This window comes from Trichosurus vulpecula, chromosome 1 (genome assembly GCF_011100635.1).
Source record: "Trichosurus vulpecula isolate mTriVul1 chromosome 1, mTriVul1.pri, whole genome shotgun sequence".
NCBI classification, from domain to species: domain Eukaryota; kingdom Metazoa; phylum Chordata; class Mammalia; order Diprotodontia; family Phalangeridae; genus Trichosurus; species Trichosurus vulpecula.
In genome coordinates, this window is record NC_050573.1 from 249,488,379 (window position 1) to 249,560,467 (window position 72,089).

The 72,089-nt window shown below is 37.6% G+C and overlaps 2 long non-coding RNA genes across 2 annotated transcripts; both read left to right on the forward strand.

Annotated features, from left to right (window-relative positions):
- Positions 1-2,511: 2,511 nt before the first annotated feature.
- On the forward strand, positions 2,512-4,659 carry LOC118834339. The gene is made up of 3 exons (XR_005009346.1): positions 2,512-2,844; positions 3,763-3,838; positions 4,472-4,659. It is a non-coding gene; the product is annotated as an uncharacterized LOC118834339 (long non-coding RNA).
- Positions 4,660-23,648: 18,989 nt separating this feature from the next.
- On the forward strand, positions 23,649-41,721 carry LOC118843671. Its single transcript, XR_005009932.1, has 3 exons — positions 23,649-23,775; positions 41,284-41,346; positions 41,459-41,721. It is a non-coding gene; the product is annotated as an uncharacterized LOC118843671 (long non-coding RNA).
- Positions 41,722-72,089: the final 30,368 nt, after the last annotated feature.

A 72,089-nucleotide genomic window follows, 5' to 3' on the forward strand; every position in this document is an offset into this window, starting at 1 on the left:
ATTTTTTCTTCAGATAAAAACTCCATAAAATAGAAGGAAGAGCCGTGAAGACCGGAGGGCCACTGTGTTGTCCTTAGGCTTCAGCCTAGCTGTATGTGAGAAAGGAACGGGGACAGAGTGAAAATAGAATGCCTAGGAGAGAGAGGCGAGGACTAGATGAGATTTGGTTCTAGAAGGGAAGAGGAAACAGAAAAAGATTGAGTACATTCTGTCATGCTACCAAGTAGTATTAAATATGACATGAATTGAGAGCCTATTTTGGTAGATGCCTTGGGAGATAGCCCTGTTTCTTGCCAACTAGGAAAGCAAGATCAGATAAGAATCATGAAACAATAGCAAACAAGATTCCAGGACGGTCAATGGGACTGATTACCCTAAGTACCCTCAAAAGACCACTATCATTACTCTTCAGTCATGCCTCCCAGATGTTGTCATATAGATTGTACCAGCCTCTAATCCATTCTGGTGTTTTGGAAACATCAGTATGTAGGACTAATGGAAGAGGGAAGACTGGAGGCTAGGAAATCAGTTAGGAGCATGTTACACTAATCTAGACATAAGATTAAAAGTCCTGAAGGAAAGTGGGAGTGATGGGGAAGAGGAAGAAAATCTGACATTTCAAAGGAGACTTTAAAGGAATAACTGATAGGATGAGTCAGCATAGATTACTTTCCGTTCCCAGTGCTATCAACCTAAAATATGCTTTAAAAACTTAGTAGGTCTGAAAACTGGCACCAAATTAATTTCCTAAAACACTCACATGCTTGAGAACATCTATTTTTCTTAAACTCCTTAATCTTTCATTTTATAGTTTCCAGGGTCTGGCCTGACTTTCTTTACCAAACACTTCTCATTTCTTTCCTATAGTAAATGTGTTTTCCAGCCAAATTGGTCTATTCTTTGCCCTAAATATATTTTGTATTTTCTTCTTGTGCTCATAATTTCTCCTCTTCCAGGAACACCAACCTAGATCCTTAACATTTATTAAAATCTCACTCATTTCTTAATGTCTAGTTCTGATTCCATCTCTTTCCTGAAACCTTCTGTGACTAGTCCAGTCAGAGTATTCTTTACATTATATTCTTTATATTTTCATGTTTTATCTTCTCTAATATACTGTAATTTCCTTGAGGACAAGGATCATTTCAACAGGGATCCATTAATCAACAAACATTTTTCATCTTTTTTTTTCTCTCCATTGTACATGGTGACTGTAATTTAGAGCTGGAATTGATCTTAGAAATAACCTAATAAAACTCCTCACTTCAAGATGAGGAAACTGAGACTCAGAAAGGGGGTATAATTTTTATGTAAGGTCATACAGCTTTCAAAATTGGCAGTGTTGGGGCCATTGTAGCACTCACATGTTTCATCAATAGTCTTTTATTCTTGTTTCATGACCAGTATACTTCCTCTCCTAGTTAGACATGTCTTTAAGGGAGTATCTTTATTGCCAACTAATATAATTGTTGGTAATATACTGCATCATACTTTTATTTACCATATATCTCTCCATTGTCCTTTGTATCATTTGCAATTTTGATTCTCCTGAGATTATGGCATTCTAATATTCCGATCACTGGATAATCATCAGTGTTAAAGGAAAGAGCTTTTATAAGAGTGAACAGCTTAGGATCGCTGAAAATGCTAGTTTCCCTAATGCATTCCAACCTGACATATTTCTGAGTTCATTTCATTGGCTTTAAGCAGCATCTGCTTAATAATTATCTGAATCTTCCTTCCTTCCTTCCTATCTCTTTTGGTGCAACAACTTCATCAGTGTAGGTAACTCTTGGTATGGAAAACTCCTTATATCAATGCAAATCAGCAACTTGTGTTTAATGAATAACTTTAGTGAGTTGTCTGGGGACACTAAGAGGTTAAGTTACATGCCTGAGGCGACACAAGTATTATATCAGAAGCAGGATTTCCAACCAGGTCTTTCTGCCCCCTATCAACTATAACACTATGCAGCCCCTCTCCCTATATGTCTATAGGGATGTACATACATGTACAGATGTATGTTTGTGCACATGTGAATGTAGACATATCCCTACATATTTATGAAGATAGATATTACTATCCATATCTTTAGTTAATTCTATATCTCCATCTGTTGACTGACTCACTCAAAGGATTCTGATCCAGCTGTATGTCATAATTTGGGAAATATGCTATTTTCATTCACTTTATTTTTCCCATGTGAGTCATTAAACCTATTGCTTTTGAATGATTACAGATTTCCTTGAGCAGGCTTTGCAGTGTTCCAGAGCAAGAAAAAGAACGTCATAAAAGACCCATGAAATAGATGAAAAGTTATTTCCAGAAGTCCACCATTAGCCCATGAACATTTATTAAGCTCCTGCTGTATGTGAAGCACTTTGTTAAATGCTGGGAATATAGACAGATTAAAAACAGTCCCTGCTCTCAAGGAGTTCTCAATCTAAACAGGGAAGACCACATGCAAACAACTCTGCGTAAACAAGATATTTACAAGATACATTTGAAATACTCAACAGAAGGAAGGCACTAGAATTAAGGGGGGTCAGGAAAAAAATTCTTGTAGAAGGACTTGAAGTAATCCAGGAGATAAGGAGGAAAAGCATTTCAAGTGTTGGGGACAGCTCAGATTTGTTTTGTTTAGGAAGTACAAGGAGGAAAACAGAGTGAAATAGAAGGAAGGCCCAGGTGAACTAGCCTTCTCACTTAAACATAGTAATCAATTAATTAATTGATGTGTATTTATTTAGTATCTACCATCTTCCAGGTCCTGTCCTAAGTCTGGGTATATATACAAAGACAAAAATGAAACAGTACCTGTCCACAAGAATCTCGCATCCTATGGTAAGGGGAACAATATGTAAAACTATAACTGTTAAAAATATATAAATAGTAAATATAAAGGGGGGGGGGTTAGCAGCTAGGGTCAAATGAAAGGTCTCATGTAGGAGGTGGTACTTAATCTGAGTTTTGAAGAGAACCAGTGCTTCCAAGAATTGGAGGTTCCAGGTATGGGAGACAGCCTAGGACAAAGCACAGAAGTGAGAGAATGTGTACAAGAAACACCGTAGAGTTCATGAAGGGGACTAATGTGTAATAAGCCAGAAGGCAGACTGTGGAGGGTTTTAAATGCCAAAGAGAAGAGTTTGACTCTCATCATAGAGGCAATGGGGAGCCCCTGGAGTTTTTTGAGTAGGAGGGTGACACGGTCAGATCTGCGCAATTAGGAATGTCAGTTTGGAAGCAGCAGAAAATGGATTGGGGAGGGGAGAGGAATAACCATCACCACATTTATGCAGGTTGGTTTTCCCAATTATTTAATCTGTCACCTTAGATAGGAGATAAGGAAGAGAAAGATAGAGCTAAGTTTATGTTACAGCTGGAAGGGAGTGGATGACCTTAGTCTTTCTAAATTAAGGTCTTTCCCAGACCTGAGTTTGTCTGAGGCAATGCCCTCAATGACTAAGGGCTAGGTAAGAATTGAGACAAAAGATGGAGTGGATACTAAAGTTGGGTAAACTTGGAGGCCTATATGCTTTTTATTTTTAAAAAATCAGATCGAGCAATCCCCTTTATTCAAAAGCGAGACAGCATGGTATAGTTGAAAGGGTATCTGAACCAGAGAAAAGAAAGACCTCGATTTCAAACCTATGTCTGGCACTTACTAGCTGTGTGACCTCAAGCACATTCTTTAATCTCTCTGTGTCTCAGGTTCCTCTCTATAAAATATGAATGACAATACTTGTTATATGTACCTCACAGGGACGATCTGAGGATCCAAAGAGATAATGGCAGACCTGATTGCTGAGTTCTGGTGATTGCTGAGATGAGTCTTGAAGTAAGTCAGAGAAAGTAGAGGCTGGTGCTGAGGAGTAAGAGGATTCTAGGGAAGGGTGCAAATACACTGCTGGGAGGTAAAGCATCCTGAATGAGGAGTAGTAAGCCATTCAGTTTTGCTGGTTATATAATATGTGGAGGGAAGCAAAGTGTACTGCAGTAAATACTGGAAAAAGTAGGAAAGGACCCAGATTATGAAGAGCTCTGCCTTGTCCATACAACAACTGGCATATTGTTTTCAGTTCTGAATACCACATTTTTGTTGCTATTCAGTTGTTTTCAGTCATGTCCAAGTCTTCATGACCCTATTTGGGGTTTTCTTGGCAAAGATACTGGAGTAGTTTGCCATTTCCTTTGCCAGTTCATTTTACAGATGAGGAAACTGAGCAAAATGGGCTCCTTAGCACTTAGGTCAACCAAGTGCCCTTGAATAGTTCGGCTTTTGTTTCCTTTGAGTAATTCAGTGTATTTCATTGAGTCTTACTAGGTGCTAAGCCCCAGGCCCAAACCCCTATTCGGTGTGAAACCTATGTGGGTGTGGATTGGTAACTAAGGTGGGGCCCAAGGTGGGGCTAACTAAGGGGAGGGGCTAACTCAAGAACCAATCACCGGAGCCTAAGTTCTGGTCATTCAGATCACGCTTGATGACGTCTAAAACTCTATAAGAGGAGAGAACACAGCTGGGAGATTGAGACTTGTTGGAGCCAGCAACAGCCACGACAGCTACAGCCAAAGCTGAAGACAAAGCTGAAGCCAAAGGAGCTGAAGAAGCAGGAGCTGCTGGTAGCAAGGATGACCCATGTGTGGACTGGGGAGTGCTGAGCAAGGGCTTGAGGCCAGTGGGCAATCTTACCGGAAGGGGGAAGCATGAATATGATTTAGTTTAATGCCATCATGTTTTTCTGTAGCCTCCTGGTTACTCTTGTGAGGCGGACTTATTGGGCCTGGAAGCTTTTGACCAGGATATCAAAATGGGGACACTGGTTCGTGGGTCTGCTACTTTGGAGCTTGAATAAATGCTTTAATTCTTCTGCCTTCTACTTAGAGAATTCCTTATATCCTGCGGTTCTGAACCATTCAGACATATGTATGATTCTCTTTGAAATAATAAATTCTGCCTTCATAATACATCTGGCGATGAGCACCCCTTGTTCCAGGATACATAATCTAATCAGCCATGTGTCCTGGAACAGGCTAACAGAGTGAAGTGACTTGCCTAGGGTCACCCAGGTAGTAAGTATCTGAGGCCAGATTTGAACTCAGGCAGTAAAGTCTTCTGAACCCTGGCCTGATATTCCATCCACTGGAGCAACCTAGTTGTTCCAGCACATTTCAGGTAGGTCATTGGTTACCTGGGAATCATACAGAGGACAACCAAGTCGGTAGAAGGACCTCAAGATCATGCCACAGCTGTATCAGTTGAAGTAAGTTGAAATGTTTAGCCCACAGACAAAATTTAGGCTGAAGAAATGATAGTAGCCTTCAAGAATTTGAAGGGCCATCCCAAAGAAGAAGATTTAAACTTCTTCTGCTATGTGTTTAATTTAATTTATTGGCTCAGAGGGCAGAATTAGAAACAATGTACAGAAGCTTTTGAAGAAGATTTAGTCTTCATGTAAGGCTGAGTTTCTTATCCTAGAGGTTGTGTACTTTTTTAAAACAAATATCCTGATAATAGTGTATCAATATAGTTTCCTTCGTAATCCTATGTATTTTATTTTATGCTTTTAGAAAAATTGTTCTGAAAATGGGCTAAGAACCTTCACTAGAATGCCATAGGGGTCCATTATAGAGAAAATGTAAAAAACAAAAACAAAAAAAGAAAACTTCCTTACAATCACAGTGATCCAAAAGAGGAATGTGTGGCTTTAGGAAGCAGTTAGAATCACAAAATGTCTTTAAGCAGAGTTTTGATGGCTAGTTCTCTGATGAGTTGTAGATAAGATTCTTAGTCAGGCATGAGTAGAACTAGAAGACCTCTAAGGTCCTTTCTAACTCTGATTTTGCTACGGACAAAAATCCCTCTAATTAGAGTCATTCGAAAGTTGAATTGGCTGCCCTAGGTGGTAGTGAGTTTCCTCTGAGGATTTTTGAGTTGATGCTGGATGACCATGTGTAAGAGATATTGCAGAAGAGATTTCTAGTCATTGAAATTCTTTCCAATTCTGTGATTCTTATGCATGTACATAAAATGCCATATAAATACTTGTTAATTACTACTGTATCAAAAGCTTAGCTTTATTCTTAAAAGTCAAATCTAGGTATTTGACATAATTTTTTAGTTTTCTTTGACTGAAAAAGACAAAAAATTCTGTAGAAAAAAATAAATTATAGAACACAAATTCTTGGTATATTTCTCTTCCCCAAAGAAATATCTATGGCTTCAGTGTCACAGTAAAGACCCTCAGTACATAATTTTTCAGAAGATCAGTTATTAGGAACTGGTGCACAGAAGCAATGTAGATAAATTGTCTATGTCTGACCTGAACTGTTGCAATTAATGGGTGCTGCCTCAACCTCTCATTTTAAACTGCTTTGTTTCTTACCAAAGGGAAAAAAAAAGGAGTTGTGGCCACCAGGTTCTACAAACAACTTTAGTCCCTGTGTGACTAGAAAGGAATTCTACTCCATCAATGGTGAACCTCCACAAAGGAAAAGAAGAATGGGATTGAAAATAAATACTCGTTGCTGATCATGAAACCTTCATTTAAAAAAATTTATTTATTTATTTTTAGTTTTCAACATTCACTTCCATAAGATTTTGAGTTTCAAATTTTCGATCTCTCCCTCTGCCCCGCTCCTCCCCAAGATGGTGTGCAATCTGATATAGGCTCTACTTATGCATTCATATTAAACCTATTTTTACATTAGTCATGATGTAAAGAAGAATTAGAACTAATGGAAGGAACCAAGAGAAAGAAGAAACGAAACAAAACAATAAAAGAAAATGAGAGCAAACAGTATGCTTCCATCTGCATTCAGACTCCAAAGTTCTTTCTTTGGATGTGGATGGCATTTTCCATTGTGAGTCCTTTGGAGTTGTTGTCTTAGATCCTTGAATTGCTGAGAAGGGCTAAAAGTCTATCAAAGTCAATCATTGCACATTGTGGCTGTTACTGTGTACAATGTTCTCTTGGTTCTGCTTATTTCACTCAGTATCAGTTCATATAAGTCTTTCCAGATTTTTCTGAAGTCTGCTTGCTCATCATTTCTTATAGTACAATAGTATTCCATTACATCATGTATCGCAACTCCTTCAACCATTCCCCAACTGATGGGTACCCTCTCAATTTCCAATTCTTTGCCACCACAGAAAGAGTTGCTATAAATATTTTTTATACATGTGGGTTCTTTTCCCATCTGTATGATCTCTTTGGGATACAGAACTAGAAGTGGTATTGTTGTGTCAAAGAGTATGCCCATTTTTATAGGCCTTTGGGCACAATTCCAACTCGCTCTTCAGAATGGTTGGATCAGTTCACAACTCCATCAACAATGCATTAATGTTCTAATTTCCCCACATTTTCTCCAGCATTTATCATTTTCCTGTTTTATCATTTTAGCCAATCTGATAGGTGTGATGCAATACCTCAGAGTTGTTTTGATTTACATTACTCTAATCAATAGTGATTTAGAGAATTTTTTCATATGACTATAGATAGCTTTAATTTCTTCCTCTGAAAACTGCCTATTCATATCTTTTGACAATTTATCAACTGGGTAATAATTTGTATACTGTTGACTCAGTTCTCTATATATTTTAGAAATGAGGCCTTTATCAGAGATACTGGTTTTAAAAATTCTTTCCCAGTTTTCTGCTTCCCTCCTAATCTTGGTTGCATTGGCTTTGCCCGTGAAAAAACTTTTCAATTTAACATTATCAAAACCATCCATTTTGCATTTCATAATACTCTCTATCTCTTCTTTGGTCATAAAGTCTTCCCTTCTCCATAAATCTGACAGGTAAACTATTCCTTGCTCTCCCATTCCAGTTTGCTTATAGTATCAGCCTTTATATTTAAATAGTATACCCATTTTGACTTTGTTTTGGTATGTGGTATAAGATGTTGGTCTATGCCTAGTTTCTGCCATATTATTTCCCATTTTTCCCAGTAGTTTTTTTCAAACAGTGAGCTTTTGTCCCAGAAGATGGAGTCTTTGGGTTTATCAAAGAGTTTATTACTATAGTCATTGACTACTATGTCTTGTGTACCTAACCTATTCCACTGATCCATCACTCTATTTCTGAGCCAGCAGCAAGTTATTTTGATGATTGCTGCTTTATAATACAATTTAATATCTAGTATGGCTAGGTCACCTTCCCTTGCATTTATTTTCATTAATTCCTTTAATATTCTGAACCTTTTGTTTTTCCAGATGAATTTTGTTATTATTTTTTCTAGCTCTATAAAATAATTTTTTGGTAGTTTGATTGGTATGGCATTTAATAAGTAAATCAATTTAGGCAGAATTGTCATTTTTATTACATTATTTTGGCATATCTATGATCAACTGATGATTTTCCAGTTATTTAGATCTGACATTATTTGTGTGAAAAGTCTAATTGTGTTCATATGGTTCCTGTGTTTTTTTTGGCAGATAGACTCCCAAATATTTTATAATGTCTACAGTAACTTTAAATGGAATTTCTCTTTCTATCTTTTGTGAAACCTTCATTTTTTACTTAGACTATAAATTCCATAATCGGAATGAACAGCTCTAAATACTAGACTTTTTTTTTTTTTTTGCTAGTCTGGGAACCACTAGCTCTCTCCTTGAAAGGGGGACTTGTTTTGACTTTTAGAGCACTTTAGGGCTAATACATAATTCCAACTTCTGTATTGTAACAATTGTGTTACAAGGGGAGCAGTAAATCATTGAATTATGTTCATTTGTGACCTTTTACACCAGAACTAGGAGCAATGGGCAAATTTAGAATACTTTAAGTAAGAATGGCCTAATTTTCTATACTTACAACCTCTCAGAGACAACCTGAGCTAAGTCTTTGTTTTATTTGCTAGGACGGTAAGGTCCAGATTAATATCTATATCTATATCTATATCTATATCTATCTATCTATCTATCTATCTATCTATCTATCTATCTATCTATATATGTATATGACTTACGAGTCACATGGCTAGTTGGCTGTAGGTTTTGGCGTTGAAGCTACATGACTTTATTTCTGAGTCTAGTGCTTCCCCGCCCCCACACACCATCCTGCCTTCTTATTAAAAAAAAAAAAGACAAAACAAAATATACTCCTGTTCCCCCTATGCTTCTCAAAAGCACCAGGATTTCCTTTTTGTATACACCGACAATTGGTCTCTACAGAGAAGCTACTGTCAGTGGCATATAAGGGAAATAACAACTTGTGGCTTTAATTGTATCTTAAAAAACAAAACAAAACAATTACTCTGCTCTCTTCCTCACTCCCCATCCCACATTCCTTATTCCCTTTACTATAGCATTTCATTACTGGAGTTGCTCATGGTATACAATGGGAATGGAACATTTACTCTGTATAACTCAGAAAAGAATCATGGGATCATAGAGATGGAAGGGACTTCAGCGGCCATCTATCCAACCTCTTCTCGTTTTATAAATGAGGAAACAGGCTGAGAGATTAAGCTACTTTCCTATAGTCACTCGTTAATTGTCAGAGGCAGGATGTGAACTTGTATTTCCTTGATTCCACACCTTGCACTAAAGAATGGGCAGGGAGTGTAAAAATTAAGCATAAGGTGTGGAAAGTAGGGATAGAGTTAAAGGTGGGGGAATAGGAAGCATGAGTAAATCAAGGGAACAAGAAATCTTTCTACTATATTACTGCTTTGTTGGGAGCTTGAATAGGGAAAAGAATTAGGTAACTGGGGTCCTGAAGGGCAAGCAGGATGAGCCCAGGTATTGTTGTTCACAGCACCAGAGGGAGACCTCCTTTTCAATGATTAGTAGCACATAGTAATGCTGGTTTTTCTGCTGGGGTGTTTGAATGATGTGGTGGCTGGAGGTTCCAGCTGTTGTTTGGTGGTGTGGAGTGAGTTACTTGCAGTGGAGAGAACTTTAGGGTGAGAGTCAAGGGAGGGAGAGTTAGGCAAGGAATTCTCTAGAGGCTATAAGGCACAGTTTAGTGCCCATACTAGCTTGGCTAGACTCTGGCCTTCATTTCTTGTGTCATGGTTATGTAAATGGGGTAGCTACTTTACATAACATACATCAGAATTAGGCAAGTAAGCAATTATGGCTATGATTAATTCAATTAGTCAAGTCAACAAGCATTTCTTAATTATCTGCTATGTGTCAGGCACGGTGCTGGGAGTACAAAGAAAGACCAAGACAGTCCCTGCTTTAAAGGCACTTATATAGGTGGGGAGGGGAGGACAACATGAAAACAACTATGCACATAAAAGATTTGTATGGTTGGTTGGTTGGTTGTTGTCTTTTGTTCTTGAAGTGAATGAAAATGACATTACTACGCTAGAGTCAAGTTACAGTGCATCCCACTGTGGCTGAGCAGACCAATACGAGCTCAAAATGTTCTACCACAGGTTGGGCACCAATAGTCCATGTGAACATGTGGGTGGATTCTCTAAATTTGTGTATCTCACATTTCTTTTGAGCCACTCCAATTCTGCTTTGCTCATAGAGCACAGCACCTTCTCTGATGAGGGCACGAAATGCTGGGTGGTCCTGTGCCAGTATCTCCCATGTCACACAATCAATTCCAAAGTTCTTAGGAGAGGCCTGGAGAGTGTCCTTGTAATGCTTCTTCTGACAGCCATGTGAGTACTTGCACTGTGTGAGTTCTCCATAAAATAGTCTTTTTGGCAAGTGTTTGTTTTGCATTTGAACAATGTGGCCAGCCTATTGGAATTGCCTGCTCTGCTGTAGAGTTTGAATGCTTGGCAGTTTAGTTTGAGAAAGGACCTCAGTGTCTGTTATCTTATCCTGCCAAGTGATCTTCAGAATCTTCCTAAGATTTATATAGGGTGTATTCGAGGAAATCTCATAGAGAAGGTGCTACTATTGAAGGGGACTGGGAAAGGCTTTGTACAGAAGGCAAAGTATTAGCTGAGACTTGAAGGAAAGCCAGGGAAGGGAGACAGAGGTAAGGAAGGAGAGAATTTCACCCATGAGGGATAGCCAATGAAAAGGCATAGATCTAGGAAACAGAGTCTATGCGGTTTCATGTACAAGAAACATCAAAGAGGCTAGTATCACTGGATCTCAGAGTACCTGGAGGGGATTAACATGTAAGAGGACTGGAAAGGTAGGAAGAGGCCAGGTTATTAAATGCCTACTATAGGTTGGGCACTGTGCTGGAGCCTGGGAATTCAAAGACAAAAATAAAATAGCCCCGGTTCTCAAAGAATACACATTCTGGCCAGATCCATTCCAGCAGTGCTTATCTTTACAGAATTTTATCAGCTGATTTGATTCCAGTTTCCTTTTCCTAGAGAGGGTGGGAAACTGTAATACAATTTTTGTTTTGTTTTGTTTGGATTATCTTGAAGATTTATTTAGTAGAGTACAGATATTTGAAGGTAAAACTTCCCATTATACCAAAGTCCATTTGTCATATGCTTCAGTGAAGTCAAAAACAGAAAGGCCCCATATACACTAAAATATTTATAGAAGTGCTTTTTGTATTATCAAAAAACTGGAAAAAAAGTTGATGCTCATTGATTGGGGAATGACCAAACAAATTGTGGTACATGGATTTAATGGAGTATTATTACACTGTAAGACATGATGAATGTGATAGCTATAGAGAAGCATGTGAAGATTAGGTGAACCAAAGCAAATTGAATTAAGTAGAACCAGGAAAACTGTACACATGATGAGTATAACAATAGTTGTAGAAAGAATAACAATAAAACTGAATATTGTGAAATTAAAATAACTTAGTTTGGTCTGAAAGATGACATGAAAACATATACTTCTTGGAAGAGACAGGGACTGTGGGTGTGGAACACTGCATATAATATGTCTCGCTTAAGAAATAATGTGACAGTTGATTTTGCTGCACATTTTCCTCTACTTTTCTTTATTGATTATTATCAGGGGTAGTTCTTGCTAGGAGTGGGGTGGGAGGCAGTAGGAGAAGAGATATACATGGAAATATAAGTGACATTAAAACAAAATGTCTTAATAAAATTTTATTTTAAAATGTCCACTGCCAGAATACCCCACATAATATTTCTCAATCCAACACTGAAAGAGTTGCTGACAGGACTCCTGTGATCGCCCTGATTTATAAAATAAAGACATTGAAAGTCTCCTCTTTGTGTTGCTTTAGTTCATTCAGTGTTATATTTACAAAGCTCCCACACACTGAACAGAACAATCTGCTTCATTATGACAGTGCATCAGACAATTAAAGGGTCTGTTTTCAGCATGGTGTCCAGGGAATTAAGCACATGACTTGTATTAGGAAGTAATAGCAATTGAACATTTCATTCCCTGCATAGTGCTGAAAATGAATCCTGTGCTGTCTAATATATGCCAGTACAATATGATATGATACAAAACAGATCCACCGAAAAGGACTTTAAAGATTAGGATGCAATTCCTGTGCAAAAGAATTGGCAATAGTGCCCATTTCCTAGTAATGGGCCTGATCTATCTTTTTGCTCAAGTAGTAACAAGACAGCTGCACAGGGATAGAGGCTTTAGTCAAAACTGTTCTCTGACAGGTACTACCTGTTAGGAATTGGCCATATGGTAGATTGATGGGTATGGGAAGGCTTGAAGTGAAGATTTCAGGTTGCTAGTTAGTGATGTACCCAGGGCCAAAGGACATTTAAAGTGTCTCTTTGAAGATTTGTGCTTTGACCTCCTGAAAATGTTTTTTTAATACCCTGGAAAGGAGAAAGAGAGAGAGAGAGAGAGAGAGAGGGAGAGAGAGACACAGAGATACAGAGATACACAGAGAGACAGAGAGAGACAGGGAGAGAGAAAGGGAGAGGGAGGGAGGGAGAGACAGAGAGACACAGAGAGAGAGAGAGAGAGAGAGAGAGAGAGAGAGAGAGAGAGAGAAGGGGGGGGAGAGGGAGAGAGAGGGAGGGAGGGAAGACAGTGATTGACTGAAGAGCGGATAAGTGAATCTCCAGGTGGATAAACATAGGAGACTGGAAGAGACATATAGAGAAGAAAAGATAAGAAGACTGATTTGAGAGGGTTTTTCCCCATTTCCTTTTTGTCTTCCATTCTCCTTGTCCCCTTCACCATTCCTTGAATTGCTTAATATTCTTTTTGTTGGCTCTGTTGTGGTGGTCTGAGAGACTGGTCGGCTTTTGCCAGACTGAAACTATTGATGCATAATACATTATATGGAATAAGAAAGTTGCTGTCCTTTGAGGCATGTGTTTTATTATCACTGGAACACTTTGATAGCATTAAATTTCCTCATGCACACTGAGATGCTAGCAGCATCTTCCTCACATTGGTGTATACCTGTGTGTATCTTTATATGCACAACTGAAAGCCTCCCCACTCCTCACCCCTATTCCCTGAAGGCATATCTATGTGGAATCCTATCACATCTTTCTGCTGAAATGGTATGAACAGCCACAACTATTTCTTTCTATTAGTGAAAGCAAAGAGATATTAATTAAGGAATACAAATGAAGATTGTGAAACATTTCTGGCTAAATAACAGATAGCACTCATGCATTTAATCAATTAACAAGCATTTATTAAGGGCTTACTATGCATGAGGCACGAAATGAAACATTCCTTGCCCTCAAGGGGGCATGCTATTATATTTTAATGGGGCATGGGGTGGGGTGGGAGGGGAAGCAATGTGTACACATATAAGTATAGAATATAAATCTAAGGTAATTTCAGGGCGGTTGAGGCACTAGCAGCTGGAGGAACCAGGAAAAGCCTTCTTAAAGTAGGAGGTGGTGCTTAAGCTGAACTTTTAAGGAAACTAGGGATAATAAAGAGGCAGAAAGGAAGGAATAAGCCTGGGGCTTCTAGTGTGGGGCACAGCTTGTACAAAGGTGTGGCGATTTGAAATGAAGCAGTGTTTAAGGAACCAGAAAAAAGCCATTTTGACTGGACCTGAAGGGGAGTACCATATAATAAGTATAAATCTGAAAAGGTACATTGGAGTCAGATTGTGAAGGCCATTAAGCACCAGAGGAGTTCGTATTTAATCAAAGAGGTAATTTCGTTGTTCCATAAATGAAGTCACAAGGAGAATTGATAATGACCTTTCCGTAATAGGTGTATGCTTTTTCCTGTTGGGGAGAGGAACACAGCTCTTTCTTGCCACATGCCTCTGTTATGAGAATTTATTATTATTTATTTTATTTATAATAAATCTATTATTTATCATGAGAATTATTATTAATTATTAATATAACATTAAAATATTAAAGAAATATTGAGAAAAGAAAAATGATAATAAAGGCACTGACTGCAGCTAGTCAACAAAGTTCAGAAAATGGGAGGAAAGATGAGAAGCTTCCAGAAATTTGAAACAAGTGAAGATGATTTTGCTATTGGCAAGGAATCAAGATGAATTCCTGGCAAATGTCATTATCATTAATGTCACTGGACATCAACATTGATTTATTGTAGTGGAATTCTGTTATAGTATATCATAACCTATTTTATATCATACACCTAATTTAACTAAGTCACTAAGACATATGCTTTAAATTGTCTCCCTTCCCTCCAAGTAACGATGATGGATTTACACTAATTTATCTGTTCTATTTGCCCAATCTCTTTTTTTTGACCAAAGGTGTGTACTTTCAGTGTGGCTGGCTGGGGAGAAGGACCTAGTGTGTGGTTGACTAAGATTAGGAGTTTAGTTTGTGTCCATAGAAGAGACTTAAGCTGAATTCTACCAAATCACGTAATCTCAGATCTAGAGCAGATATCATGAGAGAAATTAGAGTCTAACCTGAACTCTAAACAGGAATCTCCTCAATTGCCTTCCCTATTACAAATTGCCCATCCTCTATTTAAGCAGCAATAATGATGTGGAACTCACTACCTATAAAAGCAGTTCATTCCATTAAATCTATTTAGATAGCTTTAATTGTTAGGATTTCCCCCTTCCTTAAGTCTAGCTGCAATCCACTGCATTGTCACATTTGTTAAGCACTAGTATAATATATATGAGAGGTGCTGTGTTAAGTGAAAGGAACACAACTACAAACCACCTGTGTAACTTCAGACAAGTCATTTAACCTTTTATAAGTCTTTGCTTCCTTATCCATAAAAGGATGGAACTGAACTCCATTATCTCCAAAGATCTTTACAACCCTGTGATCTTATGACCATCTCCTCTCTGAAAGATCTTATGATCTAATAGGAGTGATCATAGAAGCAGACATTATCTATCTATCTACACACAAAAACATATATATGACAAAATGCGACCACTTGCATATGATTTGTAAATTTTACTTTTGTGCTTTGTAAGCTTATATATATATATACATATATGTATACATACATATATGTGTATATATGTACACACACACATATAAAACAAAGGTGACTGTGATAAGGGAGAAGTCTAGAAGAGTTAGCATCAGAAATCTGAGGAGAGAGATATCATATGCACGTACGTCCACAATCTTGGAATCATCTTTGACTCTTTACTTTTCTTCACCCCCAGTATCCAATCAGTTGCTATACTTCATACCACTCTTCATATCCATCTCTTTCTCTTTATTCATATCCATATGGCTTTTGCCTGAGCAGGAGTAGAATGCTGCTAGATTCAACCTCTATCAACTAGCTGGAAAACTCTGTTTTTTCAGAGTACCAGAGTTATAGATTTCTCTTTGATTTCCTATTTTTGCCCTGCAGGTTGGGCATGGGACTCTGCTCTATTCCTGGGGTCTGAGCCATATTATTGTTGTTACTGGCTTCTGAACTTCCTGCTTTCTTGGTATAACACTACAGATTTGCTATCAGGGAATGCTGCTCCTATGCACAGGTTCTCTTCTTAGTCTACCCTGGATCCATGACCTGGAACTGGGTAATGGGTGACAAAGCTGCTAGTTAACACATGTCCTCATCACAGTGTCTTGGTTTGATCTTGCTATGGTCTAGAACTTCTTCTTGTACTGCTGTGCAGCCTCTCCCCAGACATTTCTGGAGTGTTCCTTGCAGCTTGCTCCAGACCTCACCAGTCTCTGGTGTCTGCAGATTTGTGTGTTTCCTTATGCTGAGCTGGGCTGGATAAAATGACTCACTATGACTTTTTCTGGATTTCTCCATCAGGATTTGGTCTGGCGCCTTTTCTAGATATGTTTAGAGGAGTTTTGTGGAGGTTGGCTATACTGTTTCCTATCACTTCACGATCTTGGCCCTGTCTCAGCATTTTGAATTTGAGGTACTAGTAGGAGACTCAGGTGAAGATGTCCACAAGAATGGGAAATACAGGGTCAAGACTCATGGGAGTGGTTGAGGTTTGATCTTTGAAGCTTAAGGAGTGAATATGATGGTTAAAAGAGTTAAGGGAGACTATTAGGGAATATATCTTCTCTTCCTTCTTTTAGGCTTCGTAAAATAATTTTTTTGTTGTTCATTTATTTCAGTCTTTGTGACCTCATTAGAGATTTTCTTTGCAAAGATACTAGAGTTGTTTACCATTGCCTTCTCCAGCTCATTTTACAGATAAGGAAAATGAGGCAAAAGGGTACGGTGACTTGCCCAGGGTCACACAGCTAGTAAGTATCTGAGGCTAGTCATCTCAGGTCTTCCTGACTCCAGACCTCGAGCTTTATCCACTAAGCCACCTAGCTACCCTAAAAGGATTTAGCTCTTCACAATTAAAAACATAATGGTTCCAATGTAGAGGTATTGTTGTATAATAGAATGCTGGGCTTAGAGTCACAATAGCTAGGATTCATTTGCTACTGCTGACCTTGTTAGCCATGAGATCCTGATCCTGAACAAATCATCAAACCTCTATATACCTCACCAATTCCCTAGGATTTATCTTAATCTGTAATCCTAAATCACTGAGGGGCTGCTATATCCATTGATGGGAGGAGGTACCATTACTGGGATCTACCACACATGATTCACAGCTCCATTAGGCATTTGTGTCATGACTTCAATGAGAGTAAAAGGAGGGGTTCTACTGGTGGGGAAGAAGGACAAAATGTAACCCTCTGTGCATGATTTGTGAGTTTTATTTTTGTATTTTGTTAGTTTTTTTTAGCTTCAAGGAACTTTCTTGGTAGTTTAATCCATATATGGAAAAAAATATTATGGCTTTAGCTCTTTGCTTTCTCAGTTGTCTGCTTCTGGCTCCATGTGGAATTAGTCAACAGAGCAGGTGAGAAAGTCAAGAGAAACATTGAGAATCCAGAAGTGCTCTGTTGCTCTGTCTGTGACTCTTCCCCTACTCTGCAATCCAGTTCTACTGGCCTCCTGGCCATTCCTCATACATAGCACTCCTCATACACAGCACTCACAGGCTGCCCACCATGCTTGGAATTCTCTCCCTCCTCTTCCCCATCTTCTGACTCCCAAGGCTTTCTTCAAGACACAGCTAAAATTCCACTTTCTACAAGAAATATTTGCCATTCCCCCTTAATGCTAGTGCACTCCTTCCAAAATTACTTCCACTATATCCTGTATGTGTCTTCTTTGTAAATAGTTTTTTCATGTTGTCTCTTTCTGAGACTGTGCGCTTCTTGAGAGCAGGGACTGTCTTTTTACTTTTCATTATATCCCCATTATTAGAGTACCTGGCTCATACTAGGTGCTTAATAATAAGTGTTGACTTGATGAAATGACTTTGATTAAAGTTTATCTAGGATAATCTTCTCAGCAATAATTTGTAGTAGCTTTCAAACTGGGGGAGCAAGGAATAGTTTACTTGTCAAATTTATGGAGAACGGAAGAATTTATGACCAAACAAGAGATAGAGAACATTATGAAATACAAAATAGGTAGTTTTGATTACATTAAATTAAAAAGTTTTTGCACTAATAAAGCCAATACAACCAAGATTAGAAGGGAAACAGAATTGGAAAAGAATTGTTACAACCAATCTCTCTGATAAAGGCCTCATTTTCAAAATATATACAGAACTGAATCAAATTTATAAGAATACAAGTCATTCTCCAATTGAGAAATGGTCAAAGGATATGAACAGGCAGTTTTCAGAAGAAATTAAAGCTGTCTATAGTCATACAGAAAATGCTCTAAATCACTATTGATTAGAGAAATGCAAATCAAAACAACTCTGAGGTATCACATCACACCTCTGAGATTGGTCAACATGACAAAACAGGAAAATGATAAATGCTAGCAAAGATGTGGAAAAGTTAGAACGCTAATGCTTTGTTGGTGGAGTTGTGAACTAATCTCACCATTCTGGAAAGCGATTTGGAACTATGCCCAGAGGGCTATAAAACTGCTTACCCTTTGATCCAGCAATACCACTTGTAGGTCTGTATCCCAAAGAGATCACACAAATGGGAAAAGAACCTGCATGTACAAAAATATTTATAGCAGCTCTTTTTGGGATGGCAAAAAATTAGAAATTGGATGCCCATCATTTGGGGAATGGCTGAATGAGTTGCTATATATGAATGTAATGGAATACTATTGTGCTATAGGAAATGATGAGCAGGCAGACTTCTGAAAAACCTGGAAAGACTTGAATGAACTGATTCTGAGTGAAATGAGCAGAACCTAGGAGAATGTTGTTCACAGTAACAGCCACAATGTGTGATGATTAACTTTGATAGACATCTTTTCTTAGCAACGCAAGGATCAAAGACAACTCCAAAGGATTCATGATGGAAAATGCTGTCCACATCCAGAGAGAGAACTATGGAGTCTGAATGCAGATTGAAGCATATTATTTGCTCTCTCTCTCTTTCTTTTTTTGTTTGTTTCTTCTTTCTCATGGTTTCTCCTATTGTTTCTAATTCTTCTTTACAACATGATTAATGTGAAAATAGGTTCAATATGAATGTATATGTAGAGGCTATATCAAATTACATGCTGTCTTGCGATGGGGGAGGGGAGAGGTAGGGAAAAATTTAGAACTCAAAATCTTATGGAAGTGAATGTTGAAAACTAAAAATAAATAAATAAGTTTTAAAAAAATCATTTCTAGCTATTCAAGGGATAAATTTGTATAGAAAATAAAAAGGACTGCCCATCAGAGCTGAAATCAAAGCCCATTAAATCCTGTCTCTGATTATAGCAAGGAATCCATGTATACTTTCTCCTTTGTGTTTTCCTTCCCCCTACTTCTCATCAGTGAGATGGCGAAGTAATGACTACTGTGTAGCAGTGTTCTCTGGGATTAATCAATGTTTTCCTCCAAGATGAAAAAATAGTTTACAAGTGGTGCTAGCATTATTATTGCTTTAATTTTAGCCAAATACTGTGAATAATACAGATCATTAGAAAAAAAAGTTTTTGGAAATCAGAAATAGAAAATAACGAGACAGTGAAAATAAGTTGTTCTTTACATCATATGATAAAAAAAGTGAATTTCTGTCACAGTAAAGCTTCCCTATGGAAAATTAAAAGCATTGCATGGAAAGTAAGGCTATTTTTGTGACAAACTTTGCTGTCAGTGATTAGAAAAGTATGAGAAGTGGTGAGAAGTTTTGGGATTGTACAGTCTCAATTGCCTGAGCTATTCTATCCCTAGGAAGGCTTGGAGATAGAAGATTGATGAACTGAAACCTCAAGCCCTTAAAGAATCAGTGCCTGCCAAGCTCAAGGGACTAATTGAAACCCAGAAAGGACCTACATATGCATAGTCTATGTGATCCTGCTTTCAGACACAGATATTTAGGGGTCCTGAGTGATGATGATATAGTTCATTTCAGAGACACATAATCATAGAATCTCAGGATTTGGAGTTCACATGTCATCTAGTCTAATCTCTACCCTTGGAAGACTCTCTTCTACACTATCCATGGTAATTGATCATTCAGTCTTTGACTGGAAAGTTTAGGCCACTATTTCATGAGGAGCCTATTCTACTTTTGGGTGGTTCTAATTGTTAGGGACATTTTTCCTCACATTGAGCTAAAATCTGCCATTCTGAAATTTCCATTCATCGACCTTAGTTCTGCTCATTGGGCCCAAGTTCATCAAGTATAATCATTTTTCTGAACCTGGTCACTTGGCCTCAGAAGAGGCAACTGGTTTCTCTCTTATAATTTCCCTATTTATTTTGGGTTCAATTACTTATTAGCCATTTCTGCTTATTCATGCCTAATACAAAGGTATCTGGACATCTAAATACAGTTACACAAATATTTATTAACATGTGCAAGTGACTGATAAAACCCCTGTCTTTAGGAATCAGAATGCCATCTGTCAGTTCCATAGCCTTTAAGGTTTTAAAAAAGTACCTTTTTACCCAATGATACCACTACTAGGAAAAGGACCTATGTGTACAAAAGTTTATGGCTGCTCTTTCTGTGGTGTCAAAGAATTGAAAATTGAGGGGATTACCCATCAGTTGGGGAATGGCTGAACAAATTGTGGTATATAAATGTGATGGAATACTATTGTATTCTAGAAATGATGAGCAGGAGGGTTTCTTAAATGACAAATAAACTGATGCAAAGTGAAACAAGCAGAACCAAGAGAGAATACTGTACACAGTAACAGCAATATTTTAGGATGATCAACTCAGCTATTCTCAAGAATACAATGATCCAAGACAATTTTGAGGGATTCATGATGAAAAGTGCTATCTGCTTTCTGAGAAAGGACTGATGGAGTCTGAATAGAGTTTGAAATATACTTTAAAAAACTTTTTTTTGGTCTTTGTTTTCTTTTGCCACATGGTTAATATGGAAATATGTTTAGCATGACCTCACATGTATAATCTATACCAAATTGCTTGCCTTCTCAAGAAAGGGAAGAGGGAGGAGGGAGAGAATTTAGAACTCAAAGATTTAAAAAATGAATGTTAAAACTTTTTTTACATGTAATTGGAAAAATAAAATAAAAAGTAAGTCTGCAAAAAATTGAAAGTAAAAAGACTTAAAAGGGGTAATGCCTTTTAAAAAGGGGTGATGCCTCAGAGGTAAGACCCACTGAAAAAAAACAGAGCTACTCATGCCAGAGCATAGTATTTCGCTTTAGGTAGGTATTCCTCAGGAAACAAATTCACCAAAAACTCTTCCTGGTGCTACTCAATAACCCACTCCCTAGTGCTTTGCTTACTTTATGCGTACGTAACTTTGTCTCCTTGTTATTTGTGTATAACTGACCTGATCAGACTTTTAAAAAACCTAAGCAACAAAATTTCCTAAGCCCTTCCCAAGTGCCTTGATTTGCCTACATTCTGACCAAGTATCCCCAAGATTTCATGCTAGCCACCTAGCATGCCACCTAGCTAGCCATGCTAGCTTGTCATGATACCTTATCATTGCTCCATACATGCAGATCTCATCTACTGTTGTTCAACTCAGGACAGAGTACGAGATAATAGTCTTTATCCTCTGGTGAGATATATTCAAGGAGAAATATAGAATTTTTCTTTCTCTAGACTGGGTTGATTGCATGTTCCCATGTTCCTCAGAGGGCTCTTTGGTGGGATAAGGAAGAAATAGGAATGGAAGAAGGACAAGGGTAAGGGAAGGAGGAGGAGGAGAAAGTAGAAAAGAAGGAGGACAAATAAGGAAGAAAGAAAAAAAAGGAGTGGAAGAGAATAGGAAAATAAGGAGGAAGGAAAAAAAAAGAAAGCAAAAGGAAAGAAAAAGCAGAAGGAGAAAGATGTGGGGAAGTAGAAGGAGGAGGATGTGGAGAAGGATAATTGAATAAATAAGAACACTGTTAATTGATAGCCCTTTGCATAAATCAATCAGACTGATGACTTGTTATTTTGAGAGATTGAAATTAGTGCAAACAAAGATGAGAATAAATTTATGGTGTGCAGTTAATATGACTCTGGCTTGACTTATTTTTAACAATTTTTTATCATTAAACATTAGGATACAGATGGAAGAAATAACACAGTAATTACAATAACTTCATAAAAATGTTCAATCAATTGCCATAATGATAAGATCCAAAGAGCCTAAAAAGCATCTTGATCAGCAAAAGCTTATCTTTCTTGCCAAGGAGAGTAATATGGCATCCAATGGTAACACCTCTTTAGAATAAAAATTCATTCGGAACATCTTACAAAGAAAGATGGTGGAAGATTATGAGTAATATCACCTCATAAAACAGAAAAATAGTGGGTGGTAGAACAGTCCAAAGACAAATTGGCAACAGAGACCCAACTAAACAAAATTAACCAAGGGCCATTTAAAGATGAAATTGGGAGGACAACAAATAGATGAACAAAGGAAAAAGATCTATTAAACTTTTATAACAAATTACACCATCAAGAAAGAGCAGTCACCACAATTTGACAGTTGCAGATATAATAGGTAGAAATTTCACAAGAGAAAAAAATATTAATTCTCCATAAAATTATGTAGAATTAGTTGGTTAGTTTATCTCTTAGACAAATTTGACAAATGTAAATGGACAATGAGTTTGGAACCGAATTAAATAGAAGAAAAGTAGACAGGACTGCCTTTGAAAAATTGCAAAGCTCCTTTAGTATCTCCAAGCTTCTTTCTGAAATGAAAGCCCATTTAAAAAAATATTCCAGCAGGTTGCTATAGTATAACTTTGAATCATGGCGTACTACAATTTCTAAAAAATTAAAATCGAGCATCAGTCAAGGGGCAATGGAAAGGTACATGAGAGAGGCTGGTGAGAACAGGCTTCAGCAGAGAAAATAAGGTACTATGAAGAACAAATGAAGTAAAAGATATGACCCAAAGAAAATGGGCTGGTTTTGAAGCAAGGGATAATTGTTGGATGACTCATGTGCTTCATTAATATTCTTGTCTTGTCAAAAAAAGAAAGAACCACAACATATTGATTAGAACCCTGGTGGCAAAATTATGAGAGTGATTGGCAAGAGTGGCACAGGATAGGCTGGTATGGATGTGTGGCAAACAACATTGTTGAAGGGAACGTCCATTTTCACTGGGAACAAAGATCTATTTTAGGAAAGTGAAATTTTTAAAAGGTAAAAAAAAACAATAGTAGTAGAAAAATTCTATTATAATAAAAATAGTAAAATTGGTTTAAATTAAGAAGAAAGAATATACCCCTCAGTTCAATATATTATAGAACAAACTGTTTAAATGCAATGGAAAAATGAGAAAAAGCCTTAACTTTTTATATTGCTTTTGATTCCTTAGACTTACATTCAAGGCCCTCTGTGATGTATCACATTTTACACTCCTCCCCTATGTATAACTTCAGCTAACCTGAACTATTTGCTGTTTTGTAAACATAAATTGTTCTTTCTAATCTTTGTTCATACCCTGTGCTCCTCTACCTCTGCCTTTTGAAATCCCATCCAATTCTTCAGTGACCAGCAAACATGCTATTTCTTCTGTGAAAAATACCTGACTCTCTTCAGGGGAGAGATATCTTTTCCTCCTTTAAACTCCTAAAATTCTTTGTTTAGAACTCTGGCTGTTTATCATATGCTGCTTTTATTATTGATATAAATGCTTTATCTCCTTTACTAAGTTAGAGAATCCCTAAGGCAGGGAATGTTTCTTTTCAAGGTTCATGAGGGCAGACACTTTAATTTTTGTCTTTTTAGTTCTAGTTCAATGTCTGGCACACAGTAGGAGGTTAATAAATATCTGCTGATTGATTCAGCCCTTTGTCCTCTCTGGTGCCTTACCTGTGTGTAATAGGAGCCCAGTAAATGTTGTTGAAAGAGTCAATCAATAAGCAACATGATTCAACGTGCTTGTGTTCTTGAGGATTCGGGGATACATTAGTATTATCAAATGTGTTTTCATTCATTTCTAAATCTACAGGGTCATGCCTACTGAACCTGTGACATTTCCAACTTCTTTGTAGCCATGTGAAATTGAAGCGTGAGGGGTAAGTCTATACAGAGTACATGCTGTTAAGCCACGCTAATTGATGTTACAGAATTCAGTGATCAAAAAATAAAATTCTAGACCTTTTACAGACAATTATGCCTTTTTCATAAGACCACTTTGGCTTTTAAGATTGGGGAAGGGGGCTAGCGAACATGAAGGAAAAACTGTGATTTTTGTGAGAATGCATATTGTATTTTTTCCTACTTAAAAATGGCTAGACAGTAGAGCTACTCCATTTCTTTATGCAAGTGCTTTGTGTTCATGATTCCCTTGAGGAATAAACAACTTAAAAGTCTATCGCATTGCAATAAAAACAGGAGCATACTTGGCTGAAGCATGCCATCCACATACGCTATATGTATCATTAATAATACTAATAATAACAATATTAATAATAGAAGTTGTAGTATAGTGACAAGAGAGACCCAAGTCAGGAAGACCTGAGTTCAAATCTCACCCTTCACTCAGTAGCTGTTACCCTGTGCAAATCACTTAACTTCTCAGTAAATGAAGTAATTATTTAAAACGGTAAGTTGGAGAAGAGTTACCAGTATGCATTGATTGAGGGAGTTTCTTTGCTTGGAATTACCTATACCAGTGAAATCACATACTAAAACTTTTTTATTATTAATAATAATGATATAACAACATTAATTATTGATTCTTGTAATTCTGAGGTATAAAAGTACTTTATCAAATTTAACCTTCACAAAAATCCTTTGAGGTAGTTGCTATTATCTCAATTTTTTATGTTAGATGATTTACTCAGGATTACAGAGCTAATAATTGTCCAAGGTGAGATTCAAATCTGGGTCTTCCTGACTCCAGGGTTGACGTTCTAGCTATTATAGCACACTGCTACTTTGTTCTTTATTAACATCTAGAACTACCTAATGATGTATTACTTACTTATATGTACTTTTATGTATTTATTTATATTATATTTATGTGCATACATACACACATATATATGTACTTTTATAATGGTACAAAAGGTGTCCTGTCGTCATTAATGATGAAAAGCTGGGCAAAGTTTCAGCTGCACTGTTTATGTATGAGGCAAAATAAGAAGTTACATAGATAGACCTATTTCTACACTCTGGTTCTTATATAGTCCTTTCTCATTCTATGAGTGCCAGGTTAAGTTAGAGCACAGGGGGCAAGTATTTGGAACATGAATTGATATAGGCCACTTGGTCTATTTTTGTTGGTGAAGATATTGATATCTGGACTGCTGATGGAAACAGCCAGTCAAAGTGGGTAAGCATTGTATTCAAAACAATAAGAAAAAGTATCCCCGACCCCAACCAGTGTTACTGTTCTAGGCAATGCCATCTGGCCTCTAGGTAACAACAATGTGCTGTTGTTCATGGTAACATTACTATGAGTGATAGATGGGAGATTGCTAAGGTCATATTGATAGCATCAATATAATGTAGAAATTATGGGAAGTACTATGTGTAGGCTCTTCTCTATGTGATGTGTGTTCATTACCAAAACCATCCTATCTAGCTGTCTGACCAAGAGTCTTGGATCTTACTATGCACAGAAAAAAATAAGATAAATATTTGAATAGAACACTCACTGACTCTCTGGCGATGATATTCCCCATATCTTTAGGAGCACTCTAAGACTGGATATAGGAGAGATTGAGCAGTGTAAGTAAGGTGAATTTTAGTGTCAGCAAGGTAGATTTTAGTGTGTGTAAAGTGGATTTTTTGTTATTATTTCTTAGAGTTCAGTTTCCCAGGATCTATGGCCATAACAACCTCAGTTTCCCAGGATCTGTGGCCATAACAATCTCTGTTTCCCAGGTATTAGATATGAGTTCCCAGGCTCATGGTTCAAAGCATCTCCACCATGCTTGCCCAGCATTATATAAAGATAAATAATATAAACATGTGTGCTGAAATTGTAAACATCCACTGCGACTGTGCAGTGAGATATAGGGATGAGGTGATGTAAGCTTGTAAGGCTATTGCTGGCAATATGCCTCTTTGTCTGATGCCCTATAAAACAGGTGGTCAGTGGTCAGTGAGTTGGGGAACCTTTGTGGTTCAATGCACAAGCTGGAATGCTGTGCGCCTTCATCGGCCCCCATCAAGGATTGGGAAGGGGGAATCTGTGTTTGCCTCAACTGGCCCCCATTGAGGCTTGAGGGGATTTAGGGGAACGCTTTAGGGTTGAATTCACAAGTTGTACCCATCTTAACTGGCTCCATTGAGATTTAGGGGTAGTTGTTCCTCCCTTCTCGCTGGCCCCTGCAAGAAGGGTGATTAGGGAATACTGTAGGAGTTTGTAGTGCTTCCGTTATCAGCAATACTGTCTTAGAGAAAACTAGACTAGAATAAAGCTTATTATTAACCTCTTTGAAGCTGTCTTTCCTGTATGACCAGATCAAGAGCAAACCTGTTAGAGCTTGGAATCCAAGCCTCCAGTGCCTCCTGTGTGTTATCTGACAGCTAGGTGGAGATGTGAATAGAGGCTTGGAATCAGGAAAATTCATCTTCTTGAGTTCAAATCTGACCTCAGATACCTACTAACTGTGTGACATGGGCAATCACTTAACTCTGCCTCAGTTTCTCATCTGCAAAATGAGCTGACAAACGAAATGGTAAACCACTCCAGGATCTTTGCCAAGAAAACCCCCAAATGGGGTTATGAAGAGTCCAAAATGACTGAAATGGAATCATTCAACAACAGCAATAGGAGAGATGAGAATGTATCAGGGTTAAGAGTAACTTAAGTTGTCCTCCTTGCTCACAATCTAGTCCTCTTCTAGCCTGTAGCATTCTGCAGATTTCATAGGAAGACTTGATAATCCACATGGATGGTAGAATTTCTGCTGTGGACATGCAGAGATTTTCTCATATCTGTACAACTTGCCCCATTCTTTTAGAAAAATCTGTAGTTTGGGCACTGGTAAATTAGATTTGATTAGAACCAAATGAATGCTTAGGCCCATGAAACATTGACTAATGGGTGGATGTCATCCTTGAGGCAGGGCTGGAGTGGAGGGCAGCTGTTCTAGTCAACATTTTTGTCAATGACTTGTATAAAGGCACAGATGGCATCTTTATCAAATTTTCAGATGACAAAAAACTCGGAGGGATGGCAATATGTGGTACAAACTCCCCATGTGAAAATATAAGGAATTTCATTTTCGTATCAATGTGAGTGGGTGGAAGAGGAATTAGCTGGGGGTTCTTGGAGAGAAGGGAGGTCCATGGCCAGCTGACAGTAATTATTATCAGACTGATCACAGCTTTGTTACTTCCTGACAGGTGTAGTTTGTAGATAGTGGATCAGACCTGTTTAGGCTCTTGTCTAAATAAACATATGCACATACACTTAATAGAGAGTTATATTCTTGAATTGAATACGTTCACTCGTACTTTATAGTACATATAGGTTATCCATGCTTTAAAAAAAAAACCCAAAATTAAAAAAAAAAGCCAATCAGTGGTTGTGCTTGTACACCAGTCATGTATCTAGTGTTATCTTTCTAAAGACTTGGGAAAATACCAGAGAAGAGGGGAAACTAACCCTATAGACCAGGTCTGCATAACTTGTAGCCTGCCAAAAGACTTCCTCTACATACAAAGGATGTTTTCCTCTACATCATTCATGGGCTGTAGGGAAATCCTTTGGCTTGAGGCAAGTAGCCCCAGGGCTGTATGCAGCCCACAGGTGGCAAGTTGTGCAGGTCTGCAGTAGATCTTTCCCTGAAAAGGCAAAAGGTATCCCATCAGTTATTTTCAAATTAATTTCCTGGCTGCCTTCTCAGTGATTTTATAATGGGGTTCTAAGAAATAAAAATCATGTTTAGAGCCTCAAGAGAGAAATTAAATATTCAGTGCAAATGACCATTTAACATTATTATTTATTTATTTTAACATTTTAAAATTTTTTTTCAAATTCTCTCCCCACCTTCCACACCTTTTCCAACCATTAAGAAGGCATGCAATGTGATATCAACATGTGAAATCAGGCAAAACATGTTTCTATAATAGCCATAGTACAAAAAGAAAAATAAAGTGAAAAATTATGCTTCAATATGCTCTCAGACTTCATCAGTTCTCTCTTTGGAAATGAGTAACATTTTTCATGAGTCCCAAAGAATTGTTTTAGACTATTGTATTAGTCAGAGTAGCTACGTCTTTCATAGTTGATCAAATACAATATTACTCTTACTATGCACAATGATCTCCTGGTACTGCTCACTTCACTTTGCATCAGTTCATATAAATCTTTTAAGGTTTTTCTGAAACTACCTCCGTCATCACTTTTCATAGCACAATAGTATTCCATTACAATCATATACCACAACTTAATACAAATGACCATTGATGGTGATTAGTAATAAGGGATAGGGATAGGCAATGGACCTGTGATTTCATTGATATAAGGACTAAAAGAAGGAAGCTTCCTTTAAACAACGGGATTGGCATCTTCTCTGCAACTTAGAATTTTTAACACCTAGAGAAATGAGAGGATTATGACTTGCCCAGGGTCACACAGCTAATATATATCATAGGTGGTACTTCAATCCAGGGCTTACTGGCTCTGAGATCCACTATACCTGACCACCTTTCAATTACTATTAATTAGAAAAAAATGCTTTAGGTCATTGCTACTGTTTTCTTTACAGGTAATTACACCTTGCTCATCTCAATTCCATTTTGTCTCTAATTAGCTCTAATTGTTAGGAAGCCTGTCCTAATTAGTGCTGTTCAAAAGTAGAATGCATTTGCCTCAGGGAATAGTAAGTTGTCCATCACTGGAGTTCTTCAAAAGTAGGCTGAGTGACCATTGGTTAAGGATGTCTGTAGGATCATAGATTCACAGTGGAAGGGAGCCCAAAGGTCATCTAATCTAATGCTTTTACTTTACAAATAGGAAACTGAGGCCTAAAAATGGTAAGTGATTTGCTCACTGTTTCATAGATAACAACTTCCATGAATTCTGTATCTCACTGTCCCTCATGGCAGAGGGGGCTCATTTTAGCTATGGCTTGGACAATATGTTGTCTGAGGTCCTTTTCAACTAAGACCCAATAATTCTATGATCTGACCTAGGTGATATTTTAGTAGGGTTTAATTCCATTTGAAAATTTAACAAATATTTCTTAAGTTCTTCTATGCATGAGGCTACATTAGACAGCACGGATTCAGAGTAAAACACAACAAAACAAATGATGAAATGAAAGTCTTGCTCTCCAGGAGCTTATATTCTATGTAATGATGATACATGCATATAGTAAAATAAATTCAAGATGATTTGTGGCAACCTGACTAGAGACTTGTGACACACATTAGCATTATCTTTCTACCAAATTAATTTAACATCTTCTAGGTTCATGTTGATGGGTTCAATATTTTCAAAGCCCTGCAGTTATAAAGATGAGTAGAAGTTTTGTATAGACCAGGAAAGCATTATCTCTTGATCAGGTGTGATGCATCTATAAATTCTTAATAAATACGAATTGTTGCTAAAGGTGACCAAGATATTGACAATAGGCTATAGCCCGACTACATATTTTCTAAAGTCTCTTTCTGCTCTAAGAGTCTATATTTTGTCCTTGGAATTCTTTAACTTGACAGCTCTGGTAAGTGAATTTAGTAAACATAAAACTAAAAAAAATCTGAAAGCCAATTAAAAAAAATGCTTAGTTTTTTTCTTTCTAAATAGATCCTTTTTTGGTCTTGATTAAAAACTGTTTGATGAATGAAGGGAGAAGAAAGTAGGTAGAATAACCATTTCCAAATAGAAAAAAACAGCCTCCATTCATTCACAAACCAGTCAAAGTGTTGGCTTCCTCCCACTGCCCTTCTCTTGACCTCTCTCTTTGATGGCATAAACAAATACCTGAAGAGAGTGAATGGTAGTCACATTTTGCATACAGACCTTGATCTAGCCAGATGAGTCACCTATTACATTACTTAGTTGGCTGGTGGTAGTGGGGCTGTACTGTTTCCATATCCAGAGCCAAATGAGGCAGTTACTGGGCTAAAAAGGCCAAACCTGTTTCTATGAACACTCAAAGTGGACTCCTCCAGCATCTATCCTTTGTCCAGCTGGCTTTTAAAATGGCAGTGTGCCATTTTCCTTTCATAGGAAGGACCAAAGGAAAAATATTGATATTGAAAAAAAAAGAGTAGGAATGGGAAAAATGTTTCACTAATCTCCATAACACTTGAGAGGCTCACATGGGTTGACAATCTTTTCTTTTCTGTCTTTTTTCCCCTAACCCTCCCAGTTACTTCTCACCTTCTTAATCAAATGGGAACATATAGGTCATGCATTCTCTCTACAGGTCTTATTCAATAACATGTCTTTATCTGTTACTTGTTCCAAGTTCTATCCAATTTTCTCTTACTTTTCAATGTGTTTTGTCCTCCCCAGCCACTTCTGTTTGATTACTGCCATTCCTGCTCTGATTGTAATTCTCTGCTGATGAAATTAACCTTTTACTCCAAATAACAGACTGTGTCCCAATGACAACCCATGGCTTCCTTTCTATTTTGTCCCCATAGTTACTTATCATGCTTCTTTTCCATCTCCTGTTGTGAGACTCATGTTAAGAATTTCTGTTAAAAAAGACAGCATTGAGCTACTAAAATATACCTGCATAAATAAAAATTCTCTTCTTTTGGGTATGGTTTGAGACTGACTCCAGTTATATGTAAAACCTGTTACAGTACAACTTTGGAAGGCTTTAGGATTATTTTTTAGGAGTAGGTAGGATATAGGAGCAAAGTTTTGGACTGTGAAATCACAGCATTGTTGGTGAAAATAGGTATTATTATCTTCCAATATTAAATGTAATAAGGGAGGCAGCATGACCTAGTGGATAGAAGGCATTAGTGTTCAGTTTCCTCCTCTGAAATATTAGTTGTGTCCTTTAGATCTTCCCCACTCCTTTCCTTTTGATACAAATAAATAAATTAATGAATGAATGAATAAATAAATAAAATGCAATGGCTGCTTCCTCAGGACATTTAATAGAGACCGAATTTCCAATAATCTTGTCCTCCTTATCCTCCATTTGGGCAACATCAAAGCTGCTTGTACCACCACAGTGAATGAGAAACAAAGCCTGGTCATCTGAGAAGCACAAAGAAGCCAGGATTTCTGAATTCAGGTGTCCACAATTTCAGTTTGTTTGAACAACCTTTAAAGGAATGCCTATCTATGCTTTCTGAATCTCAAATCTGACATTCTTTACTTGAAACCTCAGGACCTCCTGGATCTTACTTTTTTCTCAAATAAAACAAAAAAGGCCACATGTGATAGTAATGTTCACAGATTGTTTTCCATACAGGAGATGCCAGGATGCAGCTGTCCGTTCTGGCTGTGAGATGGTAAAGTCTGCTTGCTCTTAATTATTCAAGTCCATTTATGGACTTGATGCCAAGTTGGGTAGGTTTCTATTTAGCTTTTCTACCCCCTCGCTTCTGAAATAAGAGTCTCAGGCTGAATAATACTATTCCTAGGCAACTGTGGACAGTCAGCCTTGAGCCATTGAAGTGGGGCTTCTTACGCTTTAAGAGCAAGCAAAAGCTGACTGTAACTCTCCCTGACCCTCCTTTCTGTGTAACCCATCCTCTATACAGCCTGCACTAGAGATGTCAGGTTCTATAAGAGCTCTTTCCCTAAGGAGGCTGACTTCCTGAAGCAGACTTCTCCGCACCTGGGTGATTTTACTGGCCGCAATCTGCTCACTTGCAACACATAAACTAGAAAAGCTGTCAGCAATTGAGTGGGCTGCTGTAGCCCCTGGCCGATGGTACAGTCACTGCTGTTAGATGGGTACTCACAGCACCAATCATCACCTCTTCTCTTTCAGCTTGGCTATTTATTTTATCTTATTATTTATTTATTTATTCTTTCAAGGCCCTGAAGCCCCGAGTGCTGATTGCGACAACTGATTGCCTTGGTTGGCAGAGTGAACTAGAAAATAACCGAGTCTCAGGTCCGGCTAGCTGTGTGCATAAATACACTGTCGCACCAGCCAGCTCCTGCCTGTGGCTATGTCAGCTGAGCCATACAGAGACTTTTTTTTTCTTCCTTTCTCATTGATTTTTTCTTTTTAAATTTCTGTGAAACCAGGAATGGGACACAGCAGGCTTGGAATGATGCCTGGATCCTGATGGGCCAGAAGAAAAGGCAGAAAATAAGGAGTACATTGACCCAATTTATTGGACAAAATGCACTAGAGGTGACAATACAAGCTACCAAGGTGTTTTCTCAGGGAAAGCTTTTCTGAGCATCAGATTTAGGACAATGAGCTACAAATGGAACTGGTGGTCAGGGATTGAGGAAGCTCTTTTGAAGTCTGTTTTGTAGCAAATATTCTATAGTCTGAATCTCTTGATTTTATGTGCAGAATACCAGCTCGGCTATTTTTGTTATTAACCCCCACCTCCCAAATTGCCAAAGCCTATTGAATTAGTGGATTTTCTAGCTGCTCTCTTTGAATAAAAGGACTTCAGAAGAGACAATAATTTGTTCCATCCCTTATTTACATAAATGGTGATTCTACGGATAAATGTTCATTGGGAAGATTCAAACTCTTCTTTATCTTGTTTTTGAGTATAAGTAAAAATTTACAAAGTTGTGTCATAAGCAGAGATACATAGATAAAATCCAAGTTATTACTCAGCCTTTTTACACAGTCAACTTTGGGGCTGAGTATTTTCTATTCCATCTCTTAAAGAGGTGGTTCTTTAAGTTCTGACCTGTCTCGACCCATCTCCACATTACTTATTCACACATCTAAGTTGCAAAAAGAACAAATGCTAAAAGTTTCCAAAGGGAGGTTTAAATAAGGAATCCAAGACACTTTGTAAAAATTCACACGCACAGTCCTTTAAGATATTCACAAAACAGTTTTGTAAGTTCATAGGTATTATAGTCCCCATTTGTAAATGTCTTTAAGGTTTATACTACACTTTCCCAACAACAACCTTCTGAAGTCAGTATACTATTACTGCCTCCATTTTGAAGCTGGAGAATTTGAAGCTTGGAGAAGATAAGCGATTTGACTGATCACACAGCTAATGAGTGTCAGACCTGGTATTCTACGGGTAAGTCTCCTGACTCCCCAGTCTCAGCACTCTTTTGCATTTGGCCTGGTCCTACCAGAAAAATCAAATTCCTCTCTCTGTGTAAAGTGGCTTCTCTAAGAAAAGCACGTCTTTTGTGAAGGAGAATTGAGAGGAACAAGAATGAGTCTTTTAGTCGCTTTCGCTTCCCATTCTCTACCTCCTGATTCCAATGGGCACTTGCCCCACTTTCCTTTTCTGGCGCTAACTTTGTTTACAACCTGCTTCAGGGAAACTAGTTTGGATGCAGGGGGGAGGAACACTTGAGCTCTGCTCTGACCTCATGAACTCACTAGCTGTGTGCCCCTGGGCAAGTCACTTAACCTCAGTTTATCTCAGTTTTCTCATCTGTAAAACAGGGATAATGACAGCACTTATCTACTTTTCAGGGTTGTGGTAAGGATCAAATGAGATAATACATATAAAGTGCTTAGCATAATGCCTGGAACATAGTAAGCACTATATCAATGTTATTATTATTATTATTAATTATCCTTACCATCTTTTAGGCTGATGCTGCTGCATATGGATAGTTTCCTCACTTCACCGTCCCCTCCTCAACTTATATTACTGTCAACAATTTGCATGTATTTTTATTAGCTCTGGCTTAAAGCTTTTCTAAGATGTCTTTTTTCTTCTCCCACTCTCGAAGAGATACAATTTGAGACTGAGTAGAAACAAAGGGGCCTATTCGCCCTTGTCTTAATTCTGACCAAGGAAGCAGTGGTTGGTGACATGGAAATGGTTGGGAGTCTGGAACAGCAGAGGAAGGGAACATCATATCAGAATAGTAGGGAGGATTGTCACACTACAGGAGTATAGAGATTCTCCTGCAATGATGCTGTTATTATCGGCAGACCAGCGGAGTCATAGACTAGAATGGAGCTGATGAAATTGCTCCTTTAACATGTGCAGAAGTGGCATCTAGCCAGAGTATTTTGAGGAGAAGAGAGAGTAATTAGTACTGTTTGATCAATCAGCAAGTATTTATTAAGCACCTACTAAGTAGTAGGCTCTGGGAATATGAAGGCAGAAAGGAAATAGTCTCTGCCTTCCAGGAGTTTACATTCTATTAGTTTACGTCATGCTGGCCAAAATGATCACCTCCCAGCTGACTTGAATTAGTAATGAAAGAGGAATTTGAGACTGAAATTAAAGGCATCTGACCCTAGAATGCTGGCCAGAGTTTCCTTTGCTCTTTTCTACTCCTATACAATGTTGAAAGCTTCTGCACTGTAACAGATGGATGAGAAGGGGACACGGCCATCAGATGTAAAAGTGCACATGTGGTTACCTGGTATGCTTTCTGATGAGGCTGAATTTTAAGAAAACATACCAGAGCTGGAAGGAAGAGAACAAAGTCCAATGCAAAAGAATGGTAGAAAACTGTCAAGAAACCTAAACCATAGAATGGCTGTAACAAGGAGGTTATAACCAAAGGGTTGCAACAAATGCTCAAGACATACCTCAGTGTGATGAAACTGAACTTGTCTTCTCTTAAAACATTCACACAACCACTTTCTTTGCCATCCAGACTCATTAGCTTCGTCATTACCACTCTCATCCAGTAAGTTTCTAAATCTTGTCAGTTTGGTGTATACGCTATTTCTTGTAATTATCATCTCATTCCACTTTCACTATAGCCTCCTTAGTTTAGGCCTACATGTATTTTTGTATAGACTATGATAAAACCTTCTAACTGATCTTCCTGTTTAAAGACTCTCTTTTCTACCAGAGATTCTTTGTATTATGACCATTTTTGTATTCTTCCTAATGTACTATTCTTGTTATTCCTTCAATCAAAAACTTTCTGGGGCTCCCAATTACCTACTGAAGGTATGTACAGTCTGGGCTCGCTCTCTTGATCCATGTTCAGACTGTCAGATTGAATCCGAAGAATTCAGCTACTATGACACAACCATAATGGTTGGAATTCTAATACCATTGAACAAATACCTCAATCTGGCATGTTCCCCCAATATCAGTTGACTAGGTAGTATCTCCCCAGTATCAATAAACCAGTTAACATCAATTTTTACAAGGGAATATTTACTGAGAACGTATAGCAAGGACCAAAGTTTGAAAACATTCCTCCAAACTGGAAGATGAACTTTCCCCTCTATACACTCAATCTCTAGGGAGAGTACACTCAAACTCAAAGTGGTGGCTACAAAACATCACTCTTAGTTCACTACTGGGTGTGGCACATAGCCAATGGGTGAGTACCTCCTTTGATTGCAAGACACAATGTCTTAGACAATGGTTTGATTAACTGCTGTGCTGGCTCAAACACATTGCTCCTCGGGGCTGGTTCTTTACCAGAGGAGGTTACTGCTACTTCTAGTTCTGATTGCTGAGTGAATCTTTGCTGGCTTTTCCAACCTCTCATAGTTCATGAGGATGCAACCTTGTCCATTTTGTCTCTGATATGTATTCACCTAGGCTCATGAAAGAATAAACAGAGACAAAAGAAAAAAGCATCATTATGTGTTCATGGCCACATGGTACCCAGCTGGAGATAAGACGACTATGGTAGCTACTGTCATTACTTCTTTTCCTACCCAGAAGCCCACAGCATTTCTTATTCCTCACTTGAAAGTTGCCACAGAAAAGGGAAGGCTCTTCCCTTCAATCTTTTTGAATGCGAATTCTGTTCCAGCTCAACTGCCAATTAAAAGGCATTTCATCCCCATTTGGCAAGAAGATAAGAAACCATCAGAGAGAATCTATGTCTGCTCTGAAGCTGGAAAGGCTGAAGCCCCCCAAATCATGCATTACTAGAAATAGGCTCACAAGTTTCCTGGTGAGTTAGCAGCAGGCAGAGAATATAGCTTATGCACTAAAGCCTAGGTCCTTATTGGCCAGTTCCTCCGCTAAAATGAAGAAACCATGAATATCTGGTTTTGGAATTCAAGTAACTCTATAATTTGTCTTCAACTCATCTTTCTGATCTTATCTCATAATATTCTCCTACCCATACTTTGTTCCAGACAATCTGAACTATTATATTCTATCTCTTCCTCTCAAAATTCTAATCTCTTCTTTTTCCATACAATTATGTATACTGTTACCCATTCCATTCTATTCAATAAATGTCTATTAAGCATCTACTATGTGCAAAGTGCTGGGGATACAAGATCAAACTGAAGTATTCCTGGACTTCAAGGAGCTTGTATTCTACTGGTAGTAATGCAACATGTACCCAAGTAAGAATAAAAAGAGATACATACCAAGAAAGGTAAGGTATTTTCAAGAGGGAGAGAGAACTAACAGCTAAGGGAATGAGGAAAGGCTTTATGCTAGAAGTGGCTCTGCGGGTTGGAAATTAAAAAAGAGATCATTCCAGACCTGTGCAAAAAGGATGGAATTGGAAGATTCAATGTTATGTACAGGGAACAGCTAATGAGCTATTTCAGAAGAATGGAATTAGGACTACAAAGGTTTGTGGCATCCATAATTGTGGGTGCTATACATGCTAGGTTAAGGATTTTGTCTTTTATTAGAAGTATTATCTCAATATAGTCTTGTAATAACCCTGGGAGGTAGGTGCTGTTGTTATCCTCATTTTACAGATGAAGAAACTGAGGCAGATGGAGGTTGAGAGACTTGCATCGAGTCACACAGAAATCTCTTGGAATGGATTTGAACTCATGCCTTCCTGACTCCAGGCCCAACATTTCATCCACTGGACCACCTAGCTTTCTAGAAAGGTCCTTTTGAGTAGGGGAGTGGCATTGGTGGAATTTGTGCTTTTAGAAGTATCAGTTTGGCTGCTAGTTGGAGGATGAGCTAGATACTGAAGAAAAGGAAAACTACTATAATAATTCAGAGAGGTGAGGTTCCTTCACCTTAAGCCTAAGATAGGTGCTCCATGAGTGAGAGTAAATATGAAAATTGTTGTATGATTGATATGACTTGAAAATTAATTGAATATAGTAGATGAGTGAGAGGGAAGAGTCAAACATGACCCCAAAGTTGTGAACCTGGATGCCCTCAACAGGCATAGAGATATTAGGGAGAAGAGTGCGTTACTGGTCTTTGTAACAAGGAATAAAAATAAAAAAGAGAGAAAAGACTCATAGGCCCATACTCATTGTCTTTCTAGCTTGATCATAACCAGCCTGGGCTTGTGGTCTTCAAGTACTCAGGATTATCTCCACACAGCTAGAGGAACTGGAGGGTTATTTTAGTCGCGGGCATGTAAATTGAAATGTAATATGCATTCATCTCTTTATATATAGTAGATAGGTATATTTCTGCATATATCATCAGTATATTCTTTTGGGGAGTTACTTTTAGACATCATTGTTTAGAAGTTGTATTATTTGAAAGAATAATTAGTGACCTTTAAATTTTTAGTGTCAGCCAATAAACATTTATTGAGTGCGTCCTACGTACCAAGCAGGGCAGCTAGGTGGCACAGTGGAGAGAGCATTGACCTGGAGTTAGGAGGACCTGAATTTAAATGTGACCTCAGACACTTATTAGCTGTAGGTTTCTGGGCAAGCCACTTAACCTCATCTGTAAAATAAGCTGGATAAGGAAATGACAAAGCATTCCACCATCTTTGCCAAGAAAACTCCAAAAGGGGGTCAGGGAGAGTCAGATATGACTGGAACAACTCAATAACAACAACAATATACCAAGCAATATGTTAAGCCCTGGGGAATACAAATAAAAATTTAAAAGAAAAAGACAGGCCCTCTTTTTTAAGGAGCTTACAATCTAGTGGAGAAAGTTAACACATAAGAGGAAACTGAAAACTGGAAGTGGAGTGTGGTGGGGTAGGAAGGAAAGCTCTCTTAAATAGAGGCCCTGGAGCCAGTGGCACTGCCCTCAGTCAGAAGCACTGATGAGATGTGAGTACCAGCTAGATTCTGCCTGGCAGGATAATGATATTTTGCAATGATGGGTTTCCTGGGGAAGGAAGGCATGATGGAGAGGTCCAAAGAAGTCCAATAGCAGTGAAGCTGGTATGGAATGGGGAGGTGCTTGAATTTTTGGATGTTTCTATTTGGGAAGCTTCTAGGAGGCAGTTTTTAAGGACTTACCTTTATGATTTATGAGGCTAAGTTTCTTCTTGCAACTTCTAAGGATACCAGAACTTTCTTGCTTTTGCCTTCCTGGTTACCTGGTATGTTATTGGAGCCTGACATAGTTTTTAATCTTTGTATTTTATGCTTCAATGTTTGTCCTTCTCTCTCTGTAGCTTAAACAAATTCTCTTTCCTTACCTTTTCAAAAGCCCTTTTTCTATTTGTTGAATATCGATCTTTGGGCTCTGCTTCCTATAGGACAAATGCAAGCATTGCTATAGTTTGTGGAGTGTTTGTTTGCCTGAAATGCCTTTGATAATGTCAGGAATGAGGTCAGAACAGCCCTGGAAAGGAACTCCTTAAGTTGGGTTCTTTCTGCCTTGCTGCTTGGGTTTAAGCAGAATAAATGCATTGGTCAAAGGTCTGACTTTTTCCCAATTTGTCCATGGTAGTAGAGCTGTGTTCTCTAAAAAAAGATTGATACTTAGAAACTGTGGGCCTCATGCTGGCAGTTTCATTATTGGTACCAATCCAGTTTCTAAAGGAATTGGCCATGCTTTTTCAAAACAAAAGCAAATGAAATAAAATCCCCAAATGATCAAGACAGTCATCTTGAGTCTTGAGTATTCACATTCCATGGCACTGGGATGCCTAGTAATTGCTTTTGATTTATTGGGTCTCTGATATGCTTGAATGACCACATGTAAATCCCATGGGATTAGGTCACCAAAAAATGCATTCTGGACTGGTTTGTTTGATCATGCATGAAGGCAGATAGATGGATTTAATGTCTTATCCCTTTTGTTCCTTTGATTAGAGCTGGAAGATATCTTAGAGATGTCTCCTCCTTTCACTATTTTATGATTAACCATCTCTAAACCTTTCCAAACCAAAACACTCCTCTCTGGACACCTCTCTCTTCTAACTGTGGCCTTTCCAATTAGAATCTAAGTCCCTTGAAAGCAAGGACTGACTCACTTTTGAATTTGTGTTCCTTCGGTGCTTGATACATAATAAATACTAAGTAAATGCTTTTAAAAATTCATTCATTCCTTCATTCCTTCACTAGGGAGCTGTGCTATGTGCTACACATGCAGTTCTGTACCTTGGAGAAACTGTTCACCATCTGTTTTTAAAACTGTTATATTCAATTTAAAAGTATTTCAGAATGCATAGGAAGGGTACATGGAACCTTTAAAAATCAAAAACATGTTGGTATGGGAGCTGAAAACCTGTTATAGTCATTATTGAGAAGAGTTGCTTTTGTGGTTAACAGGAAAACTTATGTATTTTATGCAAGTCCTGGCTTCAAAGGACAGATCCTTCTTTTGACAGGAAAAGCAGTGTCACAGTGAAGTTACGCTGGGAAATGGGGGTATACATTTTGTCAAGCACTGGTGAAGGGAAAGACAGAGCTTTGAAGAAAAGGGACCTAAAAGCATCTTGGGGTATCAGCTCCATAGCTCAATGAGGCCAAGGTTGACCCTGCAGATCTTACTCCAGTGAGGAAGGCTATGATAAGACTTGACTTCCAAGAGCCCAGGGAAAACAGAATTGCAGATTTCAGAGTTGTAATGGATCTTAGAGGTCATCTAGTCCAACTTGTACCTGGACAAGAATCCTTATTGCAACATCTCTGATGGTTGTGGTCTGATCAGGATGGGGGGCAGTACAATAGCCCCCTTTTTCGTTCCTTTTACAATGGTTGTCCTAATGTGGCCCAAGTTCGCATTATCATTTTTGGCTGCCAGATCACACTATTGAGTCATATTGAATTTATAGTTCACTAAAACATATAGATTTTTTTCCAAGCTGCTAGCCAGATCTCTTGAATCCTTTACTTGTGAATTTTTCTTTTCTTTTTTTTAAAAAAAACTTTACATTTATTCCCATTAAATTTAATATTCTTAGATTCAACTCAGTGTTGTAGCTTGTAAAATCTTAGAGGTATCCTGACTTTGTCATCCAGAGTTAGCTTGGTGTCACTGGTCAATTTAATAAGCTTACCACCTATACTTTTATCCAAGTCTTTGAGAGAAAAGTTAATAGCAATGGGCTAAGCACAGATCTCTGGGGTCCTCCACTAGGGACCTCTTTCAATTTGATATTGAATCACTAATGACTTCTCTTTGGAAGTAGCCATTTAATTAGTTCCAAATCACCCTTCTGTCTTCATTTTGTCCATTTGAAAAGGATGGACTATGCTTTGCTAAAATCTAAGTAAATTATATTTGTAGTTTTTTTCTGATCTACCAGTCCAATAACCCTAGTTTTTCTGTTTGTCTGTCTCTCTCACACGCAAATACATATACAAAGTTAGTCTAGGTTGACATGTTCTTTTTTAATATTTTATTTTTCCTAATTACACGTAAAAACATTTTTAACATTTGTTTCTTAAAATTTTTAGTTCTACATTCTCTCCCTCTTTTTGTCTTCTCCCCCCCATTGAGAAGACAAGCAACTTGATATGGGGTATACACGTTCAGTCACTCAAAACATATTTCCGTATTAATCATATTGTGAAAGAAAACACAGACCAAAAAAAACCCTGTGAAATAATTAATTGAAAGTAGTTTGCTTTGATTTGCATTCAGATTCTATCCATTCTTTCATCAGAGGTGGACAGCATTTTTCATCATAAGTCCTTTGGAATTATCATAGATCTTTGTATTGCTGAGAATAGCTAAGTCATTCACAGTTGATCATTATACAGTATTGCTCTTACTATGTACAGTATTCTCCTGATTCTTCTCACTTTACTTTGCATCAGTTCATCTAAGTCATTCCAGGTTTTTCTGAAAGCATCCTGCTCATCATTTCTTATAGCACAATAGTATTCCATCACAATCATATACCATAACTTGTTCAGCCATTCTCCCAATTGATGGGCATGCTCTCAATTTGTAATCCTTTTCCACCACAAAAGAGCTTCTACAAATAATTTTGTATATATAGGTCCTTTAAAAAATCTCTTTGGCATACATAGTAGTAGTAATGCTGGGTCAAAGGATGTACACAATTTGGTTGCCCTTTGGACCTAGTTCCAAATAGTCCTGTGGAATGATTAGATCAATTCACAACTTTACTGACAGTGTGTTAGGGTCTCAATTTTCTCACATCCCTTCCAATACTTGTCATTTTCCTTTATTTTTTGTCATGTTAGCCAGTCTGATGGGTGTGAGGCGGTATCTCAGAGTTATTTTAATTTTCATTTCTCTAATGGACAATGATTTAGAGCATTTTTCATATGATTATAGATAGCTTTGATTCTTCATCTGAAAACAGCCTATTCGTATCCTCTGTAGGTTGACATGTTCTTAAACAAGACATACTGAATCTTTGTGACTACTATTTCCTTTTTAAGGTGCTGACTAGCTTCAGGAATTGAATTTTTCCAGGAACTGAAGTTAAGCTCGCTGGCCTATAGGTAAAAGACTCCATTCTTTTACCTTTTTTTAAAAAAAAATCAGAATCACATTTGCCTTCCTCCGGTCCAGTGGCATTTTTCCTGGTTTTTTTCTTTTCTTCATTGTTCGCAGATCAATGCCTGTTGCTCAGTAATCACAGATACCACTCATCACTGATGACAACGGAACCCCTATATTTGGACTCTAGCACTTCAGAAGTCAATGTGCATTTGGGGAAATGGAAATGACAATCAAGAAAATGAAGGTGGAAAGAACAGCTGGACATGACCAAATACATTCAAGAAAAAATGTCTACTGAAGGCAACACAATTTTAAAAGACCATATGGATAAATTTTAAAAGAGAATGGAAATATTATAGATGACATTATAACTAATAAAGGTGACTGAGAAGAAATCAGCAAGTAACATGTACTTTCTCATTTTTATAAAATGTTTATGATGATAATTTGTGCATGTAAAATTTGAATATTTGGAGAGAAAGAGGCAAACTTTTACAGATGGCTCTCTGTGGCAATCATGTTGTTACAGCCACACAACTGACATATTAGAAAAATGAATATAATTTCTCAGTGCCAATCAATTTATCAGTCAACAAGCATTCATTAATCATCCACTAGGGCTATGCTAGGCACTGGCAATATAAAGATATCAGTAAAAAAAATCCATTCTTTAAAATGCTCAGAGTCTAGCCTTGGGAGAAAATTTGTAAAAATAAGTATGTGTGTATGTGTATGTGGGAAGGTAACAAATCTAAGGCAGAGGGGTAAGGAAAATCCCCAAGAAGAGGGTGGCACCTCAGCTGAATCTTGAAAGAAACTAGGCATTCTGAGAGATGGAGATGAGATGGGGGTACATTCCAGGTTTGGGGAGCAGCTAGCACAAAAGAATGGAGGTAGGAGTAGGAGAGCCATGTGTATGTGGCAAGAAGCCAGTCAGTCAATAAACATTTATTAAATGCCTACTATGTGCCAGGCACTGTACTAAGCAACAGGATTAGAAAGAAAGACAAAGCTAATCCCTGCCCTTGAGAAGCTCACAATCTAATGGGGGAGACAATATGAAAATGACTATGTGCAAACAAGCTCTATGCAGGATAAACAGAAAGTAATTAACTTAAGGAAGGCACTAGATTTTTTTTTTTTGAAATAATTTATTTATTTAACATATTTGGTTTTCAGCATTGATTTTCACAACAGTTTGAATTACAAATTTTCTCCCCATTTCTACCCTCCCCCCCACTCCAAGATGGCATATATTCTGGTTGCCCTGTTCCCCAGTCAGCCCTCCCCTCTATCACCCCCCTCCCCTCTCATCCCCTTTTCCCTTCCTTTCTTGTAGGGCAAGATAAATTTCTACGCCCCATTGCCTGTGTATCTTATTTTTTAGTTGCATGCAATTTTTTTTTTTTGTTTTTGAACATCTGTTTTTAAAACTTTGAGTTCCAAATTCTCTCCCCTCTTCCCTTCCCACCCACCCTCCCTAAGAAGTCGAGCACTTCAACCTAGGCCACGCATGTATCGTTATGTATAACCCTTCCACAATACTCATGTTGTGAAAGGCTAACTACATTTTGCTCCTTCCCAACCCATCCCACTTTATTGAATTTTCTCCCTTGACCCTGTCCCCTTTCCAGAGTGTTTGTTTTGATTACCTCCACCCCCATCTGCCCTCCCCTCCATCATCCCCCCCCTTTTATTTTTTTTTTATCTTCCTCCCTCTTCTTTCCTGTGGGGTAAGATACCCAACTGACTATGCATGGTATTCCCTCCTCAGGCCGAATCTGATGAGAGCAAGGTTCACTCATTCCCCCCTCACCTGCCCTCTCCCCTCCTCCCACAGAACTGCTTCCTCTTGCCACCTTTATGCGAGATAATCCACCCCATTCTATCTCTCCCTATCTCCCTCTATCAGTATGTTGCTCTCTCATACCTTAATTTCATTTTATTCCTTTTACATATCTTCCCTTCATCTTCAACTCACCCTGTGTCTGTTCTCTCTCTTTTACATATATATATGTATATACATATATAAAAGCACACATATATATATATACCTACATACACATGCATACATATACACATAGATACATACATACACATTCACTTGTATATATACATAAACATATATATATATATATATATATATATATATATATATATATATATATATATATATATGCATATTCCCTTCAACTACCCTAATACTGAGGTCTCATGAATCATACACATCATCTTTCCATGTAGGAATGTAAACAAAACAGTTCAGCTTTAGTAAGTCCCTTGCAATTTCTGTTTCTTGATTACCTTTTCATGCTTCTCTTGATTCTTGTGTTTGAAAGTCAAATTTTCTATTCAGTTCTGGTCTTTTCACTGAGAAAGCTTGAAAGTCCTCTATTTTATTGAAAGTCCATATTTTGCCTTGGAACATGATACTCAGTTTTGCTGGGTAGGTGATTCTAGGTTTTAATCCTAGCTCCATTGACCTCCGGAATATCGTATTCCAAGCCCTTCGATCTCTTAATGTAGAAGCTGCCAGATCTTGGGTTATTCTGATTGGGTTTCCACAATACTCAAATTGTTTCTTTCTGGCTGCTTGCAGTATTTTCTCCTTGATCTGGGAGCTCTGGAATTTGGCGACAATATTCCTAGGAGATTTCTTTTTGAGATCTATTTGAGGAGGTGATCGATGGATTCTTTCAATTTCTATTTTGCCCTGTGGCTCTAGAATATCATGGCAGTTCTCCTTGATAATGTCTTGAAAGATGGTATCTAGGCTCTTTTTTTGATCATGGCTTTCAGGTAGTCCAATAATTTTTAAATTATCTCTCCTGGATCTATTTTCCACATCAGTGGTTTTTCCAAGGAGATATTTCACATTGTCTTCCATTTTTTCATTCCTTTGGTTCTGTTTTATAATATCCTGATTTCTCATAAAGTCACTAGCTTCCACTTGCTCCAATCTAATTTTTAAAGTAGTATTTTCTTCAGTGGTCTTTTGGACCTCCTTTTCCATTTGGCTAATTCTGCCTTTCAAGGCATTCTTCTCCTCATTGGCTTTTTGGAGCTCTTTTGCCATTTGAGTTAGTCTGTTTTTTAAGGTGTTGTTCTCTTCAGTGTATTTTTCAGTATTTTTTTGGGTCTCCTTTAGCAAGTCATTGACTTGTTTTTCATGGTTTTCTCACATCCTTCTCATTTCTCTTCCCAATTTTTCCTCTACTTCTCTAACTTGCTTTTCCAACTCCTTTTTGAGCTCTTCCATGGCCTGGGACCAGTTCCTGTTTTTCTTGGAGGTTTCTGTTGTAGGCTCTTTGACTTTGTTAATTTCTTCTGTCTGTATGTTTTGGTCTTCTTTGTCAGCAAAGAAAGAATGCAAAGTCTGAGACTGAATCTCGGTGCGTTTTTGCTGCCTGGCCATATTCCCAGCCAACTAACTTGACCCTTGAGTTTTTCAGTGGGGTACGACTGCTTGTAGATTACAGAGTTCTATGTTCCACGTTTGGGGGGGAGGTGCCAGCTCTGCCACACCAGCACTGCTCCTTCCCCAGCCCCCAACCCGAACTGGGCTTAGATCTTCGGCAGGCTGTGCACCCCTGCTCTGATCCGCCACTTAATTCCTCCCACCAGGTGGGCCTGGAGCCAGAAGTAACAACAGCTGTAGCTGCCCCACCTCCGCTGCCCCTGGGGCTGGAAGCCGAACTGTGAACTCCTACTCCTGCAGCTTTTCCCACTAACCTTCTCCGCAGTCTTTGGTGTTTGTGGGTTGAGAAGTCTCGTAACTGCCGCAGCTCACTGAATCAGGGCGCTAGGGCCCCCTCCGCCCGGCTTCTGGTCTGGATGGTCCATGCCGCTCAGGCTGGGCTCTGCTCCACTCCCTTCCCAGCTCCCAGCTCCCAGCTCCGAGCTCCGTGTGGGATAGACCTCACCCAGAGACCATCCAGGCTGTCCTGGGCTGGAGCCCTACTTCCCTCTGCTGTTTTGTGGGTTCAGCCGTTCTATAATTGGTTCAGAGCCATTTTTTTATAAGTTTTTGGAGGGTCTCCGTACGGAGCTCACATTATTCCCTGCTTTCCAGCCGCCATCTTGGCTCTGCCCCCAGGAAGGCACTAGATTTAAAAGGGATAGGGAAAGGCTCCTTGTAGATGGTGAGATCTGAGGTGGTACCTGAAGGAAGTCAAGGAAACCAGGAGGCAGAGATGAAGACAGAAAGTGAGCATTCGAGACATTGGGAACAGCTGCCAGTGAAGATGTATAGAGTTGGAAGATGCAGTATCTTGTTTGACAAAGAGCAAAGCAGCTAATGTTGTTAGGTTGAAGAGTATAGCATGGTAGTCATGTTGTAAGGTATATGAAGACTGGAAAGGTGTGTATGTGTCAGGGGGAGTTGGGCTAGTTTATGAAGGGCTTTGTATGTCAAACAGAGAATTTTTATATTTGATCCTAGAGGTGATAGGGGAGTCTAGGGAGTTTATTGAGTAGGGGTATAAGTGTGACATGATCACACCTGCACTTTAGAAAAATCACTTTGGCTACTGTGAGGAGGGGGTACTGGAGTAGAGAGAGAGACTTGTATCGGGCAGACCAACCATCAGGCTTTTGTAATAGTTTAGGCATGAGCAGATGATACACCAGGTAATGCACCAGGCAGGTAGTAGTTATCAGAGGAAAGAAAGAGCTTATTTGAGATATGTTACAAAAGCAAAACTGTTAGGTTTTGGTAACAGATTGGATTTGGAGGATGAGAAATAGTGAAGAGTCAAGAAAGGTACCTAAGCTGTGAGCTTGGGGGGACTAGGATAATGGTGGTGCCTTCAAAAATAATAGAGAAGTTTGGAAGAGAGGAGTTTTTTTTTGGAAAGATAATGAATTCTATTTTGGACATGCAGAGTTTACGATTCTTTGGGACATCCATTTGGAGTGGTCTAACAAGCTGTTGGAAATGCGAGACTGGAGGTCAACAGAGAGGTTAGGTCAGGATAAGTAGATTTGAGAATCATCAGCTTAGGAATAATAACTAAATCCATGGGAACTGATGAGATCAATAAGTGAAATAGTGTAGAGGATAGTCTCATGAAGGCTAATTTGGCCTTCAGTGGTGGGTAGAGGGGAATAATGTTTAATATGGATGGAAAAGTAGATTAGGGCCGGATTGTAAAGGGTTTTAAATGTCAAACAGAGAAGTTTATATTTGATTCTGTAGGTGATAGGGAGTCACAGGAGTTTATTAAATCAGGGAGTGACATAACTAGACCTACACTTGAGGAAAATCACTTTGGAAGTCGTGCCAAGGATTGATTGAAGAAAGTAGGTATTTGAGGCACGGACACTAATTAGGAGGCTACTGCAATAGTTTGGAGGATTAGTGATGAGAGCCTGAACTAGGGTGGTAGCTTTGTTGATTTAAAAAATAATGATTTGAATGGGTAGTGCAAAAAGACTATTCTCTAAAATGTATCACATATATACATATATATATGTATACACACATATATACACATCTTATGACCATGCACAATTTCTTGATACATGTTACCAAAGAGATAACTTTTTTCCTATGGCAAATCACAATGTCTCTGACCTTCAGTTTCCTCAATTGAAAAATAGAATAATAATTTTTGAGTATAATATAGATAGGCAGCCATATAATATGCATAAATACATATTGCTGCCATGTGTGGCCTGGCTAGATATGAGTTCAAATCTGGTCTACCTTATCTTCAAGAGTGTGATTGCCATCATTTTTGGAAGTAAGATGTGGGCCCTGGCTGTATCTTCATTCCTTCCCTTGAATATCTGAAAGAAGGTTAGAATTATACCTTTCTAGCACACCACAAATACTTGTAGTCCAGGGATAAGATGCTCTCTTTTAGGGGTTCAGAATAAAAGCCGTTTTCCCTGGTAGTTCTGAAAGAAGGATAACAGGACACTTTCCACAGCTTTATAGCTTAGCTCTACTCTCCCTCCCCTCCAACATTTGGTATACAATTGTCAGTCGGAGATAGCTTGTAAACCTCTTTATCAAGTTAAGCAGTAAACAGAAATCACCGAGGTTCCATATGTTAAAGTAGACAAAAACAGTGCCAGAGTAAATAACCTCTTTGATTTTGGAGCAAGGAAAAAGAATGTCAGCTTCACCAAGAAGAGGATGGTCTCACTGGGGTGATCACTCTTAGCAATGGAAGTCAAGGAGTGTGTTGGGGCTGGCATTTGCCCACAGCTCCAGGGATCTTTCCCCTTTATCATTCCAAAGTTTATTTTCCCTCCCCTACCTCATTTCTTGTCTCTTTCAAATTCTTCTTCTTTCTCCCTCAACAGTCTCTCTGAAGTGTCTGAACATGTATGGGACATCCTGAGTTCGTTCAGCTGTCAAGAGCTGTGTATCCTTTCACACAAGCAACACAGCATCACAGCATTGTTAAGGAAACTTTCCAGGCTTAGAATATGAATGGGGCTACACATAATATCTGTCTTGCTAGGGTGTTTTGAGGCTTAAATGGGTAAAAATATGTAATATGCTTTGTAAACCTTAAAGTACTATACACATTTTAGTTTTTATTATAATTAATTATGGTAAATTACATTTTAGTTATCAATTTGAGTGCAGCATAAAGCAGGGAAACTACTGCTTCATTAGGTGGTACACTGAGCTTGAGGTCAGGAAGACCTGAGCTCAAATATGACCTCAGACCTTTACTCCCTGTGTGACCTGGCACTTAAGTTCTTACTGTCTCAGTTTCCCCCTATGTAAAGTGGGGATAATTATAACGCCTACCTGCCTACCTCCCAGAGTTGTTGTGAGGAACAAATAAGATGATAATTATAACATGGTAAATTTTATATATACATATATATATACACACACACACACACACACACACACACACACACACACACACACATGTTGGCTAATATTATTAAAGGTTTTTGCAAATTGTCTAATGGCAAAAGGTTGCCCAGCATGGAGTTCAGATGAAGAAGGATTTCCTTGGGGATAAGCTTCTTGAAATGTTCCTTTTAAACAGTTGACAGTGTGGTGATTACATTAAATCCCAGAACAGCACAGTGTTTCCTCATTGAGATTTTTAAAAATCCTTGTGTAAGAGATTTTGAGCAGACAAAAACCTTAGAGGCCCTCTGATCCAACTCTTGAATTTTATACAGATGGAAACTAAGACCAATGTGGTTAATTGACTTGCCCAACATCATACAGGTAAGTATGAAATGGGGAATTTGAACCCAGCTCTCTGATTCCAGAGCTAGTAGTCTTTCTCTATGCTAGTCAGTAATTGGCCTAGTAAACTTATAGAAATAGCAAAGTAGCCAGATTGTGATATGATCCATTGAGTTAGTGCATTTATTTTGGGCAGGTACAACAGTATGTTGAAAAATCAATCTGGCTCAGAATTGAATAGGAGTGCTAGATTGAGAAGAAGTGTGACATCGTGGATAGAGAACCTTGGAGTCAAGAAGACTTGGGTTCAAGTCCCTCATCTGATACATACTGGCTTTATGACCCAGATAATTCACTTGCCCTTTCAGTTCCCATGGCAACTATAAGTCAGGTTATTTATGACTTTTAGTAATAAAACTATAAATTACAGAACACATGCCTATTTGTATTGGTAGAAGGAGTTTCCTCAATGGAATTTAATAAATGCTTATTGATTGGGAATTCTCTATACTAATGAAATTACAGGTCTGATCTGCCTTCCCATCTCCTATTCCCAGTGCAAGGGGAAAAGTAGAGAGGGCTGAATTGCCTTTAGGAAACTTCATAACTTTCCTTAATATTGAATTGATCCCTGTCATGAAAGCCCATCTTTTAAGACTAACATTGTCCCAGTGGTACTAGATAGCCACAAATCCTGGGATGCTATACTCTCAGAGAATCAAAATTGCAGGTGACCCAAAGGTCAGTGGAAAGATAGATTGTAAGAGTTTGTAGGTTGTAGCATATTCTCAACAATTACTTGCAAGCAAGAAGAGACATAAGGGATATTGTTCAGAAAATGTAAGATCAGAAAAGGATGTGTACTGATCACAGAGAGAGAATAAAAATAGGCAAGCTGAGTGCTGCACTGCTATCTAAGAAATACTCCAACAAAGGCTTCTGGTGCACTGGTTGGATCCTCTCTGGAATATTCATGGAAGGTTTTTTCTCTACTTACACTGATGACATCATGGATCTATTGACACTGGATCGAATTATACTATTATCAGTGTAACAAATGACCTGCTATAACAGCGAAGTGGAAAGAATACTGCAATTGGAGTCAGGAGACTTGGTTCAAATCTCAGCTTTGCAGTTAGTCTGGTGTTTGTGGGAATTTGGAGAGTGAGTGACTTCCTCTCCTTGTTCAGCTTCTTTTTCTACAAAGTGAAGAGGTTCAGCTAAATGATATCTTAACGTTTTTTCCATCGCTAAAGTCCTAAGACATTCAGAAAGATGTGTAAAACACAACCATCTGATAGCAGCTTACTTTAATATAGACGTAGTAGTCTCAATCATGGCAATCTTACAAACTGTATACATTTATAAAGTGATAGCAAATGTAAAACAGACACATTTCTTGTGTTCTGAGTAGGATCATTTTTATGCAGTATTATGAAATAGAGGGTTTGTTTTTGCTACTTCTAGCTAACCATTTTTGTCCTTTTCATCCCTCCCTGCTACCTTCTTCCTTAATCTGCACATTTTTCCTCCCACCTACTGTCATATCCTGTTCACCCTATTTTATTTGCACTAAGGTGCATAGGCAATAATATAAAAGATTAGCTGCCCTCCCCTGGGATTTCCATTTTACATGTCAACAATATTGAATATCTTTGATAAAAGGATTGAGCTCTATTGTGGACACAGAGTGTGGTGTCATTGGTAGGCATTTATCTTGAGTGAAGAAGACTGAAGTTAAAATCCATTCTTGACACTGACACCTTTCTGAATCTCAGTTTCATCTTTAAAATCGGGTGGTTGAACTCTATGATCCTTTGTGTTTTAGTGATAGAATAAATCATCAGTGTATGATTTCAATATATCCAATGCAATATACACATAGGTTGTAGAATCTTTTTGAGGGGGGGATTAGGAAGAAAGAAGTAACAAAAGGGCCTTCCCAGTGACTCAAAATATACATGTTTGATAATAGCATAGTCTACATAAGAATAAAGCTGATTACCACAATGAGTGTTTATATACAGTTGTAAAAGAGTATCCTGAGAAATATTCAATTACATAACACTGAGGCTCACCACCACAGACAGAATACAACTGAAAAAAATTGGTAGAGGGAACATTTGCTTTCGTATTTCAAAAATTATATACACATATATTAACACACATATGTGGATACACGTACGCATGTGTTACATATGTATGCACCTGTGTGTGCATACATATATGTATATGTGTGTGGGTGCATATGTATGTAGGAATGTTGGCCTGTACACACACACACACACACACACACACACACACACCATGTTGGCCTATATAATATATATATATATATATATATATATATATATATATATATATATATATATATATATATATATCTGTATTTCTTTTTAATTTTTTGTGACATTATTTTATTTTTTTAAATTTATTTTTAGTTTTCAACATTCATTTCCACAAGATTTTGAGTTATGGATTTTCTCCCCATCTCTACCCTCCCCCCAACCCAAGGTGGCATGTATTCTGATTGCCCCTTTCCCTAGTCTGTCCTCTCTTCTATCACCTCCCTTTCCCTGCCCACCCCCTACCTTTTTCCCCTTACTTTCTTGTAGGGCAAGATAGATTGCTCTGTATCTGTTTCTATATCTATGTATGTATAGAACAACATTCCTACATATACTTTTCTATTTTCTTACTTGTAGTGGCTCTTATGAGTCTTGAGGTCGGCCCCATAAAAATGAAAACCAGTCTGGGAAACTAGGTATAGATTAACATTTGACATTTATGAAGATAAACTCCAAATGGATACATGACTTAGACATAAAGAGTTATATCATAAATAAGTTAGAAGACAAAGGAATTAATTCCTTTTCAGATCTATGGGTAGGAGAAGAGTTTATAATCAAGGAAAAGAGACAATTGCAGAATACAAAGTGGATAGTTTTGATTAATTGACATTAAAATATTTCTGCACTAACAAAACCAATGCATTTACAATTAGAATGGAAGTGGGTAACTTGGAAAAAAAATCTTTGCACAAGTTTCTTTGATAAAGTTTTCATATCCAAGACATATAGGAAACAGATTCTAATTTATCAGCACAAGACCCATTCCCCCTGTAAATAAATGGTCAAAACATATCAATCAGCAGTTTTCAAAAGAAGAAAACTAAGTTCACAGAGACATATGAAAATACTCGAAGTCACTAACAATTAGAGAAATTCAAATGAAAGCAATTTGGGGCTCCCTCAGGAACTAATAATAGTGGTAATGGCTAGGGGGGAAAACAACCTAGTAATGAGTAATACATAGCTGAAGCAAACAGGATATCTGTACATACTCAAGTTTCTACATAGTTCCTGGGAGCATATTAAGTATACGGGTGTAATGATCTAAATTGTGGTAGGAGAGACATAATATCAGCATATCTAAAATACAATTATACTTTTATTACTGTGGTTTTAGCTACAAGGGGGCTATTTTTAGTCTAGCTATCTATCTATCCATCATCTGTCTATATTTTGGGAAAGGAGTCATTATACAACAAAGACACATACTCCATTGGGAGAGCCCAACTCATCGTTGTCTCCTACTTTTGCACCATTGCTTTGGCACATGCATGAGTATGTCTTTCAATAAATCCTCCATAGAGGGTTTGCCCAAGGAACTTTGATCTACTCTCCTTTAATACATCATAGTTATTGATATACCAGCTCCTCAGGCTTTCCATCTGTTGCCTTTCATTCTCAATCTATAACTAGCCCATTTCCCTTTTTGATCATATTTTCCAATAAAGTATCTTATTTCACTTCTCATGGATTAGGTGATGATCTCATTCTACATCTTACTTATACCAACCATTCTTTTATCTATGGCCTTCTAATGCTCTGAGACGGTGGTGCTTTGTAATTTGGATTCCTATGGGAAGCAGAAAGGGGGTAAACATTCTTTAAGGATCTCCTATGTGCCAGGCATTGCGCTAAGTGCTTTACAAATGTTAACTCATTTGATCCTCACAACAACCCTGTCATGATCCCCATTTTACAATTGAGGGAACTGAGGCAACAGAGGTTAATTGACTTGCCCAGGGTCACACAGCTGGTAAGTGTCAGAATCCCAATTTGAGCTCAGGTCTTCCAGGCCCGGTGCTCTATTCACTGAACAACCTAGCTGTCTCTATGGAAATCAGAGTTATACTTTAAGGGACAAGTGCGATGACTGCTGTAGTCACAATAGTGGAAGTTATATGTGAACTGATACAAATCCAGTACAATCCAACAGGAGCATTACAGAATACTGTTAAAATTATATCAACAATAGGGGCAGCTGGCCTGAGACAGGAGGACCTGAGTTTGAATCTGGCCTCAGACACCTGACACATCTACTAGCTGTGTGATCTTGGGCAAGTCACTTAAAGCCAACTGTCTTGCCCTTCGCCCTACAAAAAAAATATATTAACAATAGAAAAACATTACAGGGAACATTACAGCGTAGAGTTTATTGTTCAAATGGAACCATTCTACTTAATTCTTCAGCCTCCAAAAATTAGGGGGGAATAGTAGTTTTTACATGTCAATTAAAACCTAGCTTATTCTTTCTTAAAGTGACTTTTTGACTTTAAAGCTAGGTAATATAGTATGGTTTTTTCAACCTTTTGTTTAGAGCTAATTTAAGGGGATACGATCTGAAAAAATAGTTTCTTACAAATTGTGTCAGATTTTCTAAGTCTTTGATAGAAAAATTGCCATTTATTTTAATGGCTTTTTAATGGCTTACTTTGATATAGCATTTAAAAGTTTATAAGTCTGTGAAATAGGTAGGCATTATCCCCATTTTGCGGATGAAGAAAATAGCTCTCAAAGATGAAATGACTCTGGGAAACGGGACTAGTGGTTTAATAAATAAATGTGGAGATGGATAATCTTTAGATAATTGTAAAATACTCTCTCCAGAATGGAATGGTAATTTGAGCCATCCTTGTTCAGTAGGTCCCTGAAGTTTAGAAGGTCCCTAATGTCAATTACAGAAATAACTCCAGAGATTACAAATTTCAGCCAAATGAGAAGAGAAGCTGAGAGGAATTGTAGACTTAACCAGGTTTCAAGTTTGTCTTTAGTATTCTGAAATGCTGTAAAACCAAGCATATCTGTCCTGAACCCAGTGATCTTCAAGGGAACCAAATCCATCCCTAGATTAGATTGTACCTCTTGAGGTAGGTGCAGAACGTTCGACCCACTCTGATGCTGATTGGTACTTCAGGATGGAGTTCCAATGTACTGTGCACACAGGTAGCTCATTTTATTGACCGGGGGCAGACTGGTATCTCAAGGATTCACTAGACCTTCTGACACCCTCTCACACAAGGTATTGTAATACTACAGAAACATCCAGGAAAGATCTACTACCACTGGAAATCGATGTATAAGTATCATCTCATTTTATTAGCAAAACTGTGTAAGACAGAAAACAAGCATTTGTTAAGCACTGTTCTAAGAACTTTATAATTGTCTCGTTTGATCTTCACAATCCTGGGAGAGAGATGTTATTATTATCCCCATTTTATGATTAAGGAAACTAAGGCAAGCTGATATTAAATAATGTGCCTAAGACCACATGGTTTGCAAGTATCTGAGGCTGGATTTGAACTCAGGTCTTTCCGACTCCAGGTTGAGCACCCTATCTATTGTGCCACCTTGCTGCCCCAAGTACAGTATTATTATTTCCCTTGTATAGAGAACGTGCCTAAGGATGGCTGGCTAGTAAAAGACAGAACTGGGACTCTAATTTAGATTCTATTATTCACAATCCAAAGACTATTGCACTATTCCATAGCTGCTACTGAAAAGAAATTTTAGATGTTTTTTTTTTATCTGGTAGATGGTGTAACTTCTCTAAGTGTTGTATCTGCTCCTCCTTCACAATCTTAAATTTAATTAAAATTCATTTTCATTTATTTCTGGTCACCTACTGGCCTTTATCCTTTCCTACTACAAATTTGTGCCATTAAGGCTGTGAGACTGTCATCATCAAATGTAATCTTTTCCTTCCTTAAATCTGTAATCTGTAACCAACGCCCAAGTTCTAAGCCACAAAGCCATCACTGATAACGTAGGGTGAATTTTCAAAGCTGTGCCAGGGGATTTAGCTGCCTAACTCCCATTAATCTCACTGAAAGTCTCATGACTAAATCCCTGTTCCTTTCTCTAAAGATTTACTCAAAAATGTCTTGGCATACAAAATATGGTCCGATTCTTCGATTGCGGTGCTCATCTTACATTGTCCTGAGACTATTTCTAAGCAAACTGTAACTGGCTTTTCTCTTGTACAATTGACCATAAAACCCTTTGTGCCTCAATGAAAAATTCAATATGCCAGATATTGAACATTTTAAAAGAAAGATGAAAAGTAATTTTCACATTCCACTTCACTGAGAGGCAACATGGTATAGCTATTTTATAAGGTGCTATACTTGAAGTCAAGATGACCTGGATTCAAATTCTATCTGTGTACATTGTACTAGTGACTCCAGGTAAGTCTTTTCTGACTCAGTCTCCTTATCTGTCAACTGGGGATAAGATCATAGAATGTAGATAGAGCTCAATGGCACCTCAGAGGTCATTTAGTCTCTAATGCCCTAATTTTGCAGGATAAGGATATAGAGAAGTAGAAAGTTAAATGACTTGACCGAGGTCACACAGATTGAAAGTGACAGAGGCAGGATTTGAACCCAAAGTCTCTGGCTCAAGAAATGAGATTCTTGACCTTTTTTGTCTCATGACTGGTAAACACTATGTATGCCTCTCAGAATAATGTTTTTAAATTAATAAAATAAAACTCAAAAAGATTACAAAGGAAATCAATTATTTTGAAATACAGTTATTCAAATATCAAAAAAACCCAACTATTTCATCAAGCCCAGGTTATGAACCTCAATCCAAAGCAAGTGTTTTCTTTTTTTTAATTTTATTTTCGTTCTTAAAAATAGTAGCCACTTCACTGAGTTATTGTGAAGGTAAAATGAGAAAATGATGTAAAGTGTTTCCAAGGGAATTAATGAAAAAAAAAGTGAAGTAAGGTGGCCTAGCTGTACCAGATCTCAAACTATATTATAAAGCAGTAATCATCAAAATAATCTGGAAATGCCTAAGAAATAGAATGATGGATTAATGGAATTAATTAGGTATGTAATACATTGTAGTAAATGTCCGTAGAAATTTAGTGTTTGATAAACCCAAAGACCCAAGCTTTTGAGACAAAATTTCATTTGACAAATTGGAAACTAGTTCGGCAGAAAACTAGGTATATACCAATATCTCACTCTAGGCCGTATTCCAGGATAAAGTCAAAATGAGTATGTGATTTAGATATAAAGAGTGATACTATAAGTCAATTAGGAGAGCATGGAAGAGTTTACCTGTCAGATCTATGGAGAAGGGAAGAATTTAAGACTAAACAAGCTACATAGAGCATTATGAAATGTAAAATGGTAACATTGACTATGTAAAATTTAAAAGTTTTTGCACAAACAAATCCAATGCAACCAAAATTAGAAAGAAAGAAAACTAAGAAAAAATCTTTTACAGCAAGTATTTCTGATAAAGACCTCATCTCCTAAATATATAGAGAACTGAGTCAAATTTATAAGAATACAAGTCATTCGCTATTGATAAATGGTCAAAGGGTAGGCACAGTCAGTTTTCAGATGAAGAAATCAAAGTTATCTGTAGTCACATGAAAAAATGCTTTAAATCACTATTGATTAGAGAAATGAAAATTCAAACAACTCTGAGGTACCATCTAACACACATCAGATTGGCTAACATGGCAAAAAGGTAAAATGATAAATGTTGGAGGGGATGGGGGAGAACTGGTACACTCATTTACCATTGGTGGAGTTGTGAAGTGATCCAATCATTCTGGAGAGCAATTTGGAACTGTGCCCAAAGGGCTATAAAATAGAACATACCTTTTGATCCAGCAATACCATAACGAGGTCTGTATCCCAAAGAGATTAAAAAAGGGAAAAGAACCTATTGTAAAAAAAATTTGTAGCAGCTCTTTTTATGGTGACAAGAAATTGGAAACTGAAGGGGTGCTCATCAATTAAGGAATGGTTGAACAAGTTATGATATATGATTGCAATAGAACATTATTGTGTTATAAGAAATGACAAGCAAGATGATTGTAGAAAAACCTGGAAAGACTTAACATGAACTGATTCAAAGTGAAGGGAGCAGAACCAGGAGAACATTATATATAACAAGAGCAATATTGTACAATGAACACCTGTGGATGACTTAGCTCTTCTCAGGAATAAAATGATTCAAGAAAATCCCAAAGAATTCATGATGAAAAATGTTATCCACCTCCAGAGAAAAAACTGATTTTGTCTGAATATAGACTGAAACATTCTATTTTCTTTTTCTTCCTTCCTTCCTTGTTTTCCTGCACAAAATGACTAGTATAGAAATGTTTTACATGATTACGCATGCATAACTATATTGTATTGTTTACTGTCTCATGGGGGGGAGGGGAAGGAGGAATAGAATTTGGAACTCAAAACTTAAATGAATATTAAAAATTGTTTTTACATGTAGTAGGGAAAATAAAATATTTAAAAAATAAGGTGTTCTGTGAATCTTAAAATGCTTTATAAACATGGGTTGTTATTATTGATGAGGAAAATAAAAACCAAATAAAAGACAACCGTAACAAGCCTGTAGCTGTGTGACAAAGTATGTATTCACTTTGAGCACATTTCACTTCTTGGAATTGTGAGAGCAATTGAGTCAGTGTTGGAACTACATGGATCCCTTTGCAAAAACTTCTCTGGGAGAAAGAACCATTTATGCTCTTTAGGGAGATAAAGTTCCTTTGAACCAGCAATTGTAAAATCTTAGTGTCTGTGGCACAAAGATGTTCCAGAGACATTTGACTCCAAACTAAGGACTACTACCTGAAAAACTCACTGTGACAACTTTATAAAAGAGTATGGTGTGACTTGGCTATGATGGATGACAAAGCCAAATGTGTAATATGCTCTGGGAGCCATTGTTCCATTTTAAAGATGCATGTAAATATTACTCAAGTAGAGGAATGTAAATGAGACAATTCTTACCAAACTCACATGAATTATGTATCCCAGTCGCCCAGGGAGGAAAAGACTATGAGTCAGGAGGAAAGCAGGAGGATAAATTTCAAAGAGTGGTGACAACTACTTCTGAAGAGTTAAGGTGCCACTGGAGCAGGGGCTCCATACTTCAAGGCAGAACAGAGACAAAGTTTATGAAAAGAACAACAAAGCTTCAGCAAGGCTCAGGTGACTAGGATTCTAATTATAGTCTTGCTAAGGTCGTGAGAGAGTGAGTGCCCTGTGATGTCACACACTTTTATATATAGGAACAGAACACTGCTGAATAATACACTCATTCTCAGGTTTCTATTTTATTCCATTGTCTACTGTCATCACACTTGACTTCCAAGGTCTCTTCTTTCCTTCTGTTGAACTCCGTTGGTTTATTTTCATCCAACTTTTCATTTATATAATATTCTGTAGCGAATTACCACTTGAACATTTCTTATTTTCATTTCTGACCTCTTAGGGTCTACTTGCATCATTTCTCAATCACTTTATATTAACAACACCACACAGTTCAGTAGAAGTGGCTCATCTTCTCTCGGTATTTGTGAGCTCTTTTAATTTAGAGAAGCAAGAAAAAGTACAAGAAGGCAAGGGAGAGGAAGGGAAGGGAAAAAGGAAAGGGAATAAGAAAAGAAAGAAGGAAAGAAAAATTAAAGAGAAAGCAAAAGGTAAGAAAGAAAAGGAAAGAAACAGAAAGGAAGAAAGAAAGAAGGAACCAAAACTGGACACTGTCATTTATTACTGTAATTTATTATTACTGTCATTACTCCTATTGCTGTCATTTATTATCTCTAAGTATTTTAAGTTCAGGTGACAGTGTGTATACACACACAGAGTAGATTATATACCAACCACTATGAAATGTTGACAGGTAAGATTTCAACATCATGCATCATATTTTAAAGGTCAAGGTCATGCATCATTGGCTGTATTTATCCATATCGTCCATTACACTTATTTTAAGTTTCTATGGATAAAAAAGCATCTGTTCCTGCCAGATCCCATCTCTATCATCTTGGCAGAACAGGAGCAGTGTGCTTTGCATTTGAAGAAAGGTGTTAGGAAAGAGAAAGCAGGTCATGTCCATCACGATCTCTTATCCTTAAGAAGCCTCTTGACAACCATATTTATGTCTAAATGAGAGAAACATTTGTTGGGTGGGCCGTAGATGAATCTCTGGTAGTGAAGAAAGTGAGATGAAAGGCAGCAATTGCAAGATGTCCCCATCTGGAATCACAGCAAGGATTCTATTGAGTGACAAATGTTTCACCAGTCCTACTTCTAAGTACTTGTGCCACCTGTTAGCAACAGTATGGAAGAAACAAATAACTCACTGGATGGTACAACTCTCTCTGGAAAGAAGAATTAGAAAATGGGGCAGAACACAGAGGAATCCACTTATCTGGTTGTGGGCAAAGTCCAAACATGATCAGCAAACATACTGTCAGTAGCTTCCTTCCTTTCTCACACATGGCTGTGAACCCGGAAAGCATCTATAATCTTAAAGGTAGATGATACTTGACTGTACTAACTTGAGTGACTCTAAAGTCTCTCTGGGGAGCAGTCCTTTGCATGTCAAGTTTTCTTCATAGTTCTGGTATGAGAATAGTCAGAGGAACTGGGGCATAAGAAGAATGAATTAGAGCCCCCATCTTTCCTCTTCCTCTCTGTTTTGGATTAATTGGATCTGGCATGCAAGATTCATAGTGCAGACCATAAAGAATGGGGATGCTTGCCATGCACCATGTTTTGTCTACTGTGTTAATTGGACTATAAATGAGATTTGGGTCAATATAATAAAACATGCTGTTCAGGGCACACAAATAGAAACATTCTCTTGTTAGCATGGCTGTTCAGCGTGGGAGTGGGGGTGATTGATAATATGAGAAATATAAGTAAAACACAATGGGTCAAGCATAAGGCATATTCACTGAGAAATCATAGAAATTATTAGTCTTATCTTAGTTACCCTTTTACCAACTTTCTATGTCTTCTTCAAAATGAAAATTTGGCCCTGCCTTACCTGGTATTTACTGATAGGAATCTATGTTGTTTCGCCACATAGAATATCATCTCCTTGAGGACAGAGAAGGACCTTTTTTTTTCTTTTCCTTTGTCTTGCCATTTCAAAAACTGAGCACTGTTCCTTCTAGCTATTAGGAGCTAATTAATTTGATAATAGGAGAGTTGCCTGTTATATTGAGAGCTCCAGTGACTCACCCTGGGTGACAGCCAGTATTTGTTTGGAGTAGGATCTGAATCCAGGTCTTGATTCAGGCAGGCTTTCTCTCCACTATGCCAGGCAGCCTCTCTAGACAGTACACAGTAAGTACTTAGTAAATGCTTATTTAATTGTGGATGCTGCTTTAGAGAAGTCACTTGACCTTTTTGAAATTTAGTTAATCTGTCTGAAAAATGCCCCTAACATAATTTTCAGGAAGACTTGAATTGCAATCAGTTTTCAGATACTTACCCAAAGCACATCCTCTGGGCAAATCACTTAATCTTATTCAGTCTCAGCTTCCTTTTCTATGAATTGGGGATAGTTGTAGCACCTATGTCATAAGATTGTTATGAGGAAAAAAGGAGAAAATGTATGTAAAATGTTTTATCAACATTAAAGCTCTAAATAGATGCTAGCTATTACTGTCATTGCCATCAATAGTTTACCTATTTTGGGCAACCAAAGAAATGTGTTTTATAAATGTTTTAGAGTGACTTGGGCTCTTAGGACAAAGAAGCACACGCCCACTGGGCTTTACTTATGTATTGCAGGGTTTCTCTTTGCAAGAAAGTCCCTGTGACTGTTGTATACCAGGATTCTTTCCGTTCTCATAGAGCTTATGTGGGAAAATGAGAACCCTGATCAGAAGTCTGTTAATAAACACTGTCTTATTAGCTCAACCACAAAACTGGAAGGGTTATTATTCCTATACCTTGAAAGAAGAAATGGAAGCCTGGAGACATGAAGTGATTTGTCCAAGGGCACTAGAAGTTTTGGAGTGAGAAACCAGGTCTCTTCATCCCTGGACTTGATCGTGCCTGGGCACCCTTGATGGAAGTTAATGAAAAGTTAGTTTCCTATGTTGTCAAGCTGCAAAAACAACTACGGGAAAAAACAATCCATTCTCAGTAGGGTGGGAAGGTGTTGATGGGCTATCCCAGCTGTGGGGAATGCAGAGAGTAAAAATAATCTTGATATCTTGAGTCATAGATCAGCAGTAATAGAATGAGTTTCTTTTATTACCCAAATGAAATAGAACTTAGACAAAACCAATGACAATTCTCTCTTAATGCATCTGTCTCTCTGTGACATTTTTCTTACAACTTGCTCTTCTCTTGTTCACAGCATTTCCCTCATTAACCTTGTCTTCCTCCCCATCTTCACTTGTGGATGGCTCCTGTTTGTACACATTAGCTAACGACCTGTCTACTGTTCTGGGAAGCACTTGTTGGGTTGCTATTTTTTATATTGGATGGTCTCAGTGCCTGGGGGACCATTTGCTAGAGCACCTGGGATATTTTTGGTACCCTATTAGTGGATGGGGGAATAATTTTTTTCTCTCTATGTATTTACTCCTCCAAATGACATTCCCCTCAAATTACTTTACACCTATGGGGGAAACAAAAGAATCCTGAAGTATTTGGGCTCATTAGCTCTGGACCAGAAGAATGGAATTTGTGTTTACCAAAGTCCCACAATGCCCCAGGAGCTTCAATCATCTTTGCCTTCCCTCCTCCCTACCTTTAGCACCTTGCATTTTTTACTCTAACACAGTGTTTCCCTGCCTGTTCCAAAGATTTTGTGCTAAAAGCAAGGGTGTTACTAGCAAAGGACCATGCTTTGGTATGGCTGTCCTAGATCCACTCCAACTGATGCCTGTATTTTTTTTCCATTTCTGCTTCTCTGTTACTGTTCATTTGCTGGGACACTATTTTTTTGTAGTTGAAATTGCTACACAGGTAGACCTTCTACAGACTATTTATCAGTGTTATTTATGAAGACAATCAATTCTCTCGTACAATGTCAGAGGCAGCATGGTATAGTGAAAAGATTTCTGGAGTTGGTGTCAGAGGACTGGGGCTAGTTAAATGACATCTCCGAGGTCTAAACTTGTGTGACTATGGGCAAGTAGTTTTATTTCCCAGACTTTTAATTTCCTTATCTGTAAAATGAGGGGGTTGGACCAGATGGCTTCTGCGATTTCTTCTAGCTCAAGATCCTGGGAGATTGATGCTTTATAATTAATGCATTTGAAAGCCCACATTGTTTAAAAGGATAAAAGCCATCTAATTTCATAATTATCAGATGTAAGAAATTTTTTATTACGACTCAACTCTTACCCATAGTTTGCCCTAGGCAAAATAACCAATGAAAATAATTCATTTATAACCTTAACCCGATGCTACCTGATTATTCCCTCCCATCCTTCTAGCACAGCTCAGCCTTTAGCACTATGTCCTTTGTCATCCTTTCCCCTCAATCCCCTGCCACCAACTTCTGCATTGCTCAAGGCAAGATCTCTTTTTGAAGGCCTATGTCCATGTGCTTAAAACAATGCTGATGTGCCCCACCAATTTTCTCTCTCTAGCTGATCCTCCATATTGTTCTTCTGGTCACCCAGGACTCGGACTTTGTAATTCCTAAACTTTCACGCTGAAAGTTACCTTTTCTTCAGATCATCTGCAAAGGGATAGGCTCTCTCTGTCATCAATAATAATAATGGTTTAACTTGTTTTTATAATTTTTATACTCACAAAGCACTTACATATCGCAATACATTTGGTCCTCACAATAAATAACTATATGTATTAGGTTGTGTAAGGATTATTACTTCCCAGGCTCCATTCCCATTTTACTGATGGGGAAACAAAGACTCAGAAACAGCTGATATATGATGGATGCAGGGTCTGAACTCGGCTCTTCTGATGCCGACACTCTCTCCACTAAAACTTTAAACCTCATAAATATGCCCACTTTGATGGAAGAAGGTTAAAGGGAATTTTTAGGGCCCCTTTCTCCTTCCAAAATGTCATGTATTTAAACAATCATCTCCTGGAGAAAATGCCTCTGCCTTTATTGTCTAATCCAAAGGAGAAACTAATAAAAAATTTCAGGGAAGATGGAATGGTAAACCGCAGTAAGCAGGTAATATAGAAAATTTGGTCCCTGAGGGCACCTCTTAAATCATACCATAGAGGCAGCCATCTATTCCATACCTTTTATGTCTCAAAGAAGATAAAAAGGCATTTTCATATCCATTTTACTGGTGGGTAAAGAGACATACTAAAATACATGAAATTTTCTTTTTTTTTACTTTTAATTTTTTCTCAATTATGTGTAAATTTTTTAAACATTTAAAAAATTTTGGGTTTCAAATTCTCTTTTTCCATGCCCTCTGCCCTCCTTGAGAAAGAAAGCAATTTGATATAGGTTATATATGTGCAATCATGCAAAACATTTCCATATTAGCCATGTTGAAAAAGAAAATGCAGACAAAAACCCCAAGAAAAATGAAGTAATAAAAGTAGGCTTTGATCTGCACTCAGAGTTCATTAGTTCTCTCTCTGGAAGTTGATACCATTTTTCATCCTGGGTCCTTTGGATTTGTCTTGGATATCATCTTGCTCAGAGTAGCTACGTCTTTCTTAGTTGATCATTGTTACCATATTGTTGTTACTTTGCCTGGTGCTGCTCACTTCATTTTGTATCAGTTCACATAAGTCTTCCTAGGTTTTTCTAAGAGCTTCTTGATTGTCATCTCTTAAAGTATAATAGTGTTCTATCACAATTATATACCACATCTTGTTCAGCCATTCTTCAATTGATGGGTATCTCCTCAATTTCCCATTATTTGCAACCACAAAAAAGAGCTGCTACACATATTTTTGTACATGTAGGTCCTTTTTCTCTTTTTTATGATTGCTGTGGGATACAGACCTAGTAGTGGTATTGGTGGATAAAAGGGTATACACAATTTTGTAGCTCTTTGACCATAGTTCCAAATTGTTCTCCAGAATGGTTGGACCAATTCACAACTCCACCAACCATGCATTGGTCTCCCAATTTTTTAACATTCCCTTCAACATATTTCATTTTCCTTTTCTGTCATATTAGCCAATCAAATAGGTGGGAGGTGGTACCTCAGAGTTATTTTAAATTGAATTTCTCTAATCAACAGTAACTTAGAGCATTTTTTCATATGACTTTATGTACATATATACATACTTTATATACATATATACATATTTCATATGACTTCATATACATTGTATACATACATCTTTGATTCGTTCTTCTGAAAATTGCTGTTCCTCTCTTTTAACCATTTATCATTTGGGAAGTGACTCATATTCTTATCAGTTTGATTCAGTTCTCTATAAATTCATCTCTACATGTTTATCAGAAAAACTTGGTGTAAAGGTTTTCCCAGTTTCCCTCTTTCCTTCTAATCTTGGCTGCATCGATTTTGTTTGTACAAAAACGTTTTAATTTCATGCAATTACAATTAACCACCTGACAACCCATGATACTTTCTATGTCTTGTATTCATTGGGAAAATTGGTTCACAGTTTTCTTTCTTTTTTTGGCTCTCCCTGTTTAAGGTTTCAGCACTATATGTCATGAAATGACTCCTTCTTTGCCTATTTTTCAAAATAGTTTATATGGTATTGGAATTAATTGTTCTTTAAATGTTTGGTGGAATCCATTTGTAAATCCATCTGGTCCTGGGAATTTTTACTTAGAGAGATAATTTATACTTATTTATTCATTTTCTTTTTCTCAGATAGGATTATTTAAATATTCCATTTCCTCTTCTGTTAACACGGGTAATTTATATTTTTAAATATTCATCCATTTTACTTAGATTGTTGGCTTTATTGGCATATAATTGGGCAAAATAACTCCTAACAATTCCTTTAATTTCATCTTCATTGGTGGTAAATTCACCCTTCTTATTTTTGATGGTAGTAATTTGGTTTTTTTCTTTCTTTATTTAAAAAAAATCAAGTTAACCAATGCTTTATTTATTTTATTTTTTCTCCCATAAATTTGGCTCCTAGTTTTATTTACAAGTTCAATGGTTTTCTTACTTTCAATTTTATTAATCTCTCTTTTGATTTTCAGAATTTGTAATTTCATCATTAATTGGGGATTTTTAATTTGCTTTCTTTCTAGTTTTTTTTTATAGATGGATGCCCAGTTCATTGATGTGCTCTTTTTCTATTTTAGTGATGTGAACATTTAGAGATATAAGATTTCCCCTAAATATTGCTTTGGCTGCAGCCCATAAATTTTGGTTTGTTGTAATTCTCTTTAATGAAATTATTGATTAGCTCTATGTTTATTTCTTTGACCTACTCATTCTTTAGGATTAGATTATTTAGTTTAAGTAAAATTTTAATCTATGTTTCCATGATCCTTTATTAAAGGTAATTATTGCATTATGGTTGGAAAGGGATACATTTAATATTTCTCTTTGTCTGCATTTAGTTGAGAGATTTTTATACCTTGATACATGGCTAATTTTGGTGAAGGTGCCGTATACACTTGAGTAAAGATACACTGTTTTCTATTCCCATTCAGTTTTCTCCAGAGGTTTATCATTTCTCAGTTTTCTAAAATCCTATTCATCTCCTTAACTTCTTTCTTGTTTATTTTATGGTAAAATTTATCTAGTTTTGAGAGAGGAAAGTTGAGGTTCCCCAGAAGTATAGTTTTACATTCTATTTCCTTCTGTAAATAATTTATCTTTTTCTTTAAGAATTTGTATGCTATGCTATTTGTTGCACATATGTTTAGTTTCGATATTAGTTTATTGTCTATGGTTCCTTTGAGCAAGATGTTGTTTCCCTGTTTATCTTTAATTAGTTCTACTTTTGTTTTTGCTTTGTCTAAGATCACGATTGCTACTGTTACCTTTTTTAACTTCAGTTGAAGCTTAATAGATTCTCCTCCAGCCCATTATTTTAATTCTCTCTGTGTCTCTGTGTTTTAAGTGTGTTTGTTACACACAATATATTTTTGGATTCTAGTTTCTAATCCATTCTCTGATCTCCTTCCATTTTATGGGGGAGTTCATCCCATTCACATTCACAGTTATGATTACTAACTGTGCATTCCCCTCCATCCTATTGTCTTCTGTTTCTTCCTCTTCTCTCTCTTTTTATCCTTTCTTTCCTTTGATGTCTCCTTCTCTTCTGACCATTGACTTCTTTTTCTTTCCTCCCTTTTATCACTTCTCCTTTCCCTTATCCCCTTTCCCCCCTCACTTCCCTTTCATGTAAGATAAAAGTCTATTACCAATTGAGTGTGCGTGTATACATACATATATAATATTTCCCTCTTTAAACCAATTTATATATGAGTGAGTTTCAAGCATTGCCTGTTCCCCTGCCCCACCATTTTCTCCTTCACTATAATAATTCATCATTGAGCACTTTTTATGTAATATTTTTTCCTATTCTTCCTCTCCTTTCCTCTTTCTACTAGGGAGTCCCTCTTTCTTGCCTATCCATTTATTTGTTTTTACATCATCAAACTGTAATTAAAGCATTCCTGCTCCCTCCTTCTAGACAGAATCCTTCTAAGTGCCCTAATAATGATAAAGTTCTTAGAACTTACATATGTCATCTTCCCATATAGAAAAGTAAACAGTTTAATTTCATCGAGTGGCTTATGATTTCTCTTTCATGCTTACCTTTTAAAATTTTTCTTGAATCTTGCACTTAAAAGCCAAAATTTCTATTCAGCTCTGGTGAAAGTGCTTTATTTCATTAAATATTCATTTTTCCCTTAAAGGATTGTTGTCATTGTTATTGTTCATTCTTTGTTTTTGAAGAGGACCAACAACATTACAAGGGTGGTGTCTTGTCTCAGAGTTACACAAAATTGTTAGCCTCACTCTCTCTTCCAGAGTCATTGAAGTCCAGTGGCAAAACAAAAGTCAAGATGACTGGTTGGTGGGCTGGGATACAGTGGATGACCTTGATGTCTCTGCTATATGGCCAGTCTCTAAGCATTCCATGTCACTTGCTTCATGGCGGTTGCAACAAATCATTCTTATCTGTCCATTCTGCAAGAAAAAGTCTTCATATGTTGGGGATAGATCTCCCTCTAACTCAACAATGTGTTTGAGGCCTGTCGGTTACCCTCAACCTGGTTTAGTCTGCTGTGCATCCTACAGCTTCTTGGAACCACAGGTGAGAATTAGGTGACAGGTGGACAACAAAGGTTGATGAGCAGCCCTGAAAAGGGCTTGGCAAGTCCTTCTGAACACCCCATATACTCCTACCTGACAGATTCTACTGTTTTGCTAGATAAGTTTTTCTTGGTTGTAATCCTAGATCCTTTGCCTTCTAGAACATTATATTCCAAGCCCTTTAATCCTTTAATGTGGAAGCTGCTAAATGTTGTATGATCCTGACTGTTGGTCTATGATATTTATATTGTTTCTGGGTGCTTGCAAACTTTTTCTCCCTAACCTGAGAATTCTGGAATTTGGCTATAATATTCCTGGGAGTCTTTATTTTGGGAGGTGATTAGTAGATTCTTTCTATTTATATTTTACTCTCTTGTTTCAGAATATCAAAGCAATTTTCCTTGCTAATTTCTTGAAATATGATGTCTAGTTTCTTTTTTGATAATGGCTTTCAGGTAGTCCAATAATTCTTAAATTATCTCTTCTTGATCTGTTTTCCAGGTCAGTTGTTTTTCCACTGAGATATTTCACATTTTTTCTCTTTTTTATTCTTTTGATTTTATTTTATTGTTTCTTGATATCTTATAGAGTCATTTGCTTCCATTTGCCTAATTCTATTTTTTAAGGAATTATTTTCTTCAGGTAGCTTTTGTACCTCTTTTTTCCTTTGGCCAATTCTTCTTTTTCAAAGCATTATTCTCTTCATTGGATTTTAGTACTTCTTTTACCATCTGGCCAATCCTGTTTTTATAAAGTGTAATTTTCTTTAGTATTTTTGTGTGTGTTTTTTTACCAAGCCATTGACTCTTTTTTCATAATTTTCTTGCGTCACTTGCATTTCTTTTCCCAATTTTTTTCTCTACCTCTCTTACTTGATTTTTTAAATCTTTTTCGAGCTCTTTAGGAATTCTTGTTAAGCTCATGTCCAATTCACATTTTTCCTTTGAGGCTTTGCTTATAGTTGATTTGAAATAATTTTCTTCTTCTGAGTTTGTGTTTTGATCTTCCCTCTATTCACAGCAATTTTTAACATTCTGGCTCTTTTTTTGTTGTTTGATAATTTTTTCAGTCTGTTTCTTGACTTTTAATTTTATCTTTTTTTTGCAAGGCAATTGGGGTTAAATGACTTGCCCAGGGTCACACAGCTAGTAAGTGTCACGTGTCTGTTTCCCTGCAGCCACAAGTGCTGGTATTCCTTTTGTCCCCAGAACTGTGACCAGGTGACCTGCTTTCCTGTAGCCATAAGAGTTAATACTTCTTTCTGCCTCTGGACTGAGACCAGGGTCCCTCCTCACCTACAGATGCAAGTACTAGTGCTCTTCTTCACCCTGGGACTATCTGGAACTGTGTAAAGGCAATGCAACAGGATCCTGAAACAAGTGCTGACAAAGGGTCCCCTGTAATTTCTTTTTGACCATTTGTCTGACCCCCTTACCATCTGTGGCCTAAGAGCTCTGGAAGCCGCTGTCACCTCTGATTTAGTCACTTCCATGGCCTGCTTCTGGCATTGCCAGAGAGCAGCTTGTGTTGTAGTCTGGGCTGATCACCACTCTGGTGTGATATACCTTTCCTGCTAACTGCCATAGTTGTCCTGGCTTGGAAAATTGTCTCACCCTGACCTTTTGTTGGTTCTGTTGCTCCAGAATTCTATTTGAGGCATTATTTTAAGGTTGTTTGGAGGCAAATTTAGAAAAGCTCAGGTGAATTTCTGCCTCTCTCTATTTTGTCTTCTTGGCTCCACCTATCAATATACGAAATTTTCCGGGGTCACATAGTCATTAAATTCTTAGGCCAGATCAACATCAACATTTAATAATTAGCTTTGCCTAACTGGCATTGCTGTAGTACCCTTCATTGAACTATGCCCAATTGATAGAAGCCAGATTACACAAAATAGTCTATCTAATATCAGGGCAAAGGGGATACAGTTGAAATCTTGGTAGAGGATCAGAAATTGTGATTTAAATATCAACAGCATCTAAATGATGTTGCCTAGGTTTGTAATTCTCATTCAAACACAATGTTGGCCTGATATTACCCTCCTGCTTAGTGCCTGTGTATTTTGGAAATATATTTTGCTGGAATATGGTACAGCTGTTCGTTCTGAGTGATACTCCATGGGGAGAAGGGGGTAAACACCATAAAGCTTCAGAAACCTCTCTCAGATCCCTCAAAGTTGGCCCTCAGCTTAGTTTCTGGGTCAGAAATCTAACCAAAATTAATTTTAATACAGGGTCCTCAAGGTTTTCAAAGAAACCCCACTGCCAAGACTCACACCCTAATTGTAACCTATATGATAATTTTCAACTTTATTAATTTCCTATTTTTGTATTAAAATTAAAAATGCAAAGTTTATTCCAGAAAAACCTTTGCTTTTTACTTGCTAGATGTATGAATTTGCATGATCAATTAGCATTTTTATCCTGTTGAAATTTCCAAAATTTAAACATATCCTAGGCTTTCAGTGCTACTTTGTCTCTTTATTTGGATTTTAGGGATATATAACAACAGATGTGCATGTTAAATACTCTCTAAAATATTAGAAAACTCTTCATCTAACTGTGCAAATAGTTACTAAAAATTATCAGGTTTCCAAAAATGTAATTCTCCCTGCACCATTCATTTTGGCAACATCCACATATTTTGATTCTACTTCCATTGCTATGCATTCTTTCTTTCCTTTATTTACCCCCACACTAATGGGATTAATAAAAAGAATAAAAAAGTTCATATTTCTGCAGTCCTATGAAGAGCATCAAGCACTTTCTTCATACCAATTCTATGAGGTAGGGAGTACAAACAAAATTGTTCCATTTGGATAGATAAAGAAATTGATATTTGGAGTCAAAATGACTTACCCGGGGTCACACAGTTAAATCAGTAAGCATTTATTAAGCACCTATTATGTGTTAGGAACTATCCTTAGTACTGGGGATACAAGAAGAATCCACAACCAATCAACCAACCACCCAAACAAACACAGTTCTTGCCTCGCAGTCTAATGGGGGAGATAACATGCAAACAATTATGTTCAAACAAGGTATATGCAGGATCAATTTGAGATAATCTCATAAGGAAGGTGCTAGTTAGGGAGGACACATAGATAATAAAATCACAGCCAAAATTCCACTTTTAAAGCTTTTACCATGAGGCTCTGCTGTGTGTGGTGGTTCTGAGCTAGGTTCTGATGCTAAAATTGCAAAACATCCAATGACTTTTTGTTGGTAAGGAAGGTTAAGGAACATAAAAATTTTCCCATTCACACATTATTTTGCATATATGTTCTTATAAATCTCCCTTCCTTGCACTAGTCTAACTTCATTCATCACTTATCACTTGAGGATACTATGCATGTTCCTTCCAACTGGAAGGCCTTCTCCCTTCTCTTATTTGAATAAATTCTTATTATTTTTTTTCAAAAAGCTGGGACAATTTACTTTTTGTTCTCCACAGTTTTCATTTATGCTCTCTTGAAATATAGCTCTGAAAAAGCAGGCTTTAAAAAGGCCCATTGTGATTCGATGGAGCTAGTTGACTAAGCCTTTAAATTCAAATGACTCTTGTTTTCATTGAATGGTAGATCACAGGCCCTAGCCCAAACTTCTGTTGCTCATTGCTTAGGTTCTGAGGTCTTTGAATGAGTGTAAATAGCAATTGTTTTCTGTTCTAGTCAGGAACTCTGAGAGTCTTCCACTCCTGATTGATACTTTTGTGACGGCAAACTAGGTCATCTTTTGTCTCAATTTTTATCTAGGCCATAGTCATCGAATGAGTGTTGCCTCAGACAAACTGAGACCTGGGAAAGACCTTAATTTAGAAGGGTCAAAGTCACCAACTGTATCCTGGCCATGGCCATTCATCTTTACTTTTGTCTTGCCACTGGACTCTGATGACCCTAGAAGAGAGAGTAAGGCTGATGACTTTGTACAGCTCTGCCTCACTTAAATCTAATTAATGAGCAAGTCAAGACATTGCCCTTATGATGTCATTGGCCCTCTTCAAGAAAGAAGAATGAATGCCAACAACAACAGCAATCCATCCTTCAAGCTCAGGTCCTACCTCCTCTAGTTGTCACAGTAGAGAAAATATGGGTCTTGGAATCAAGAAGATATTAGTTTAAACCTTGCTTCAGAAACAAGCTGTAGGACAAGTCATTTAACTTCTCTCCTGTTCTCAGACTCCATTTCCTTATCTTTAAAATGAGGAGGTTGGATGTGGTAGCATCTAAGGTCAATTTAAATCTATGAGCTTATGATTGTTTTCGAAGCCTTTCCTGAACATGCCAGGTCAGAGTAATCTCTTCTCACTGAGCTCCTATAGCACCTACATGACACAAATGGCTTTGTATTATAACTTTTACATGTAGGTATGTGCTATCTTGCCAGCTACCTTTGGAACTCCAGGGCAGGCCCTGATTCTTGTCATCAGTATCCCTCCAGGGGGACCATTTAATTTCTCTTTATCCCTCTCTCAGATCTTGTAACTAACCTGGGTTGATATGAAGACCACAGATCTACAAATCAAATGGATTGACAGTAATTGCTCCTTCCCTCTAATCCTTCTAATGATTTTTTTTTACCCTGCTTCTAGCAATTGGTCTTTGTTTATACAAAGCTCCCACCTTATACCTCAATTCCACTCAAGTTGTCTCAGTCTTCTTCCTCAATGGAAGATCTTGGTATTCTGTCTTATATTCTGGTTCCACTGGGACATGGGTCTACCTTGCTTTTCCTGGTGATGATGATGATGACAAAGAGTGAGCAGCAGAAACAATGACATAGTGGGCCAGATTTGTAATTAGGAAGACCTACATGCAGGTCCTGCTTCTGACACATACCAGCTGTGTGACCATCACTTACTCTCTGCATTAGCTGGGGCAAATCACTGAACCTGTCTAGACCTAGGTTTCTTCATCCATCAAAAGAAAGGGTTGGACTTTATGGCCCCTAAAATTCCTTTTGGCCTTTAATCTATCTGTGATCAGTCTATGATCTGTGAACATAGACAATTCACTTAACCTTTAAGGCCATGAGAAGTTTCCTCAGAGTCCCCCATACTGATAAAAATCACTCCTTTAGCACGTTAAGATTGTTAAAGCACTTTCCATGATCTCTTTTGATTCTTAGCCTGTCAGGTATTATTATTATCCTATTTTATAGATGAGGCAATGGATGCTGGTTCTATGACATCATGTAGTATAGCTATCAGGTACAGTGGATAGAATGT